Consider the following 70572-nt stretch of genomic DNA (forward strand, 5'->3'; position numbering starts at 1 on the left):
TTCCATCTAGCAATTTCTTTAAAATAGTTATATTATTATTATAATATTATTTAACCAATAAAATTTTGAAAAAAATCTGTAATTATTGAATGAAAAAAACGCAAAATTTACAGCCAATTTTTCGAAATATAAGTAGTATTTCTTTATGAAAGAAACGATTAAGGCCTAGTATAGTTTTTTTCTTTTTTTTTTTTGAAAAAAGATAGCACGCTACTCGTTTTATTCATTGAACTAGAAAATTTAGCTACAGGGGTGAGGCACCCAGGCCTCGAGAAAGGGCGTCAATGCTCGAAAAAAAAAAATTAAAAAAAATAAAAAAACAGTGTCGATTTGTAATTGGCCACTGGGCCGGGCTTGATTTAAGTAGGCTTTACAAAATGCTAATTAAGCCTAACCTGAAATATTACGAGACCTTCATTTCGGGCTCTGGCCCAGCCCAATCGACTTTATATTAGGCCACAATATACTTCATAATGTACTATAAAAAATATAATCATAATCATACAGGACAAAAATGTTGCTTATTAAAGGTTTTGCTAGTTCGCAAAGAGAGTTCGACTGGTGATTTGATAAAGAACGGATGAACAGGTACCCATTCGGTTTCAAGTGGAACTGGTTCAACCGATTTTTAAAACATTCACTCGGTTTTAGAAATTGCCATTCATATTTAAAAGCTAGTGACGTGTTTAAGCAATCCTATTCCCAGAGGTTTATTCTAAGAAACAACTTCCCCAACTAACCTAAAAGGTAGAACAAAGATCTGCTGATAGGAAAACTGGATAACAAATATTGGAACTTAGAAGAAAAAGAAAAAAGAGTAATAGTAGTAGGCAAAGTAATGATCATCAAAAGGTGATAGAGTGGCTACTAATTAAGCAAACCCACTCTTATATAGAAGATCAAACCATTTCAGATTATTTAAGCAGAACTTTAGGACAACACATAACTACTAACACCATTACATTTCTAGTTCTCTCTTTGAATCAAAGTTTTTGATGGTAACAAAATGCTCAAAATATCAAAATCAAATCAGGAGCGCTGATCTTAAAAGAGAATGACATAGACGGCAGATGACAGAGCGGTCCATGAATGACGTGGTGAACCATGTCGATTTTCTCGTCTATGGGCTTTGATAGCCGAGCTAGGCCGAATGGACCGATAAATGGCCCAGATGGATTTGGTTTGGCCTCGTTGGAGACTCCGTTGATAAGTATATTTAGTTGGGCCTAAGTCTATTTTTGGGCCATCTCGTTTTTACCCAAATATAGAACTATTTGTGCAAAAATTAAATCTTTATTAATTGTGCACAAAAGGTTAAAATATGTGGAGACTCCGTCTACTATAGACCGTTTTGAAATAGACCCTAACTTTTTTTTTTTTGATTGAATTTTATTAAATTTAATGCCTCTATTAGTTATTATTTATTGATTTGTCTAGTTAACGAACATGAAAGCATGTCTAATTTAAATGATTACTATATCACCCTATTACTCGGGGTCTCCATACATACACTTTTACCCCTACAAAATCTTTCATGCCCTGTTTCAACTGTCCCCCAGTTAATGCTGTTAATTGTATTAACATATTTCATGAATTGTCGACCATCAGGTTGTCGACATTTGGACTGAGCCAGCTGTGATGTACTTACGTTGTCATGTCATCTAGCGAGTATCTTATACCAGATATGAATCGCGAACTCTAAAACAGAATGCCGAGCTCTCTGCAAAGCAGGCTCCATGTGGTGAGATGATCTATACGGGAGGTGGACTAACCAATTGTCCTGATGCTCGAAAAGATAAAACAAAAAAAAAAAAAAAAAAAAATAAAGGAAAAAAAAANATCTCGTTTTTGCCCAAATATAGAACTATTTGTGCAAAAATTAAATCTTTATTAATTATGCACAAAAGGTTAAAATATGTGGAGACTCCGTCTACTATAGACCGTTTTGAAATAGACCCTAACTTTTTTTTTTGATTGAATTTTTATTAAATTTAATGCCTCTATTAGTTATTATTTATTGATTTGTCTACTTAACGAACATGAAAGCATGTCTAATTTAAATGATTACTCTATCACCCTATTACTCGGGGTCTCCATACATACACTTTTACCCATACAAAATCTTTCATGCCCTGTTTCAACTGTCCCCCAGTTAATGCTGTTAATTGTATTAACATATTTCATGAATTGTCGACCATCAGGATGTCAATATTTGGACTAAGCAAGCTGTGATGTACTTATGTTGCGAGTATCTTATACCATATATGAATCGCGAACTCTGAAACAGAACGCTGAGCTCTCTGCAAAGAAGGCTCCATGCGGTGAGATGATCTCTACGGGCGGTGGACTAATCAATTGTCCTTACGCTCAAAAAGATAAAACAAATTGGTGGGGATGATCTCCAACGTAAGATTGCTTGATCCACTGGTCACTCAACTTTGAAATTTACGCCATCAATATGGTGAACAGCAGATAGGATGGTCCAACGTTGGGGATTGTCACTACTAAATATTGGTTTGTGATTAAAAACATATTTGACGTCTTCCATATTTTGATGAGAAACCACTTCCCTTCATTTTATAGGCAAGAACTGGATCAGGAAAATCTACAATTAATTTTACAGATAGTTCTTGTTTAATCCCTGCTGATACAATTTTGGCTCTTTCTNCAGAGAACTTAAAAACTCGTGGGAACACTCCCGTTCTAGTTGATCATTGTCTTTTTGTTCCTTTTTGTTCCTTTTTATTCTCCTTTTTTTTTTCTCCCTTCTTCTCTTTACTCTTTTTTTTTCTTCTCTGTTTTTTATTTTTTCTTTTTTTCTTCTTTTCTTTTTCCTGTTCCGAGGCCTGGATGCCTCAACTTGTAGCTAAGTTCACTTCCTAATTGAATGAAGTGGTAGCATACTACATTTTCTTAAAAAAAAAAAAAAGAAAGGATAAAACAAAACAGATTGGTGGGGATGATCTCCAGCGTAAGATTGCTTGATCCACCAGTCACTCAACTTTGAAATTTATGCCATCAATATAATGAACGGCAGATAGGACGGTCTAACGTTGGGGATTGTCACTACTAAATATTGGTTTGTGATTAAAAACATATTTAACGTCTTCCATATTTTGATGAGAAACCACTTCCCTTCATTTTATAGGCAGGAACTGGATCAGGAAAATCTACAATTTTACAGATAGTTCTTGTTTAATCCCTGCTGATACAATTTTGGCTCTTTGTATGATCTGTTAGGACTTATTAATGCCATTTAAAACATCATTAATTCCATCATTTAATGACCCACAATCCAACAAATTAAAATTAAGGCAAAACAAAATTATTGTAATACACAGTGTTTAGCACTTATTCGAAATACAACTTACATAACAAGCAAACGACACGCCAAGACTCAGAAAAGGATACACAAAATAAGCAACACCTAACACGTACGAGAGAGAAGCAACAACAATATATTTATAGTAATATTACACACATATATATGTATTTATGGTTCCCACAGGTGAGGGCTAGTGATGGTGGCCGTGTTTCTTCGCATCTTTCTTCTCGTGGTGCTCGTGGAACACGTAGCCGACACTGCCGACCGCCACAGTCGCAGCGATCTCCTCCTTAACTTTGTGACTGTGTGCGTTCTCAGGATCCTTCTTTGCCTTATGCTTCTCATGCTGTTCATACATTTGATATTGTCAGAGATACATAAATAACACAAAACTTAAGCTCATAGGGAAAATCATGCATAGAGATTAACACAAAACTTAATTAATTAGTCCTTAAACAAATCAGTCCGTATCATTCCCTAGCTTTACATATAGTTTCTTTTCATGAAAAACGAATAACAAGATCATTTACCTTAATTGACAATGGCACGTGCATGCTAATGACGATTTTTATACCAAAAATGACTCTAATTTTTATATCACAAATTTTATGTAATATTTGGTAGCAATAAATTGCTCGATTCAACTCTCTTTGCTCTCTATTTTTTTTCTCAAAACAAAAAAAAGGGAAAAAAAAAAAACAGTTCAATCAATGCATGCGATAATAGCGTCGGAGTAAAAGATTAGAGGATTACCAGAGCGTAGGCACCGGCGGCGACGGCGCCGAGCTCGCCAAGTTGCTCCATGTGCTTGTGGTGCTTTTCTTTCTTGGCGTAGTCGATTTCCGTCGAGCTCTGATCCTCCTTGTGGTGGTGGAAGAAGTGGTGGTGCTTCTCCTCCGACATTGTCGATAACAAGATTAATCACTTACTTAGACTCCCTTTGTTGATATTTAATGCTAGAGGAAATGATCAAAGGATATTTGTGTATGTTTGAAAGAAACTCGTTGATGATACATATATATAGGGGAACGAAGGGTATTGAAATTACATGGATGCCCTTCCCAGCCTAGGCTGATCGACACGGATTGGTGGACTTTCCAGGGGAAAATTTGGTAGTTCAACATTTTTACGGTAGTTTGTATTAATCTATGGCCGCGTACATGCATGTGCTTGGAATATTCAAAGCTCTTGTTAGAACTAAAACCGAGAAGATCTAGTTCGTCGGATGCGAAAATACCAAAAGAGATTCGAGAAAGAGAGAAGAAACATAAAGCACATAATATTTACGTGGTTCGGCCAACGGCCTACGTCCACGGGCGAAGACGGAACGGAGATCTTTATTATAATCAAAGTGGTGTACAAAATATGCCTCTCTCACAAAACCCTAATCCCAAAAAATACACCCATATTCCCTCTCTCATCTTCTGCACTAAACTAAAGGAATAAAGGGTATATTTATAATAGTGGTTAAATCCTAATACAACTAGAAATACAAATCCACTAAGATTAGGAATATCTCAATAAATTAGGCATAATCTAAACTTAACTTAATGGGATAATTAAAACAAAATAGGGTTAGAAAACCTTACAGTACTAGAATTCGAGGCATATTTAACAGCTCTTGAAACTCGTCCCCGCGTAGGAACTAGGAAGCTAATTAACTTATCCCCTTCTTGTGGAAAAAGTACCACACCAATCAATCATGCATGTTAACACGACTCAATGTGACCGACCGTCCCTAACGCAAGTGACAAAGAGCTTGATGATTGATATCCGAGATCTCGAGTTCGAATCCTAGTTGATTCATATTTTCAACTAAATTTATTTTTAAAATAAAATAAACGAAGCGGCTAGCATACTACCTATTTCTCTCAAAAAAAAGCGCGCGCGCGCGCACACACACACACACACAACTCAATGTGATAAATTACATTTGAGTATGGTAATCTAACATATCCAATAAAACTATATTTACCTAACACTCCATTTGAATAAAAAGAAAAAAAGTTAGGAGAGAAAATAACTTTCTCTTGTTTGGATCAAAATTCAAAGAGGGAAAAGAAGAAAACAAAAATGTCCTATGGTGATTCAAGGGTTGATATATGCACGAAATTCTGAACCTAATCTACCAATCAAAGGCGAAAAAAATTGACCTAATTTCAATGAAATGTTCTTGATTTTTTTAACAAAATTTTCTGATTTTATTGAAAGCTCTACATTAATCCACAATTAAGAGTTCTATAATTTCTTTACTTTGCCAAACTTTGTCTCATCAGTCGTTGTAGCCTGTGAAAGCGGGTACGTAAAACGCGTGGCTGAATTTCTTTTCTTTGTGCTTAAGGACCGCGAATTAATACAAGTTATGTCAAGTTAGGTGAGGAATTAATGGTGATAGATGTTGATGATTTTAACTATCCGCTTTCGCATCTCAACTAAAAGTGAACGGATTCAGGCTTAATATTTAAAAAGGATCCTATTGTGTAATAGTAATGTTTTAATCTATTCCAATTTAACTTCAATATAGTGAAATTATGTATCGACTTGGATTCAGTCTACTTTTTGTCAGCAATGAAAAATACTTTAGGAACGAAATTTTGTGTTATTAATTAAAAATAGCATGCGTAGTTAATATATATCCAGTATAAAGTACATATAGGTTTAAAATAGATGATCATTCAATGCAACGAAATAATAATTGCGGAATAGTTAATTTAATATAGTAAATAAATATTTTGTTAAGGAGAATAAGTCCTTGAATTGACATACTTTACACAGATGAGCTATGAACAAAATTAATAGTTGATTTATAATTATCCATGAGTTTATCGATTAATTAACTACTCGTTAATATATCCTCATAATATGAAAGCAAAGAATATAATTCACGGTATAGAAAACCAATTAGATTGGTTACATGAGATGGTGACCCAATTGGATTAGTCAATTCCGATGCTTACGCGGTGCAATTGTAGCATTTCTTCATGAGTAAGTATTATAGAAATTAACCAACAAGCTATTATCACACTGTTGAAACAATAAATGATCTCAAAAAATAATAATACTCAATTTAGGTTCCCTCTTTTTTTGGTTACCCTTACCTTCTATTTTCTTTTCGGCAAATATATGCTATAGAGTGTATTAATTGCTGGATGACAAATTGCTTACAGTTTGTATTTTTATAAGGATCAAAACTAATTTGATAATAAAATAAAAAATATAGTACATTTTTTTTTTTTGTTTTGAAGGAGACATAATATCAAACGAGGCGTAAGCTTTTGCTTATTCAACGTATAACTAATCTCTTCTTTTTTCTTCTTCCGGCAACTAGAGCGTTGTGATTCTACAGCTCCTTTTGAGTTACAAACATTGCATTTTTCTTTAAGTAATATTTTCAAAATTAATAAAGCGGATTAGATTTTTTTTGCTGACTATATTAGTTATTTTTTAAAAATATATACAGTAGATGACGAGCTTCTCAATAGAGTTTTACTGGAGAGCTCTTCGCATAAGTTTTGTCCGATCAAACCCGTGTATAAAGCGTGGTTGGGGTTGGGTCGGCTAAGGAGTCATCAGAGGAAGAGCCATATATGATTGGCCCATTTTGGTTGCCCGATCGTGCAGGGAACTCCGTAATTTGCGGTAAGTCAACTTAAACCATAGAAAATTAGAAAGAGAAACTGGAAGCTTGAAACCCACTTTCTCATTATAATTCAATCCAATCACGTGCAATCCACTTGGCTTCGCTGTATCCATTGACGAAGAATGCCCAGCTTTATCTTTTTATTTTCTCATTCCCTCTTTTTCAATAATTTGTTATCTCTTTACAATCTTTTTATTAAGTATAAGACTATTCAGATTTAAGCTAGTTTTAGCTCTGTTAATATGGTTATCGGAGCGGACTAAGCGCTCCACGAACTACGGAGATAACATTATAAAAAAACTTAGATATGATCGAACACAATTGAAAATTATGGAGAGAACTAGAAATAGACGAGATGCGTGACAAAAAAACCAACAATTAAAGTAAAAAACAAATAAAAAATAAGTTATTTTCCTAAGCATTTAATTTTTTTTGTGCTGTTATGAATGTTTGGCACAAACATCGGTACGAAATGTGAGTTGCCACCAATTTGACCTCGTCCCCTTTCTCTAGGTTTGCATCAACAAGGGAGGAAGATGGTATAGAGGATGTTTTAACTTATGTAACATTTATTAATTTGCTATTTTCGAAACTGATAAACTTATAAATATATATATAAAAGATATGTTTCCTTTAATTGAATGAAATATTATATTATGGTTAGAGTCGTGCGCAACATGACCTGAAACGTTGTGCCAAATTACCTTTTTGAATATTTAAATTCAACGAATTAGCTGGCCATGTGATCCAGTACAAGGTAGCTGTTTTTGCTGCATATGTATAATCAGCGAATATTAGTTTGCTAATAAAAAAACCTGTGCTAGTAATAGTATGCTTGCACACAAAATAACTTAGTTGCCCCTATGTTAATGCAGAATTGTCACTTATATAGATCCAGAAGCTATCTTACATAAAACAGAGCCCAAATAAAGGAAATAAAGAAAAAAAAAAAGGAAGTGGGTTATATTATTGCACAATCTAATTACCTATCTAAAACTTAGAGCCAACAATGTTTGGAAGAGAAAATTGTGGATAATTTATTCGTGCAATGCGTATTTAGTAAATTTCTAATAATAACAACTAGTCTTGAACCGACCGTCCCTAAAGTAAGTGGCAAAGGGCTTGGTGGTTGGTATCCAAGACCTAAGTTCGAATCCAAGTTGATTTACATTTTCAGCTAAGTTTATTTCTAAATGAAATAAACGAAGCGAGTAACGTGCTACCGATCTCTCAAAAAAAAAAAAAAAAAAAAAACTAGCCTTGAAGGGGATTCAGTCTATGAATTTTGGTGATGATGTGACTGTCCTTTAGGATAATTGGATGTTAATATATAGAACTCAGCCTATTCGTTTTATACTGACCAGACTGATAACTTACTAGTGGGTTATTTGAAATGTTAGAAACGATATGCATTTAGAAAGATTAATGCAAATCCTTTTTCAGTAGTCAATAAAATCAGATACTTGAAAATTTTGTGGGAGAAATTTCTCACGGCAAAGTAGCTACTTTGTATTCTATTAACCTTCTTTTTTTGTTCGTCTTAATTGAGGTCTACTATCTTACCCCTGCAGCATAATTCATACTTCTAATGAATGAAGCGGATGACATGCTATTTTTTTTCTCAAAAAAAAAAAAATATGTAGAACAATTTGAAAAAATTGTTGATATATTGGATTTTTTTCATTAAGGCATTATGATATTCTATACATCTTTCCCTTGCAATGGAAGAATATACAGATGTTTGTGCATTTGGATTTAGAAGTTCATTTCAACATTTGTAGTAATGGTATCATACACCTAATTTGCCAAATTTGGAGTTACTGTTTCTAGAAGCGCACAAGCTGTTTAATTAGCAGATATTAATATGTAACGTATCTTATTTGTGTACTTATATATTGACAATTTGGAGTTTTTCTGTTGCAATTTAAGTTCTTTTTTATGATCACTCTAAAATTCTTCTCAAAAGCAATTTGATATATCAGATTAGATAATTTTTGGAATTGGATTCTAGATCAGTTTCAAACCCCAGCTAAATTCTAATTACTTATCAAGTGAGATATATATAACATGAGTGCGTGTGAACTAATTAGTTTAAGCAATTAATTTTGATCTCAAATGCAGATTATTCTAGAGCGATTTTGACGCGGCGCTGGATAAGGCTCACTTGTCATGTACCCATTGGGCGTTGGTTGGATATCACATCAGATGCGATTGCAATGGTTTGACATTTGCTCGACGTCGCGGTCTTAGGTTCGAGAAAGTTCTCACTATGACAGATATATACAGTAGATGACGAGCTTCTCAATAGAGTTTTACTGGAGAGCTCTTCGCATAAGTTTTGTCCGATCAAACCCGTGTATAAAGCGTGGTTGGGGTTGGGTCGGCTAAGGAGTCATCAGAGGAAGAGCCATATATGATTGGCCCATTTTGGTTGCCCGATCGTGCAGGGAACTCCGTAATTTGCGGTAAGTCAACTTAAACCATAGAAAATTAGAAAGAGAAACTGGAAGCTTGAAACCCACTTTCTCATTATAATTCAATCCAATCACGTGCAATCCACTTGGCTTCGCTGTATCCATTGACGAAGAATGCCCAGCTTTATCTTTTTATTTTCTCATTCCCTCTTTTTCAATAATTTGTTATCTCTTTACAATCTTTTTATTAAGTATAAGACTATTCAGATTTAAGCTAGTTTTAGCTCTGTTAATATGGTTATCGGAGCGGACTAAGCGCTCCACGAACTACGGAGATAACATTATAAAAAAACTTAGATATGATCGAACACAATTGAAAATTATGGAGAGAACTAGAAATAGACGAGATGCGTGACAAAAAAACCAACAATTAAAGTAAAAAACAAATAAAAAATAAGTTATTTTCCTAAGCATTTAATTTTTTTTGTGCTGTTATGAATGTTTGGCACAAACATCGGTACGAAATGTGAGTTGCCACCAATTTGACCTCGTCCCCTTTCTCTAGGTTTGCATCAACAAGGGAGGAAGATGGTATAGAGGATGTTTTAACTTATGTAACATTTATTAATTTGCTATTTTCGAAACTGATAAACTTATAAATATATATATAAAAGATATGTTTCCTTTAATTGAATGAAATATTATATTATGGTTAGAGTCGTGCGCAACATGACCTGAAACGTTGTGCCAAATTACCTTTTTGAATATTTAAATTCAACGAATTAGCTGGCCATGTGATCCAGTACAAGGTAGCTGTTTTTGCTGCATATGTATAATCAGCGAATATTAGTTTGCTAATAAAAAAACCTGTGCTAGTAATAGTATGCTTGCACACAAAATAACTTAGTTGCCCCTATGTTAATGCAGAATTGTCACTTATATAGATCCAGAAGCTATCTTACATAAAACAGAGCCCAAATAAAGGAAATAAAGAAAAAAAAAAAGGAAGTGGGTTATATTATTGCACAATCTAATTACCTATCTAAAACTTAGAGCCAACAATGTTTGGAAGAGAAAATTGTGGATAATTTATTCGTGCAATGCGTATTTAGTAAATTTCTAATAATAACAACTAGTCTTGAACCGACCGTCCCTAAAGTAAGTGGCAAAGGGCTTGGTGGTTGGTATCCAAGACCTAAGTTCGAATCCAAGTTGATTTACATTTTCAGCTAAGTTTATTTCTAAATGAAATAAACGAAGCGAGTAACGTGCTACCGATCTCTCAAAAAAAAAAAAAAAAAAAACTAGCCTTGAAGGGGATTCAGTCTATGAATTTTGGTGATGATGTGACTGTCCTTTAGGATAATTGGATGTTAATATATAGAACTCAGCCTATTCGTTTTATACTGACCAGACTGATAACTTACTAGTGGGTTATTTGAAATGTTAGAAACGATATGCATTTAGAAAGATTAATGCAAATCCTTTTTCAGTAGTCAATAAAATCAGATACTTGAAAATTTTGTGGGAGAAATTTCTCACGGCAAAGTAGCTACTTTGTATTCTATTAACCTTCTTTTTTTGTTCGTCTTAATTGAGGTCTACTATCTTACCCCTGCAGCATAATTCATACTTCTAATGAATGAAGCGGATGACATGCTATTTTTTTTCTCAAAAAAAAAAAAATATGTAGAACAATTTGAAAAAATTGTTGATATATTGGATTTTTTTCATTAAGGCATTATGATATTCTATACATCTTTCCCTTGCAATGGAAGAATATACAGATGTTTGTGCATTTGGATTTAGAAGTTCATTTCAACATTTGTAGTAATGGTATCATACACCTAATTTGCCAAATTTGGAGTTACTGTTTCTAGAAGCGCACAAGCTGTTTAATTAGCAGATATTAATATGTAACGTATCTTATTTGTGTACTTATATATTGACAATTTGGAGTTTTTCTGTTGCAATTTAAGTTCTTTTTTATGATCACTCTAAAATTCTTCTCAAAAGCAATTTGATATATCAGATTAGATAATTTTTGGAATTGGATTCTAGATCAGTTTCAAACCCCAGCTAAATTCTAATTACTTATCAAGTGAGATATATATAACATGAGTGCGTGTGAACTAATTAGTTTAAGCAATTAATTTTGATCTCAAATGCAGATTATTCTAGAGCGATTTTGACGCGGCGCTGGATAAGGCTCACTTGTCATGTACCCATTGGGCGTTGGTTGGATATCACATCAGATGCGATTGCAATGGTTTGACATTTGCTCGACGTCGCGGTCTTAGGTTCGAGAAAGTTCTCACTATGACAGTCATTTTATTTACAATTAATAATTAATAGTAAATATTGTCTCAAAAATTTAGATCTTGCATAGAAATGCAAAAGTAATTTTTTTTTTTAAAAAAAATATTTTTGAATCAAAGTTATTACCTTGTTCTTAGAATGTTGTCTTCATGTAACATTAATTATATTTAATTAGATTTTTTTTATCTATATGATACAGGTATTATGATATCCTACATATGATGCTAGACTTAAAAAAAAACAAAAGAATAATAATTCGATCTTGAGGTACAAAACAATTTTTTTTTTTTGTATATAGATTAAAGGACACAAAACAAAGCAAGTACATCAACCAAGAAAGCACAGGATCGATACACCCAGAGCCACAAACAAACAGGCTCTTATTTAAGATGCAGAACCACAACCCCCTAAAACACCACGCGTAGATCTCATGCAATACATAAACATAATACGAGATATATTGAGAATTAGATATATAGATAGATCATCAAACTGAATTAACACTGAAGGTACTAGCTAGCTGGCTAGCTAGATCCTTCATTGAACCACTGTTTAGAAGAGGTGGTGGCGCTTCTCGCCGCCGTCGTGCTCCTCGGCGTCCTTCTTCGAGTCCTTCTTCTCGTGGTGCTCGTGGAAGGCGTACCCGCCGCTCCCCACGGCCACGGCCGCCGCGACCTCCTCCTCTATCTTGTGCTTGTGGGCGTGCTCCGGGTCCTTCTTTGCCTCGTGCTTCTCATACTGTTTTTAAAAATTATTAATACCAGTTATTAAGATCAATACTACCCCCAAATTACGTAGTAGCTAATCAATTACCTAGTAATTTTTTTTTGCAGTAAATTTCACTATAAAGTGGAATTTACTGAATATAAATAAATACGGTTGTCCAATAACTTACACATTTATTTCAGCTCGTCGTCTTGAACTTATTAAAAAATTTCGAGTCCAAACGCAAGGAAAAGTATTTGATAAAATTTAAGAGTTACCAGAGCAAAGGCGCCGGCGGCGACGGCGCCCATCTCGCCGAGGTGCTCCTTGTGCTTGTGGTGCTTCTCCTCCTTTTTGTAGTTCTCGTACTCTTCCGCATCGGTCGGCTCCGTCACCACCGCCGCCGCCGCGGTGGTCGTGCTGTAGCCGGCGCCGGTGCCGTCATCGTAGCTGGAGTACGCGGTCTCCTGAACCACCGCCACGTCCTCGGCCTGCTGCTCGTCCTTGTGGTGGTGGAACAAGTGGTGGTGGTGGTGCTTCTCCTCGGCCATTTGATTAAATATCAGTTGCTAAAAAGAGATTAAGATTTAGATTAGAGAACCAAGGTTGGTTGATATTTGGGATGATTTGGTGGATATGTAACGAGGAGATCGATGGGGCATATATAGCGGAAGCGGCCGTAGCAACGGTACAATTGGACGGTGGTGATTCGCGGAGATCACGGATCTGAATCGCCGTTGAAAAATGCATGGTAATAATTTATTTATTGGGTACCGTAGCCGCACTCAATATAATAATTCTAATTTATATTTATTTTAAAGGTCCTGATTTAATGCAAAGAGACCACCCCTAGTCGCACCCTCCCTCATGTGGAGTGGGCTCCTTTGGTCGTATTAATTTTGGGCAGAGTAGTGGATGGATCACGCGGAATAGCATTTTTAGTCATAAAAAAAAAAAAAGCGTTGTAAATATCTGGAAAAATTAAACAAAGAATTGAAACTTACACTCTAGGATACCGTTTGGTTCGGATATAAGCAAGAACTAGCTATTACAGGGATAGGTACAAGTATGGGGATAAGAAAAATAGTATTTGGATGAAAATTGAGTTGTTTAAGAATAATTTTAGATGGTTTTATATAGAAAATAGAGGTGTTGGCGGAGATAACCGAGAACTATTATTCTCGGGTAAAAAATTAGCGTTTGGATATAAAAGAGGGATAAGGGCTTATTTCTATCCCTATCCCCTAACCAAACGCTGCCCGAGCATTTGGCTTAGATATAAGAAGCTAGAATAAATTCTTATTCCCCTATTGTTTCCAGAAAAATATTTTTAACACAAGAACGGTAAATTTTGTACCCTTGAAAAAAGATGGTATAATCTGGTATAACTTTGGAACAGCTGTTCCGCCCTCTCTCCCTGAAACGAGCTTGTTCTCAAGCGGGAATAAGATTAATAAAAATCTAATCTAATTTTAATTATAGTATTAAATTATTATTAATCTAATTAATATATTAAGTCATTATCTATTGCTTAAATATTGCTTAAATAGTAAAGTAATTAATTAATTTATTATTTATCATAAATTAACTAATTAAAATTAATATTCTAATCAATTTATTCAATAACCAATATATTTATATTAAACAACCATTAATATTTATTTTTAACTGATTATCTAAATAAAATAATTTACTAACTAATTAAAAAGTTATGTTATTTCTATAATTAACAAATTAATTAGTTAATGTATTGAATTATTAATTTATTGATTGATTATAATATTCATAGCTAATAAATTTATTAATTTATTTAATTATTTTTAATTAATATTTTGATATTAATTAATTAGATAAACTATTTTTAATTTAAATTTATAACTCTTATTCCCCTGCGCTAATCTAACCATCTAAATATTATTTACTTTATTCCGAAAATAATCTAATTTTCATTCAAATATAAAATTAATCTAATTTCTGCTTATATCTTAACTTGTATCTATACCATTAAATTAATGAGGGTTTGGAAATTAAAACATACTGTGTAGAACTCTAAAATTCATGGCAGCCAAATATATCTATTTTCAGCATACTGTGAATTGAGCTGCAATTAATACTTTTAAAAATATCCAGTCAGTCATTAGTGCTTGTAGGCTTTTTTGGCACTTAAATGAAAAAATGTGCTATTTTGATAATAGTTATCCCCTAGTGTTGACTGAGTGGATGGTGAAATAGTATAATCTAACAGTGAGAAATTTATAAGCACCAAGTGTTTAATAATTTTAAAAGCACCGTAGTCGGACCCGCAAACTATTTCTAATATTTGTATCTAGCATATTATATTACATAATTCATCAAAAAATAATTTAAATAATTTTAAACATATGATAATTGAATAATCTAAATTTTAAAGTTTTCAAAACATTAAAAACTTTTGAGAGCTCAAACTCCAGCAAATTCATAAACGTTGTGGGTAAATACAAGACACCTCCGGCTGCAAATTACCGCGTCTTCGAAGCGTCCGCCGTGTTTAAGATTCCGAGAACGGAGAAATCTTTGCAGAAAAAGACATTCTAAAACATGCCAAGTCATTATCCGAATTGAATCGCATCTGACCGTCAGATCTCAATCAGACGGGTCGACGCGCGACCACCACATCCAATCAAACAAGGACCGCGCATTTTAACCGCACGTTCTTTCCCTACGCTTCAGCTTCTGCGAACTCAGGACCCGGCTCTAACAACGAATCAAATATAGCCACGTAATCTGGTCGAATTGAATGGTCCAACTCCACGTCTATTGTTTGTAGTACACTCCAACTCCTGCCAACTCCGTGGACCTCACAAAATGGTGGTCGGGGCCCACAGAGATAATTGTGGTCGGTGCGGGCCCCACAAAACAAAGGCACTTGTAGGAAAGGGGTTTGGCAAAAAAAAAAAAAAAAAAAAAAAAAAAAAAAATCACTCACACCGGACCATCAATAATACGTTAACCATCTTTTTTTTTTAAAAATTCAAAATATATTTTTTTATTAATTATGATGGGACGAGTAAATTCAAATAATGCAATTTAAGTTGAGGACATTTCATCAGCAATATAAGTAGTGGATTCTAGAATTTTTTTTCCACAATATATTAGTTATATTACTGATGTGATGTCTCCAATTAATGGAATTGTCTCTCCTGGATTCACTTTTTCCATGATGATTAATAGAAAAATATTTGCTACTGATAATACGGTGTAAGTGTGACATTAGGCTTCCTTTAGGTATGGGTTTTTTCTTTTTTGAAAAAACAATTATCTGAAACGTCATTTCACGTGTTTGGGCCGTTAGTGGGCCCATGAAAGATGGTGTCGGCAAAGGGCAATCTTTCGGGAATATGCCTCAGGCATCTTTGTCGACGTACGGTGGGTCCCCACGTTGTGTTATCAGTCACCAGAAACTGTTACAGTTAATCCGCGGCATTAGGACGTTAACTTTTTTTCTTTTTTTCTTTTTTTAAATTCCCGCTCCTTTTTCATTAAGGCCCGAAACTACATGGAAAGTGAGTTAGTCGTCACTTTAATAAAATCTGATGGAAACAGTTTCGTTAGTCATGTTATTTATCCTGTGACTAAATTTTAAAATTTCGCATTGTAGTGTAAAAATAATTCACTCAAATATTTAATATTAGATTTAACAAAGGATACAGTCTTTAAAAGTAGGGGTATAGAGAAGAATTTGAGATCTAAAGTGGAAAAAATCTATAAAGTTTGTTCATTACAAGACTATATATATATATTTGAGGATTTACTATAATATTTTCTCTTATATAAGTATGGAAATTGTATTTTGTCAAAAAACAATATATCATCCTTTGACAGAGCCTAGCACGCCTAGATTTGAAAAGTATATTATGTGATTATTAGTTTACAACCTTTTCCACAGTGCGTGGATTTACATGGAGAAAGAATTTCCATGAGGTTTATTTCGATATCATAAGGTGAGACATGTACTATCATGGTGTCTATGTGTACATCCATTTGGATTTTTATTTATTTTATTTATTTCAACATCATATAGGTCATTTGGATGCCCAGTTCAAAGATTCTTTTTTTTCTATCCTTTTCTCTCTCACTAATTAACCAAATTTAATTCGCTAAGCTGTCTTATATATTAAACATAATTAAGGTACTATTTTACCATAAGTGTTGTATTTCTTTTCTTTTCTTTTATTTAATGTGGTAGGTGGTTAGAGAATAAAGAGTGAGCTTATACCAAAGTATTACTATATTAATATCAGGCATTCATGGAGCTAAAATGGAGAATATGTTCAATGAACTCTTCCATCTTTTCGGTCTTAATTGCTCAATAAAGAATATTTTCTTACTTTTAAGCCATCATCATCATACAACAAAAAATAATTTTTGTTTTGAAAACACAATATATAAGATGATTTGTTTGAACACCCAAATACATTATTAGGCAATAATTTATATATATTATGCAAAAATGATTATAGTATGTTATTATCGTTATAAATAGAGAGAGAAAAATAAATTCTGATGGTGCTTTTAACATGCAAATCTCAAAGGGAGGTGGGGGTTTTATTATTCGTACTGACACAGAAAGTTTATTCTGTGCAGGGGCAGCCCAATTCATGACTACGTCGGCCTTACATGTGGAGGCCATCGCTCTGCTCGAGACGTTGAAGGAGGCGATCAAGCGTGGAATCTCTAAAGCTATAGTTGAAATAAACTCTCAAAACTTGTTATCTTATGTTAGTTCACAGATTGAACCTCCTTGGCGACTCCAAAATATCATTGACCGATGCACATCTCTGACGAAGCATTTGCAGCAGTGTATTTTTGTTAAAATATATCGTAAAGCCAATAGGGCCGCTGATTATTTAACAAGTCATGCGCTTAATTCAAGAAGTAAACTGGTTTTTGATTCTACCAGTCACCTTCTCATAGACTTTGTTAGGATACTTTTTGAAGACTTTGCAGGTAGAGTCTTTTTGAGCAAAGTGTAATCGATTTTTGCTTTTAATAAATTAGCTTGTTGGCTCTTTCGACCAAAAAAAAAAAAAAGAAAAAAAAAGAGAGAGAAAAATAGAAACAGGTGTACGTGGGACGTGGCGACCGCATCTGAGCACGAGGATTTGGTGAGTCGGATGTGGAAATTAAATGTGGTCTGTAGTTTGCAAGCTAAACGACGAACCTAATCAACATTATTATGGAAAGGACCGGGTCAAATCAATTAAACAGTGCAAGCCATGTGGGTGGTGGAGAGACGTGCCGCGTAGTTGATCCACACAAATGCATAGTCTTAGCTTGATTGGATAATGATTAATTGGCTCAGGGCACATATTTTTGAGGGGAAAAGGATTAATTTGAATAATGAGCATATTTATTTACATAGGCTAATTGCTATCACGTCTACAATATCATTGAAATGCCTTAATGGATAAAATAAAAACAAAAGATTTATTATTGGATTATGGAACTGATGCATCCAATGCATATGTAACGGTATCCCATGGATAGTAATTAGTGTCCTCCTTGGACAAAAATATCTCAACTACTTGGATTAAAATATCTCAACTTATTGATAGTGGATTGTTGATGCTGTGCGTATGGGTTGATCCAACTTCTTTATTATTATTATTATTATTATTTAAATCTTTTCCCCTTTTCCTTTTTCTGTGGTGGTAATGGATTGTTGATGCTGTGCGTATGGGTTGATCCAACTTCTTTATTATTATTATTATTATTATTTAAATCTTTTCCCTTTTCCTTTTTCTGGGGTGGTTGCCAAAAGTTTGATGTTTCTTGATCACAGAAACGAAATGTCGGCCCGTTAATAGATGTAGGGAAATTACACCTACCCACTATTAAACTTGCCCAGCTCCTTTCATGGCATCTCTCGTAACCATTACATGGAACATGGGTACCAAGTCACTCATGGACCGAGCCAATCAAAATCCAGTAACGTGGGAGGGGAAATTGCTTGCAGTTTTTTTTTTTTTTTTTTTAGAGAGAGAAAGGCGTGCTATCCGTTTCGTTTATTTCTTTTGAAAATAAATTTACTTGAAAATATAAATCAATTAGAGTTCGAATTTGAGATCTCGGGTACCAACCACCAAACTTTTTGCTATTAGCGTTAGGGGCAGTCGGTGAAATTGCTTGCATATTGATGTTTGAAAATCAATACATCCTCTCGTGTTTGAAAATCTTGTTACCCACTCCCCCAAACAAGACTGCAAAACTATATCTTACTGGGGAAAAATTGCATGGCTATTATTTTAGTTAAAATGTCAACGTACAAATTGCATGTGACTATGATTTGAGTTAAATTGTCTAGTACACCAGTGTCTCTGGGGTTAATGATGTATTTAAGAGAAGCATACAAGGTATTAGAAAACAAATATTGGATCAGAGTGCCTAACCGCATACAGATGCACTAAGCACGGTAGTGTCATCGGAAAGTCCCAAATGGGGCAGAAGGAAACTGCAAGGTGTTTAATTTTTCAGAGTTCCCGACAAAACTTAATTAAATATGCACTTTTCAGTTGCTATGTGTAATAAGAGAAAAATAAGTATGAATCGGATTGAAAAATGGAATCTTAATTAATTTCTCAAAAACAAAAAAGGTCAAAGCTTGTTAATTTATCCAGAAAGGAAGTAGGAGAAATTTGCCTAACATGCAGCTAACTATGTCCAAACCGAGTCTCATATAAGTAGATGTACCAAAATTGAAGGTAAAGGAATAGAAATTTGCAAATCCAAAATTACATTTCTTTTTTAGTTAAAGAAAATATGTATGTTTCTTCACTTTGATTCATAGTTGCGGTACTAGGGATCAACTTCACAATTAAACATAAAACACTGTTTAAACTGATCAGATTCATGCATAAAGACACATTGGCTACTTAGATTTATGTCGTATTTAGTAATTCAGGGTGTAAGTTGCACTATTGGAAAGAACCTGTCGACACAGAACAAAAGATTCATACAAGTTCTTTTTCTAAAAAAAGGAAAAGGCCTAATTAGTGGTCTCTTTTTTAAAAGCAGAGAATCCAGAATTTCATGATTAGTGCTGTGGCATGCTCAAATTCGACCTGCCCCACATAAAGTACGGAAAAGAAAAAAACAAAACAAAATAGAAGTTTGAGGAAAATAGAAAAATTGCACAAACTTCTGATCTATAATATCAAAATACTGGCCCCAGGATAACAAATGTTGCTTAGTAAGCAACACAAAGATATAGATCGGATTAAAACACAGGAATATCTGCTAAAATGCTTTAGATTTATCCAACCTCACAATAGAACTCCCTCTACTAGGCTGGCCTTTGTTTTTTTCGTTTATGAGCCTTTCCAAATGTCGCGATAAAAGAGCTAATATCATAAGTGAACTTGGAGATGACAGTGCAAGTCATTATAAATATTCATTCTTCCGCATGCAACAGAGAAATCAATTCACAGCACATTCAAGGCAAAGCATAGCACATCATTAAAATGGTAATAGGCGATATTGACATGATTTACTGAATAGTTGCGTGAGACACAGCATATTCTCCATAGACAGAATCCACAGCTGAGGAAGTGAATGAAGAAGCGATAATCTAATCAAGATGGATTTGGGAAAAAAAAAAAAAGCTCCTCTTCAAGCCCTCGCAAACAGTCTATTTTTAATACTCAAACTAGGTAGAACTAAAGCTTGATTTTGGCCCTAGAAAAGCCTGATCCTCATTTCAAGTGGCTATCAGTTGGACGTATTAATCGTTAGGCTTTTATGGTCAGATCAATCAAAGACAGTACGAACGAGTGAGGTGATAATAAATACTCCAGAATTTCTTTGTTGAATGTATCTTCTGAATACAATGGTATCAGAAAAAAGACATTAAACAGAAGAATAATTAAATTATATTTCCCTGTCTAGCATATTTTGGAACTATGTCACGAATTCCTCTACTGCATGTTTTCGTGCAGCATCCCATCATCCCAACTCCTGACTATTAATGAATAATTCAAACACGCCTGGACAAAAGAGTAACGGATATAAACCAACAGACATAAAAACATCTAAGCAGTCAACCCTAAAAATAAACTAATTTCTCATCAAAGGGACTATTAAAAATAAGCTAGTCAAAGAGTAAAGATTACCAAGTATAACGCTGAAATGAGATGCTCACCACTATGCTACAGCGGAATTTCTTTTATATTCTCACTGTGTGACCTTAAGAGCGCTCTCAATTCGCTGAATGAGCTGATTAGCAGGCAGTGCTCCTTCCTGCATATTAACCAGAACAAACAAGAATAAGCAAGGAAGAATATTGGCATGAATAAAGGACAAAACTTATGCAGGATCTAGATGTTGGAATAATATGCAATTCTAAAAGAATAATATGCAATTCTAAAACTATTATAGACAAAGTTGGTTGCAAGCTTACAAAACGATCACATGGCTTCCCGTCCCTAAAGATGATGAAAGTAGGCAGTGCTTCAATTCTGTAGCGGTTCGCAATACTCACATACTTCTCTGTATCAATTTTGACCACTTGAATTTTGTCTTTTAACTTTTCACTAACTTCTTCTAGAACAGGAACCATGAATTGGCAAGGGCCGCACCTGAAAACAACATCATTTCAACGGCATAGAAGGAGAAGTATAAAGCAATATTCACCTGGTACAAAATGAGAGAATGCTGTATATTTCTTAGACAGTTAACATGTTATCTGCCCCTATCAGTAGGAAAAAGGGTTTTGACATGAAAAGAACAGGAGAAGATGTGCTAGGTAAAATAGTTTGTTTGTCACAAGGAGCTTAGCTCACTTGTTACAATACTCGCCGATATATGCATTAAATTTTGGAAGGAATATGGAAACTTAACATCATTAAGAGCCTTCTGAAAAGATAATATGGACTGTACTGCTGAGTTATTGCCCATATAAACTGAGCGCTTTATCTCAATCAAACAAATCAGTTAATTGTTTGGCCACAAAGAGACCTTAAAAATTTAGATATCATCTTTATGACTCGGATCTTGAAACTTGGGCCTAACATGAGTTAATCTCATCTGATAGAACGTTCAATAGAAAAAAAATGAAAAGAAAAGAGAAAGGAGAGACCTAGCCAACAGAACAGACTTAAAAAAGATTCACAAGTGCTTGCAACAGAAACAGAAGTCAAATGCTTACCAGGTTGCATAAAAATCAACCAGCACAGGCTTATCTGATTTTTCCAACAGTTCATCAAATGAAGAAAATGTTTGCTTCCTCGCTTCAACCTGTAAAATTATCCAAAAGAAAGGCTTAATACAAAGTTTCAGCCGAAAAAAAGGCACTTAGATGTTTTCTATCTAGTACAGGTGCATTGGGTAAATGTAAAATCAGTACAGCCTGATTAATAGAAAGAAACACACTTACTTTGCAATGGTCCATCTGTACGATCTTTCTTTCAGTTGCCAGACGATAATGTCAGCAAATTATAGATCAAAAAGATAAAGCACATCATCTTTCAGATGGTTAAATAATCCATATGGAACTTTTTAGTTTATAGTCAAAGCATATCCACTATTTGAAGTAAGGCCTTGGTTTCAAGAAACACGATGGTATGCAGCATTTGGGAAGCAACAGCACTAATCTTGGACCAGCTCAAAGATTACCAGGTCAGTATAGGACGACCACAATACTACACAAGTCCTATTATAGCAAATGGTGTACAATTAACACTTTTCTTTCTGATATTAATGCATAATATGCATGCCCAAAGTTATAGAAACCTAAAAGGATTACTGATGTAGCAAGTAGCACGTAAAGGAAGAAAAGTAATAAACACTGTGACGTAATAACATGTGCTACAACATGGCCAAAAAACCCAGCAACACACATTTCTAATACAATATGCAGTTTCAACTACATCATTCTAGATCAGCTTCCTTATATTGAGGATTACATTCATGAGCTGCAAATTTGAGAATGCCATTGCCACTCGGAAGACATTCTAATACATCAAAATCATTGTAGTTCTTCATGTTTACAATTTTTTTTTCTTCATAGGTTCCTCCCGACCAACTCCTACATAGATTTTAACCACTCCATTGAGGTCTACACAAACACCTAGATAAACAAACACTGGAGCAAAATCAGCTAGTATAAAATCTCATAGTTTGCCTGAAACTTTCTGAGTCTTCACAGTCATCCCTTTTGACTGTCCAGCTAAACCCAAGGAATCAGGAGCAAGAAAGCTTACTGAACATTAGTCTCTCTCTCTCTCTCTCTCTCTCTCTCTCTCTCTCTCTCTCTAAAATTTGACTGCCAAATTTCAAAGTTACCACTGATTTATGGCAAGTAACATGCTTCCTAGATTTCATTTATTTTAGTGTATTATAATAGCAGTATAAGATATTCCAACAGCTATAACAAGAAGTTATCGCTGGAGAGTGCAACTAAGAACAATGGGAAGTAAAAACAAAATGAGGGAAAATCAAGTCAAATCTAAATTATTAATAACAAAAGCATGCTCCAATACTGCCTATCTACAATGCTTTGCTCAGTTACAGCACAAAGGGGAATCCAAATTAATTTAACTAATGTAGCTATCTTTGAGTATTTCGATCAATTTCCAACAGTAGCTTTCGAATAGGGTTAGTAATTCTTCGAATATAATAAATAGAGTAGAGTTACATAGAATGCAGTCATCTTATAGGACAACCAAAAGAGTAATTTACCAATCCATACAGAGCAGAAACATCAAGTAGTCTCAAATCCATTGAATTAATCATCTTCTACAAGTACCAAACGAGTAACGAACAAACCTAACAGAGTCGAAACATCAAATAGCCTCAGATCCTATAATCTCACAATCGCAAACAATCCAAAAAGAGGAAAAAGTCAGAATTATTCGATTGAAGAGGAGAATCACCCGAGGAACAACTTGGCGCTGGGGAAGCGCGGAGAGCCTCCGAATCCTCGCCGTGGAGCGGCGGAGCGGCGCGCAACGCAGCGATCTCGAGGCGGAGAGCTTGGTGGAGTCGAGAAGGGCGATCGAACGGCCGAGGTTGCACGACGGAGAAGGCGATGTGATGGAGTACGCCGCCATTTTCTAGGGTTTCTTCTTCTTCTTCTTCTTCTTCCTCCTCCTCTCGCTTGCTTCGCTTTCCTTCTCGCGTAAAATCGTTCCCCGAAGTTATCGGAGAGACGGGGATGGGTTCGGCTACGCATATTTATCGTCTTCGGCAAGTAATGAGTGGCAAAAAGGATAAACGTGCTTCGCACGTGACCGCGAACCGAGAAGGCACGCATCGGTTTTTCGTCATGACGATTTTGCCCCTGCGAGAGCGTTCGACATTCTCTACCGCACATGGTGCACCAACTCACCCCGTGCACGGTGCACTACACCATTCCTTCTTCAATCCACGCAATCATGTAGTTTAGTTTCAAGTTTGATTTAGGCGCCGGTTAAGATTAATTATCCTACAATAAGCGAATCATATTCTTTTTTTTTGTTTTAATGCGGTTGAGAGGTTGGATTTGAGTTTTGCGTGCTTGTTGAATATTTTCTAGCGACATAAGTTTACTCATAATGGACGGTGGCATTAATAAGTCTTGTTTTCGATAGCCTGATTAATTTGAAAATTTTAATAAGATTGTTGCAAAGTTATAAAATCATGCTATTTGAGATCAAAATATGATGAAAATTCAATATTATTAGTTATAATACATCCTAACATATCAGTGCCACACTGCCATTTAACTAAGATATACTGGCACCAAATAATATGCTGAATTTGCATCTGCTTCCAAATAGTAAAACAAAAATTAATTTATTTTAACTTCAATATATTCCAATTTCCCTCGAATTGAATTCAATCGAATTAGTTCGTTTGCTCTGAAATCATTTGAACTCTGTTCATATCTGATTTCCAAACAGAGTAATATCTTTGTGGAATTTTTGTTCCTCTCTGATAAGTTGATTCAGGTCATATCACATGTCTACATATATATCAGATATATATTTTATGTCAATCCAGTGTATATTCAGTAATCCAGTAATTTAAGCTGATGGAAACAAAAAAAAGACAGAAACATGCACTAGAATTTATTTATCTGATTCACTCAAGCATGTGGAATTAACACCACATGAAAACAGCCCATGCACGTGGAAGCTAAAGCAACACACCGATCCCTTAATTCCCCACTGCTTTTCTCAGTTCCCCGGAGCGCGGAGCAACGCGGGGGCCGCGGCGGGCGCGCCGGAGGGGGTTGTGGGGAGCGGCGCGAAGGGTGGTGGGGCGGCGGCGGCCTCGGCGTCGCAGTAGCCTCGTAGGATGTCGCCCTCCTGGGCGGTGAAGCCGAGGGAGGTGAGCATGGAGGGCCAGCAGTGGAGGGTGATGGTGCGGATGGCGCGGCAGCAGTCGTAGCCGAGGTACGACTCGCCGTTGAGGAAGAAGAGAACTATCTCGTTGGTGCACGACCGCAGCTCCAGCAATGCATTCCAGCAGTCCACCAGGCCCCCGCCCACGCCCTGCAGCCGCGCTTCCAATGCCAAGCTCTCGGGGTGCGCCGTCGCAGCCTGCGGCGCTGCCGCCACTTGTGTGAGATCGCGGCGTGCAGAGACGGCGGCAACGAGAGCAGCGATCGCGAGGGCGAGAGCGAGAGTTTTGGGGACGAGTAGCGACCTCATGGCTGTGTATTAATTAATAATGAATATAATTAACTAATATTGATGTGGTTATATGTGGACTTGGGGAAGAGAAGGGGGTGTGGCGTTGTTTATATAGAGATGGGTGGGCGTTGTTGGGTGTTTTGTAACTCATGGGAGGTGAGGAGAGGAGAAGGCGAAGATGAGGAGGTTAATTTTGAAACGTTTGTAGAAGGTGAACAGCTTTTGGATATAGAGAATGATGGCCTTTTGAGAGTATTGGCACTAATAGGCCATCATGGGCCGTGGACCGCGCTAGCATATTTTAATGGGCTGTAAGAGTATCGCGCGTGGCGCAAGCTTTGGCACTAATGGGCAATTGGCCGTGGGCCGTGCTAAATGTCTTTTATTTCCCTTTTTTATTTTTTGGTTTTACTTGATTTTTGTCAACTAGCATATTCTAAATTTCTAATGTAGTTTTAGGTGATGTAGGTGCGTACCGTGAGGACCGAGGAGAAATATTGAAGCCGGAAAGCAGTAAGTGTTGTCTAATCAACTGCTCGAACTATTTGACTAGAAAATTTACCGTGTCAAACTCACACCATATCATCAACAATAAATCAATTACATCTCTTTTTTTTAAAAAAAATAATGAAAATATTTGTTTTATAATTATAATGTGATGGATAAATTCAAAAAGAAGTATTTAATTAGTTGAGAACACCGTATCACCAATATAACTAATGCATTAAAATTTTTTTTTTTATTTGAATGTGTTCGCATTAATTGTGATCTACACCTATTGATATTGTGATCATTTTCTTCAGTAGGAAAAGAGAAAAGGGCCAAAAAAAAAAGAAAGAAAAAAAAGCAAAAAAAGGAAAAGAGTACGAATGGCAGCTAGCTTGGAGCTAGGATAATAGGACAGCTTGGACAACAGCGTCCAGTACCTCTTCCTGGAAAAGAGAGAATAATAGTCTAGTTGTATTTTTCTCATTGTCTTTTCTCCCTCTGTCCCACCCATTCACCGGATCTACATCACTTTTAGTTGTTTTGGATGCTCTGAGTTGCTGTGAAATTTTGCATGCTCTGAGCTGCGTGATACAACATTAACACACTGAGAAGCATCTAAATGCGGGGTCCAACACGTCATAGCGGTTCTCACAGGTATAAAGATAATTAGATGTGGTCTATCACATTCCTTTTTAACTACCTTTTAGTGGAGATTAAACTGTGACGATAAGGCAAATGATTTTTCATTCTCTCCTGTTATGCAGGAAAGAATTTTGGACGATCGGGAGCACGGAGATGGAAACTACTTCAAATAGGCTCGATTTTGTGCAGGTTTGCTTGTACTTTTATTTATTCCAAAGATGCTAGAATATTCTGTGGCGACTGCAAAGCGCTTCTGTTGCAAAATTTTTTGATCATTTATTCCAAAAAGGGACAATTTTGGTTTCAATTGTTCCGTCATGACTCATGACCACTGACTGGTCCCTTATTTTGGGACTGATATTTTTAAAGTCTAGATGATTAAAATTAGACAGACTGAAGCTTGCTGTCTTTTGTGGTGCAGAAAAGAGTGGCTATGGTCATGAAGAAGGCAAATCATGATGATTGCCTTCGGGATCATTCTTTTCATTTATTCCTTTTGTTTTGGTTTTCTTCACGTAGATAATTTGTGCGTGACTTGTATTCATCTTGAATCATAGCAGAGCGCACAAATTAACATTTGGTAGAAATTTCAATATTGAACTTAGAATAACGATGATAATCTAGGCTGAAAGCTAGTTTGAAATGTTTTTGTAAGCTATAACATCAGCTGAATTATGTTCCAGCAGCTGATGCGGTCTTGCTTTATCATTGCTACGATGACTCTCTCCTTCCGAGCTTTGCTTAGATGCAAGTGGTTTTTTAAACATCTAAAACCCACCTCAAGCTCAAATATAAATATTAATCATAAATGCAGCATAGATTGGTGATGCTCTTAAACAACGTCGGTAGCCCAGGCGATGATGCATCAAGTGCGCTATAGACTTGAAGCCCACTCAGACTTCCTGAAGAATAATATAGTAGATGCCATGAGATGGTTTTAAAGCCATAATGAAAAGGCCGAACAATTGAAATGAGGTAATTTTATTTTAATAAATATACTAGAAGAAAAATAATAAATCATACCAACCGTCTATTCCAAGAATAAAAGAATGCACTGACCTACTCTATTCCCTGCAAAGCATACACAGATTGTACAATTCACTACTGTTGACATAAGAGCAGATAATTGAAAAAAAATACACCTAGGACCCCCACTAAAAACCACAACCATCCTCATCCACAAGAGGATCGCACCAAATGATCATAATTAAAATTACAATCCATCTGAAGGGAAAAATAACACCAAGAACTCCAACAGGTTGACATACTAGGACGAGCACAGCACAAAGATAAATATCCATCTTGAGATGCAGATGAGAGGCAATGCGATTGCATATGGTATCGGTCCTGGCGATCTATGCTCGGCCGCGACCACGCCAGCCACCCCCACGCCCTCGGCCTCTTCCTCCCCTGCCACGCCCTACAACTCGACCACAAAACAACAGTCATTAGCATAAGACCAAGTTCGGACAGAAGCTCTGTGAATCAAACTATTAAAGCCTCTCAGAAAAAATTAAAATAAAAAATGAAGTACCACGAATTCTACAGAAATTCTCAATATTGCAGATTTCTGAAATCTTTTTGTATACAAAAACAAAAACAGGGCAATTAAAGAAACTTTTTAAAAGTGTAGCAGCCCAAAAAATGACCAACTAAAGTGAAAAAATAGCTAGTATTCCATCGTCAAAGGTGAGAAAATAACGTTTTGTGTGATAGACCCATAGCACATAACCAACAATCAAATGCCAAAGTAATGTTCGAGGAGCCACGCATCACATATAAATAAATTAGTAGATGAGCTGCTCACCGCGTCCTTGTGGAGGGGGTATGTCTGTCTCAGCACCATCATATCCACCACCCTGTTCTTCTTGTTCTTGCACCTCCATGTCTCCACTGCCATCATAGTAATTCCCTTCGCCTCCTCTTCCTCCTCCATAGGGACCGCGCCCTCTCCCACGCCCTCCTCTCCCTCTCCCACCACCATATCCATATCCACTCCCTCTCCCTCCACCATAGCCACCACGTCCACCCTCCCAGTTTCCATCCACATCATAACCAGCAGCCCCATTCATCATTACCCCTGGATTAGAAGAAGCATAGGTCAAATGATAAAAATCAAGATAAAAGGAGCAACAAGGATTGATCTACAACACAGTTCCCTACTTGAACATAACAATGAAACATCACTACCAAGGTCACGCATGTGGTATGGTATGCAGCACCCAAGGGCAAGAGTCTTATAACCAGATTTGGCAAGATTTATTTTTTCCATAGCAAAGAAATGAACATCCCATTAATTATATGCAATGAAGACTCATCACAGGCATTGACAAATACAAAATCTAGGCAAGTACTATGACACCAGTACTAGTCGCAACCATGTGATAATAACACCATATATGCTACATGCAAGATCAACTAGTGAAAAAAAAAAAATTTGTCAAGGGGCTCCTGCACTAACATGCCCGAGGTACATGGTAACTCAGATAAAATGTCCACATTGTTCAACTCACAACTACAATGAATTTAATATAAACATGAACATTTTATATATAAGTTTTGGGTGTGAGTAGAGTATTTACCTCTACCCCTGCCCCTTCCACGGCCTCGTCCTCTTCCACGACTGCTAGGTACAGGTTCTGCAAACATGTGTTCAGAGAACTATGTCGCTTAAGAATGAAAGAAAAAATAATTTGCAACAGGGAAAACAAACAATGTCTGATCCAACATTTTACCTCCTCCGTAATCAAAGTTGGTCAATGGTTTCACCTGATCGGCTGGTATGGGTGGCTGGTACCTGAGAAAAATCAAATCATCATATGAATAAAGAAATTTGCTTCCAAAATAGTAATATATCACCCCACATCCTAAAAAGTCCAAGCATATTGGCATTGCTATCATATTTCACCTCGAAATTTCGGATACATCCTCTTATGTCTATGCCAGAACATACTGGGTGATGACAATAGCATCACAATGATGGTGCCAAACAAATTCTCACATGGACTTACGACAAATTCATATGAAAACCATAGGAAGAAAGGTAGTAAGTATGGACACTTGCTATTTGTAAACCAAGGTGTTACCTGTTTAAAACTTATCATAAACAAACATCCAACATTTGTATATAAGTGCTTGTAGCCAAAAGAAAAAAAAACACTTTGTGAAATAAATGCAGTCAATAAGCGGCTGCTTCATGTGCTCTTAATATTAGAATCATCCTTGAGATCACAGCAGGCATAAGAAGATTATATAAGTGATAATTTTTCTCTAGCTAGATGATTAATTAAAAAAAAAATCTACACTCACAACATAACCCAATCCCCATAATTATCTCTTTATACTTTTTATTGAGCAGAAGTAAAAGCTCCAACTTACCCTGGAGAGGATGTATCAAGTTCCTTCTTGGACAATGTTATAGTTATCATTGACACATGGCGGATTGTCTCAAGACTGTCCCAAGATTTTAAAAAAAAAAGGTGTTAGCTCTGATACACACAACATAACAAAAGATAATAGGAATTGCATGTGGTACTTACGGGAGAAGGCCTTCTTCCAATGGCTCCCACGTGTCAGTGATATCAGCAGATTCAATAGATGTGTTCTGATGCAGACCCTCAATCCTTCTCTGTAAAACAAAATAGAACTATCTAATTGAGTAAATTTGTCACTTGTCGAAGATTAAAATGGAAAGAAGAGTCACATATAACAGCTTGCCAGGGCAAGCTGTTAAGCCTATGTAGAAAAGGAAGGAGTCGGTGACCTTGATCAACTCCACGATCATAATTGTTTTATTGATGGCTCTTCCCATGGCTTTCATGATGATTTCATTATACTCCTTTTCCTATAAATAGCAGGGGATATGATTAATACAAAGCAATAACCAACGAAACAAGGTGATGATAATTGCCAGCAAGATTTCTCCAGAGCATGGGTACCAGGGATCTTATACAACAGAGCTAAAACAGGAAACATAGTAGCCCAAGAGTCACACAAATAACATAGAGCAAGACTCTGAAGTCGAATTTTCACAATTTCAAAGGGCCGAATCTCATTTTTCTATAAACTATCTAGAATGTGGAAGATAGGAATTACAAACGAAAAGCTTCACCGAAACACTTTTTGCAACAAATATGTAGATACACAAAGTTCTTCAACTTTAAGAAAAAAGATTCAGGAAGTTTGCACGAGCATCAATACACCCACAATGATCACAATTGTCACTTCATGTCGCATGTCTAACCCAGTTTCCATTCAACTAAAAGCGACAGGCTTCACCAAAATACCATAATAGTCTTGCTAAGTAATCTGGCTTTACTTAGGACCGTGGAGGAAGATGTACTCAAAAGTTAGCAGATAAACTTTCAAGTATCAAACCACTATAGAAAAAGCTAATTAAGTAAAGCCAGATCAACTCTTCCTACATCAACCTATGACCAAACTATTACCTGCTTAACACAATTTGATTTTGATTAAAACACTACATGTAAAAATCAAATACTAAATTTGGCCATTTTATTAAAAACTAAAAATGTATCAAATCATATATTAATTGAATCTCAGCACAAATTCACCTAAAAATATCTTCCGAAATCTACATCAAAGATTTTAATGTTGACCACGAATTCGAGACAATCTTGTATTTTAAACTTGAGGGCAAATTAATACCAAATAAATCTACCTGGATTAACTAAATTTTCTGAAAATAGAAGGATTTATATGAAAAACCATCTTCCCATTCCTTGCTGCATGGGCTGCTATATGGAGGCCCATATATGTTGACACCGACCCACCATATGTCAACATGCATGTTCCAATGGATCTACTTAAGCCCATCTCTCTCTCTCTCTCTCTCTCTCTCTGACCCGGGGCCGAGGAGGTGGTTGAGGAGGTAGAAAAATTTATTGCTTGGACTAGGTGTGAGAAGTTCAGACACCAATATAGGTATGTTGAGCCCATATTTTAATTTTCATAATCATTGTGTTTCATTTAGGTTTTGATTCGGCCAAATAAGCAAATTTGGCTGATTTTTATGGTTGTCTACTGAATCAAACTACAAGTTTAAAGAATTGTTGGACTTAAACTATAAATAGATAGGGTTGTCTGCTAGACCAATTAACTATAAATAGATTGGGTTGTCTGCTAGACCAATTAACTATAAATAGATTGGGTTGTCTGCTAGACCAAACTACAATTCCAAAAAGTTGCTCGACCAAACTGTAAATAGATTGTAACTTTGGCGTATACGGCGTTATTGGATTCGTTTAACATGTGGAATCTGATTTTTCAGGCACAATAGGTAGAAAAATTCTCTAAGATGAGTGTAATCTAAAGAAAAAGTATCTTTGATAAATATTTTCACAAAAAATATATTGATTGTTACTATTTCTAGAATAGCATAATACCTCGTGAGAAACTATAATTACTGGGTCTAATTAGTGGCACAAATGGTAAATAATTGGAAATAGTAACAATCAATATATTTTTTGTGAAAATATTTATCAAAGATACTTTTTCTTTAGATTACACTNTGATTGTTACTATTTCTAGAATAGCATAATACCTCGTGAGAAACTATAATTACTGGGTCTAATTAGTGGCACAAATGGTAAATAATTGGAAATAGACAAAGAATAAAAAAGTACAGAGAAATAGCAGCTGAAACTATTATACCTCTACATGCATTTGAGTAGTATGGCTTCTCATGAGATATTTATGCCTCTAATTAGACCCAGTAAATATAGCTTTTCACGAGATATTACTCTTTCTTACGAGGTATTTGTGCCTCAGCTCATTATACCGACTAGAGAACTTTATTAGTTTCTTGCCTCCTATTGTTTAAATAATTTCAGACAAAGTCAGAGATAAGGGACTGGCTGTGCGCGACCACGTGGCGAGATTTTGACGAGTTAGACAGATATAGCTTGATTTGTGAACCTCATTTTTTTAAAAAAATATATGTATAAAGCAAGTACTGTGACTTAAAAGTTGTGATAAAATTTATGGTTGCAGAGTTAAATCTAATTGTAGATGTTGGTCCATTCTATTTGTCATTTTAATGTTGTACTTTATAAATTATAAAATTTGTAAATAGATTCTGCGGTTTGACGCCTTGCACGTACAGGAAAGAATCTAAGTTGATTTGCACTAACCATAGCTATCCATACTTCATTAATTAATTTCTAAGTCAACTCAAAAATTTAGAGTCGTAATCCAAATCATGATGAGATTGGCACCTCCAAAAGGAAAGAGAAGGATCACCTCAAGCAAAGTCGTCGCATAACTGATGTAATTCCTTACTCTTCCTTGAGCGGTGATCCTTATCTCGTTCTCGTTGATCGGCGTCTCATCTCGCGGCTTCTCCACCCTCGTGTACCGATCCATCTACAAATCCATCCGAACAAACGCAAACAAAGGAATCAAGACCTCAAAACCCTAATTCCTCAGCGGAAGAACACGGCGCCGGCTCCGACGAGGAGAGGTTTCGTGAGAGGAGGGACTAGGGTTAGGGTTTCGTACCTTTCTCGCGGAGGGGGAAGGGGGATTCGCTCGTGATTCGCTCGATTCCGTTCGAAGGACAAGGATTTTGGTGGACCACGGCGATACTTTATAATAGGAGATGACGGTTGAAGATAGGGTTCGAGTCGAAATCGGACTCGGTAAACCCGATCACGTGAGGGGAGGGATGAGGAAGCGGCACCAATGGGGATTTGACACGTGGAGAGCTTTTCAATTATTTAAAAGCGACGCAAAGTACATCCTTACACTATCGGCCGAGCTACGGAAAGCTGTATGATTTGAGGGTTTTCCAACATGACATGATGACATCATCGAGCCTTTGGGATGCAAACGGGCGGATCAGGGGCGGAAGGCTTTCTCATCCTGTTTCATTTCTTGTCGAAACGGGACGATTTCAAAACGAGCTATTTTTATTTTATTTTTAATTTTCACTTATCACTTCTTCGAGACGGATAAAAAAGAAAGTGAATTTTTAAAAATTCTTTGATAGATTGGGACGAATTGAAAGAAGAAAAGAATCTTTCACCTCTTACTTTATTTACTTAGCGGATCAAAACAGATTCGAAACGAGATATAATTTTTATATATTTTTTATTCCTACTTATTGTCTTATTCGGAACAGGAGCTCCATCAATTCGGATCTGTTTGCATCCCTATTAAGGTGCGCTTTTTGGTCACGCTGCAATGCGCCCGGTTGCTACTGTCTGTTTCGTGTGGGCTTTTATAGTGATTTGCTGTAGCCTAAGCAGTGGTATTTGGGCTTTGGGGCAGTTTTGGATTTGACTAGTGAAAAGCCCATACAAGCCGCAACCTCCATCCGCTCTAATTTTCAAACCCGGCCCGAGCCCAAAAGTCCGGTAGGGCCCAAAGCGCCTACCCAAATACGGCCCATTGGACCTAGCCTTATTTAGTTCTGTTCAATCGCTCATTCGCTCCCGTCTCCACGTCCTACCACTCTCCACCGCGCTCCCGCGTGCTATGCCTCTCACTCTCCCCCACCGCTTCGCGTGGCCGCACGCCGCTCCCCTCGTCGCCCTCGCCGCGACCCCCACTCCCTCCCCTCTCGTCCCCGCGCGTCGCCGCGCATCCTCTTCGATCGCTCGCGCCGCCGCAAGAGTGGACGACTCGTCCTTCGACGCCGCCGCTTTCGAGGCCGAGCGCCTCCGCCTCGACGCCGAGGCGCGCGCGTCCATGGCCTCCGCCGCCGCCGCCGCAGCCGCCGCCGGAGACGGGGGAGAGGATGCGTCAGAGCACGAGGGACACGGCGATCCGAAGGCGTGGAAGTGGAGGATCCGGAAGAGGGTTTGGGATCTCATGGAGGCGGAGGGGATTGCCCGGAACCCTCGCCCCGTCCACCACCGGATCCCTAATTTCGCCGGGGCCGCCGACGCGGCCGATAAGGTCCCTTTCCCCCTCTCTATTTCCCTCCTCCTTCGACGTCACTGTTAATTTCGTACTCAGTTTAGCTTAGTATGGTTAGGGCTAGCTTTCCAAACTACGGCAATGTAATTGAAGTGAACTTGTTAAGTTGTTTGCTCTAGTGATGCATAGAGATCATTACCTGAGATGAGAATTTAGAAATTATGATGACAATATTTGCAATTCCTCGAGAATCGAATACCGATTATGTGGTACTCATTTCACATTGTTCGGAGTTGATGTGTAGTAGTTGGTTGGTTGTGTTTGACATCCTCTCTTATGCTATCAGTGATGTTATCATTAGTTGTATTAAAATTTTTAGCTTTGGTTGCTCACTGAAGCCATATAACCATTTGTTCTGTAAGTTAGGGAGATTGGAAGTGTTTCAGAATGCGCAATGTGTAAAGGTCAATCCCGACTCTCCTCAGAAGCAAGTTCGCTTCTTAACCCTTGCAGGTTAGCCATCTATAGATTATTCTCAATGATATCACATACTACAATACTACAATGGGTACAAGCACTGTTAAAGGTTCAAGTTCCACCAACATGCTGGTACTTTTGAAGGCTTAAAATTGTAAATATGCAACAGCTTTCATAGCTCCAAAGCATCCAAACTAGAAGTTTGTCTTTTATCACTAACTCCAAAGCAACTGCTTTCAATAGTACTTTTTACCATAAGAGCTTACTGGTATTAATAACTTTTTTGAGTGAAAATGAGAAAATCTATCAAATTTCTCTGTTACTGGAAGAAATACTCTCTGACTTTATGTGGACCGAAGTTCTATATTCTGAGGGAGCTTATCTGAGAATTCTCTGAATCAGAAGTAATGAAAAGTCTGGTAGTAAAATTAAAAATTTAAGAGCTCGAATACATCTTTTAAATTATGGTATAGTTCGGGTATTATATGTATATTATTACTTTTTTGTTTTGCACTTGAACATCCTAATGTTTCAGTTTGGATTTTTCTAACCAGTGTCTTAATTGGATTGCACAGGTGGGAAGAAGCTGTTGACCCCACAACCGCGACTTAGGACTGGATTCTTTTCAGTTTTAGAATCTCGAATGTTACCTTCTGGTGCTATAGCAGAGGCATGTACTTCTGTGGGGGCTGCTAAATATGGTAGGCCTATTGGTCTTGATGAGAAAATAGAAGTGGATCTGATTGTTATTGGGTCAGTTGCAGTTGATCCAAGAACTGGAGCACGACTTGGGAAGGGCGAGGTATTTAACTAGACCTGCTAGAAGAAGCATATGCCTCTTTTATGGTTGCTAAAAGGACAGATAACTTTCTACTACATAAACACAAGCTTCAAATAGATATTTCAGCTTATTTTCTCTGATCTTCTTAAGTTTTTGTTTCTTAGGGGTATTTTGACTATTTTTCATATGGATTTACTATCTGCAATGAAGCGTGGTTTCTTTATTACACAATGACTCTATCTGATGTGATTGTGTTGTAGCCTATGAATATCCGTGAGCTCACCGAATTAAGTTGCTGTAAATGCAGGGGTTTGCCGAGCTCGAATATGGAATGCTTCGTTTCATGGGGGCTATTGATGACACAACCATTGTTGTAACATCTGGTAAGTTCACTTCCCTGTTTTTTCCTGTAGTCTTTTTCATGTTTCTGATGTGTCAAAGAGTAGAAATTGTGAGTGCTCATTAGGATCTAGTTTGATTTTCGAGGCCCTTTGGACATTATCTGCTGGTGACATAACAGAGAGGTTTCCATCTGATCGACAGAATACACTACTGAAGCACGCAATCAAATTGTTGCTGCAGCATACTAGGGGGAAGTGAAAATGGTGCTTCTCCTGTAATGTATATATCTTAGGATAATCGGAGCTCACTTTCAATGTAAATACCTTAGGATAACCAAATGCACAGAACAATGATACATTTAATAGCTAATGTTGTTCTTCTTCATTGTTTATAGATGAGCAACCTGTAAATTTGCTTCATTTTGTAGCACTTTGACGGGAAATTATTTTTGCTTTGCTGGAAGAAGCAGAGACCATGTTCATTCAATGTTATTTGAATTCGTCTTAGAAGGAAATTTGATGTGCTAGTATTTTAATCACTCTGCTGCACTATTTATCTCGAATTATGTTGCAGTGCACGACAAGCAATTAGTGGATGACATCCCAGTTGAAAAACTTTTAATCCACGACGTACCGGTCGACATTATCTGCACTCCAACTCAGGTCATTTTCACCAATACTACTATCCCGAAGCCGCAAGGTTTGAATAAGATTCCATGCTTCTTCATTTCTTGCAGTATAAATTTATGCCTGAATTGACAGACTTCTAACTGTAGGAATTTATTGGGAAAAATTATCACCGGAGAAGCTGGGCCAAATCCGTATTCTCAGAGAGCTCAAAAAGCGTATAGAGCGAGAGACTGGCGAAGTGCTTCCTTGTGGGCCTTCTGAGAAACTTCCTCCCACAGCTCACCGGAGACGATAGCAAGAGGATTTTCTTTTTCCTTTTCCAAAATTGTAATAAAATTGATATGCCTATGTGGTGCACGTTCTAGATGATTGTCCCTTTACTTTTTCTTTTTTTGGCTGTTGAAAATCGATACTCCTATTATCTATAAAAGAGTAATTCCGTATGATTATTTCTGTCAAATAGCTTGCTAAGATGGTGGTTTTTCTTTACTTGCAATTGAGTAAACATGCTAAAACTTACGAAGTAGATATAACTCCGAGATATGATTACTCTTATTTGGGAAACACTATTCATACAAGCATAGAATATCATCTACCCTGGTCAGAAGAACCTAAGTAAATCATTTCAGCGGAGAACAAGGATAAAATTCTGACTTTTAGCTAATTAAATGATCAGATGATAGCCAACAACTCATATAAAGGCAATTTAATGTGCAGGACTGAATTAGTTGACTTAGTGAAAAGCAAAAAATAAAACATTCAATGCAGAAACCAGGGTAAAAATCAGTCTTCTAACTAATTAAACAATCAGATGATAGCAAACAACCCATACAAAGGATTATCAAAGGGTAAAGGTCCAAGAAATTAGATGATCCAATTCATAGGAAGGAACTGAATTATTTGATTTCCTGAAAAAAAAAATAAAAAAAGCAAAAAATAACGCTAGAAGAAGGGCTTGAACCTTCGACCTTGTGGTTAACAGCCACACGCTCTAACCAACTGAGCTACTCCAGCTTTACATTAATAATGTTGTTTCCAATATAAAAGTATATAATAATGATTCTAGTTATCTTAACACTAAGTCCTAATTTGGCATATGGTATATCTTCTCTATCTTACACTAGTAAACAAGAGCAAATTCGAGTGGATATGGTCCGGTCCGATTCACCTCGACCGGCTAGAGGAAGGATCTATTTTTTATTTTCTTTGGTTGTCACCATCTGCTAGATATTTTTTGATTTTCTGACCAGGCTATCGAGAACTCTACGTCGGCCCAAATTTGGTTATAGAAATTTTATGTGGGGAGAGCAGATCAAATTTTGTGCAAAAGTAAACCCAGCTTGAGTAAGACTGAATTAATTGTAACTGTCGGTGAAAAGGACCGTACAATATAAAAAGTTTGGATAGAACAGTAACATGTTAGACCTTTTCAATGATTGAACAATAGGCCTAATAATTGTTAGTTTTGACCAATCACTGTAGATAAACTTTTATCCATCTTGGACTGAGTTCAAGCCCAAATTTAATTTAACGAACCTAATGGCTAGTTAAACCATGCATCAAATAATACAAATTGAGTTCATTAGGTGGGTGTGAACCGAATTTTTTTTTATTACAACTTGACTAAGTAATAACCTAGTTTTTTATTCAAAGAGTCCCATCCATTATTACCACTCTTGGTTGTGTAAATAAAATGAATTTTCCAGTTATCTATAGCTTTCAATTCAATCTTCTGATCCTTATTAAATTTTATTGATGTTTACTTGCTTTTTCTTATTTAAATAAATATTAATCTCAATTACATCAAATTGATTACTACATTTTTTAAATTAAACTATCAAAAATCATAAGATATCTTAGTATTAATTTAAATAAATTGTAAAATCAATACTCTTAATGCTAACACATTGTCCTACAAAATAATAGAAAAAGACAGGAAAATAAATATATATATAGCATTTAAATTATAATTCCAAACTATATTTTTCAATACAAAAAAAAATATTTATTTCAATACTTATGGAAAATAAACAGAGACAAGGAAACCTTTATCTTATATAAAAATTGTTTCCGCGAAACATTTAATTTTCGTATATTATTTTAATACACTTGCAGAAGAAACGGACGAGACGATTAGAACACGACATTTTTGCTCCGAACAAAAAATTATGAGATTTTTGAGCCGTTCCACGTCATCGATGACGTACACATGATGACGTCATACAAGGGTGTGACCAGATGTTGGGAGCACATGGTTCACGAGGCGTAGGGGCTACGTGGCAACATCTGAGTGGTACGAGGTAGTCGGTTGACGTGGTGCGCCCACGTGGGAACGAAGACGAGGTCAAACTACCTTAATTCCTAAGTAAAAAAGGTCGGTAAAATTGAATCGAGACCCCTCTACTATACGCCGATCTAAAAGAGCACCCTCATCTACATATATGTACTATAATTTATTTATTTATAGACACAACTTTTAATTTTTTATAACCAGATAAGTTTAGCTAAATAAATTAAGATTTGCCATACTAATTAACAATTCTCTCAAATTCACTAGCTTAAACTATTTTATAGCAAGTAATACTAGATTATATAACTACTAATAGATAATTAAACTACTTTATTTAATAATTTTTAATTTAATTAACTATAAAATTTTAATAAGAAAAAAGTTTAGAAAAGTGTCGATTAAACAGATTAAATTTGAGGAATATTTTAGAATCTCTGATTGTTGAGGGGTCCGCGTTCATTCTAATGTTGAAGGTTTAGCTATGAATTAATATAGAGCGATGCTATCTTTACAACCACATTTTAGTTATAATCTTATCATGTTTTTATTCCAAGACTAAAATTTTAAAAAATAGGTCCAACTTTCTGCCTCATGACAATAGGTCCAGAATACTAGTAAGTTGAGTTGGATGTGCCAAATAAGGTGAATGGAGGTATGGTTCATAAGAGATCTAACGACAAGAGACCCAACAATAAACTCAATGTTCGCTATTTATTATTGGGGTAAAATAGGTCAAATTTTCTGTCTCATTATAATAGACTAAAAAAACTAATAAGCCAAGTTGGGTGAGCTTAATAAGTTAAGTGAAAATGTGATTCACAAAAAACCTAACAGCAAGAGACTTAATAATAGACCTAATGTCTAGGTGAGTTGAGTCAGGTAGAAGTCCGCAAGAGCTGCAGTTGAGCCCCTAAATGCAATGAGTGCATCCTTCCTATCAGCACGTACTTTTGGGATACTTGGTTAATGCTTACGATCTCTTACATGTGCGTTTCATGGTTTCTACAAATGTGACATTTTTTTTGAGAAAAAAATATCACGCTACATGATACATTCATTGAAATGATATATTTAACTGCACAAAGTGAGAGGGATAGTTGGTTAATGCTTACCATCCACTCTTACGTGTGCGTTTCATGGCTTCTATAGGTATCACATTTTTTTTTGGAGAAATTTAATTAGGAGCAGTGCCCCCAAGCCGACCTCCTGGGTCCAATGAATTACGTAAGCATTTTCTGTGCAATGATGTCATATGTAAGAAGAAGAGTATTTTTCCGTAAGAAGAAGAGTTAAAGATGGGATTTGTTGAGTTTGGTCAAATTTAATTTAGTGAACAATGACTACATTAAATAAATATATTCATCTGATATAGTAGTAGCTAACGTTATCCATCTATATTGTATCATGTTTATTATTATAATACTAATGGCACCATTCTTTTATAGTTTGAGTGTTTCGTGTATCGCATTAGTTTATTAAAGAATATGAGATTTTGAATTTGAATAGCAGTTATTTAGTGGACAATCTGGCTCAGAAAAGAGTAAACGATTCTTTTGCCGTGCTTTCAAACATCTTAAACAGTGGGACCGAGTTTGTTTTTCTCTACCTATCCTTATTGCTGCGATATGATAGGAACGTAGTGCTCCATTGATGCCTGTTATACATTCCATATTAGGGATGGGTGCGGATACGCAAAATTTTATCCGAATTCGAATTCGAATTCGAATGGAGCGAATTTATTCGATACTAAATGGATATGGTTTCAGATATAAATATCGAAAATAAAAATCTGAGGGATATGAATGTGGATATGGATTTTGATTGTACCCGGTCCGAATTCGAACCCGACCCGAACCCGAATTTATTTTACATTATATATAATATGTATATAAAAATTTGATATTATATTTGAATTTATATTTTAAAAATTTAAATTTAATATAATATATTTTGAAATATTGAAAAGAGAAATAATTGTTTCGGCTTCGGTTTTTCGGGTTCGGATTTCGAATTTTTAGTCGGGTTCAGGTTTGGATATGGATTTTTAAAATCCGTTGGGTTGGGGTTCGGGTTTGGATTTCGGGTTTGGAGTCGGGTTTGGGTTCGGATTTTTGAAAATCCGCCCCGAATCCGACCCGTTGACATCCCTATTATGTACCCAAATTATACAAAAACATATATATTTACGTCCCCTTGCCCTCGACTCAATCAATTTTTCACTTTACTAAGCTTACTATATAGTAATTGGCTGTCCTTAGTACAAGTAGCAAAGAATTTGATGATTGGTATTTGAGGTTCCAAATTCGAATCCTAATTGATTCACATTTTCAATTAAGTTATTTTAAAAAAAAATAAACGAAACGGGTATTATGCTATTTTTTTTTAAAAAAAAAAAAAAGTTACTACAATGCACTTCCTTAACATAAGCCAATCTTAGACCCTTTTTCACGTCCCTTTTGCGAAAAATTCTAGAATACAACGGGTATATTGGTGACATAGCGAAACAAACCAATCAAAAGTATCTTTTTAGAGATATATGTCCCATGATAATTGTAAAAAAATATTTTTATTGTATTTTGTTTGAAAAGAATGAATGTGATTGACTTGTTATTAATGACGTGGTGCATGTATGACAGTGTAGAATTCCTCGCCTTTTGCACCTTGTACTTTCTCCTATATACATGCAATTAGATAAATCCATGCATACTCCTGAAAAAATAGATCAAGTTTTTTGGTTAAATCCAAACTTCTCAAAAAATATATTGATTAAGTTTGTTGATTAAATCTCTCTCTCTCTCTCTCTCTCTCTCTCTCTCTCTCTCTCTATTTGTTCACTAATAAAATAAAGCTTAAAAATTATAAAATTTAATTTTTAGACACTTTTAATAGTATAAATCATGTCTCACAAAATCGATCGTCGACTCGAATGTTTTATCATCAAAATAATTTGAAAGTACATACGGAGACTTTCGTGCTTCTGTTCCAATTATTGTAGCGTATTGAAGTAATATAGTTAGGCGTGCATGTGTCTTTTATGATGATAATTATTAGCTACTAAATCTTTCTTGATGAGGTTTTATAGTTGGCCTATCACTTTAACTTGACCACTTAGCCAACCTCGATCTCTTGCTAGATACCCAACACTAATTAGGCTTCTATCATTTCACGATCGATCCCGTATGTTGATTGCCGACTTGATTTAATTTATTCATGCATCTGGTTTAGCAATGCAGAAGCTTGGTGTACATCTCTTTCTCTATCTCTTAATATAATTGTCATGAACCCCACAGGAAGATACTTAGCGTGCCTACACACGCACTTCCTCTCCGCGCGCACGCACACACGCACACAGGTGAGAAGAATACGTGGAAGATGAGAGTACGTATCACCAACAAGAACGTCAGAATTTAAATAAAAAAATACGTCACAAAATTACATATCAAAAGATAATAGAAATATTCAGAATGTAATTAAATAAAATCTAAGTTGTGACCGCATCTGGCGTAAATGATGTGCTTATCGATTGGTTGCATCCAAAATCATCGCAAACCGTAACATGCTTAAACATTGATTACTCTTAAGTTGCTGCTTGCAAAAAGTGTAAGAGTATTAGTTAGCTTGCACGAATGACTTAAAGAGATGGTCAAAATTTTGTAATTTTCACGCTCGAGCCTTTTTAACGACTTCGAGTGACAATAACATCCTAATTGAGATGTGACACCAAATAGGGGACCATTCTCTCGGTTTTGAACATCTTATTAAGCACGTGCGATTATTTTGTGGACAGGATGATGCAACCTAGGGAAGAAGTTGGGTTCGGTAACCGTCACCAGAAATGTACTCAAACCTATTAATTTTTCGTGGACTAAATAGAAGGTAATAAGCGCGCGGACCCTCAAAATGTTCTTGACCAATGTATAGTTGAGGTAGGTTTCGGTGGGTCTGGTCTAGTTTGGTGGTGTTGGAAATCTATTTCGGCATTACATATATATGGAGTAGGGCTGCTGTGTTGTTAGGAGCGCAGCAATTCTTGTGCTCTTTAGTTTCTAGCTATTTATTAATTTTGATGAGTGACTAGGATGAGAGTAAGAAGAGAAATTGGGGATATATTCACAGAGAAAAAAAATTGAAACCCCCAATTGCTTCTCAATTTCTCTTCTCTCTCAAATCTTAACTGCCATCAAAATTAATGAATGATTAAAAACTTAGGAGCACACAGGCTGATGTACGTACTCCTAATAACACAGTAGCCTATAGCCCTGTTATATATAGAGAGAGAGAGAGAGTTGAGCTAGAATATACCTAGAAGGATCAACCTCTTGGTGCTTCTAGATTTCTAACCTTTAGATCTACCCTTTGACTACTAATAGATTTTGGATTGAATTTTATTTCACCTACCACCATCATCCTACCCTTATATCACTCCATACAAAGGCTATAAACCCAAAAGTATCAACCCCTTGATACTTTTGGAAATATTCTAACTCAATTCTCTCTCTCTCTCTCTATATATATATATATATATATATATTCACTCATAGCATATTCTTAACAATTTAAGCTATTAACTACCTGATAGCTCTTTTTGGAGCATGTTCTTTGTTGAGAAATTGCTAACACAACCTGATAGTAAATATACATAGAATACTCACAATCTTTGAAATTGTGATCGAGACCTATAATTAATTAGCTCTAGAGTCCTCCAAGCACGTACAAGTGTTGAAAAAAACATATGGAGACTTAAGCTTCAAAAAGCCATATTGGTAATTAATTATTGTAATATTCTGCATACGGTTACTTGGGTCTGTAAATTGTGATTGTTTATTTGATTTTTTTTTTCTTCAAAGTATCTATTTTTAGCGCACCATTAAAAAGAATATTAGAAAAATAATATTACACTGCGGATCACATATAGTAAAGTGAAATGAGGCACAAAATATGTACTGGCCATGCGCGTAGGAGTTAATAATATCTTTTTAAGTAACTTGTTTGATTTGAAAACGTACTCCATATTGTATTATAAGTTTGGAATGTTTCTCCAATAATTCCTTCTAATTGAGACCTGGAGTAGAAAGCATAAAGCGCACCTTTGCTTACTATATATTAATCAATATCAATACATTATTTAATACATTAAAATCTTATGTGGCACCACTTTATCGTTTCATTTTATTTCTTTAATAATGGGTAGCTAAGTTTTAGGTATCAAATGTAGACGACACTATCCTAACTGGAATATTTTAGGTTTGTGTGTTTTGAGGGTAAAATGCCGACCCTAGTTACATGGCTACATACATATATACTTAATGCCTAATTAAGTTCTTGTTCATTTAACTAAGTGTACGTGCTTAATTTGTTGTCGATTCTTTTCTCATATAAGGGTCATAGATGGTCACATCTCGGGTTCCTATATATATATATATATAGTGTAGGAATTTAGCTATAATACTTTTAGAAGTATTACTCCCTTGGTTCTTTTAGGTTTGTAACACTTGGATCTACTCTTTGATTACTAATAGCCTTTGGATCAAACATTATTTCACCTATCACCACTTACCATCATCTACCATCATCATTCCAACCTTACATTTCTCCATCCAAAGGTTAAAAACTCAAAAGCACAAACCTCTTGGTGCTTTTGAAAGTATTCTAACTCAACTTTATAGTGTAGAGCTATTATATTATTGGAAACATAGATGATTTGATACTTCCAACATTTTGACCCTTGGATCAAGAATTGTACGGTTGGGATGATTACGGTTCCATCTAGGTTTGAGCAGTACTCTTAGGTATCGTTTGGTTCAGGGATAAGCAAAAATTGGCTATTGCAGGGATAGGTATAAATTGAGGTATAAGCGGAAATTAGATCAATTTTGCGTTTGGATGAAAATTGGCTTATTCTTGGGATTAAAAAAAATAGCGTTTGGTTAGGTACGATAGAATTAGGAAGATAGTGAATTTTTATAAATAAAAAATAATCATATTATCCTCTTATTATATTTAAATTTAAATATTTAAATTTCAAACTTTAAATTTAAGATCAAATTTAAATTTAATAAATATAAAATATCCAATTTTAAATTTCAAAATTAAAATATCAAAATTAAAATTTATAATTTAAAATTATAAACTTTAATTTTGAGATTATAAATTATAACTTTTAAAAATTTAAAATTTTAATTTTTAAAATTTTAAAATAAGAATAGGGGTGGGAACAATTAATAAAAATAATTTATTATAATATTAAATAAATTGATTATAAATTTATTATAATATTTAATAATAAATATATGTATTAATATAGTATAATTAATAATTTTATAATAAAAATAATGTATATATATATAATATATTAATTTTATATACTTTAGTTTTAATTCATTTATAATTTTAATTAAGTTTGAAATTAAGCATTTAGAATAGCGCTATTCCACCAAAATGGTGGAATAACAAAATACCTTACTATCCCGGATAACGAGAATAGCAAGTTTGACCGGATAAAATATCCCGACCAATTTTCATCCTGTTTGGCGGAATACGGGGATAATTTCGTTATCCCTGCTTATCTCCCAACCAAACGGGGCCTTAGGATTGAATGCGTCCTCACAGGATATAATAGTATTAAATCGAAATATTAGAAATGACCAAAGGTTTGTTTAAAGACCAAAAAGTCATAAACACCATATTCTCTATATTACTGAAATCATAGACTATTTTTACTTGTTAGATCATATTATCAATCAACCACCATTTAACTCCAGAAGATTCTTGTAATTATAATGCACAATCCATTAATTAAAAGGCCAAAAATTTACAAATAACATAATTAATATTTTAGAAGTATAGAAAATCAATATATATAATATATATATATAAATATATATATATATATATATATATATATATATAATATATATATATACTTTCGAAAACATAAGCGAGTTGGTGCTTTCGACTTTTAGCTAAAAAGTTAAAATATTACTTCTCTATACTTTCAAGTATAGTAATTTTACTCTCCTCTCTCTATAATATATATAAATAATTATGCTACTATACTATCGATTGTATCAAATACTTTGTTATCGAGTTTTCAATTGTTGGATGAAAAGAAGTGTGGTTTTAAGATATATAGCGATCTTTCTAAAATGAGTGGATGATTGGTTGAATAGTATGATCAACGAATGAAAATGATCAAAATATAGATTTAACGGCAGAAATTCAATAATACCAAAAACTCTGCGTACTATTTGATAGTACGTAACTATATATATAATATATTATATATATATATATATATATAGTATATATATAAATAAGACACTGATCTCAACGAAAACTAAGAATTCTGAAGTAAAGGTAAGTAAATATATACTTTTTGCTTACAATTTTTTGTTACTAAATTAATGCCCTGCATGATTATAACTACTCTTTTAATATTGGACGAGCCTGTTCCGTTTCATCTGTTCAATCCCCAATCACCTGTTCCGTTTTTGGCTGTTCCCTTCGTTCTCTCCGTCTCTCATGTCTTTTGTTTCTCATCTTCTATTTTCTGTTGGTTTGTTTCTTTTTGTTGGTTAGTTTTTTTACTTTTTACTTGTTTCTTTGATTTTTTGTGCTTTTTCCTTTCGGAGGTCCTGGCAGCTTCCATTTTGTAAAACTAGTTCATTTTTCGAATGAATGAAGCGGAATAGCTCGTTATCTATTTCTCAAAAAAATATTGGACAAGCCCTTGCAAGAAAGTCTTATTTTATATACAATATGCACTTCAAGGTGGTTAATCGGTTAGGCACATAATCGTTAAGCAAGTTCACTGCACCTATTCGACCAATACTACTTTATATAGTATTTGCTAAAGATAAACTAATATTTAAGGTACACATATCAACTGTTCCTAGAGCAACGTGGCAAGAAGAGTTTGTGGTTCGGTACACCGAAATTCAATTTGAATTTTTAATTGATTCATATATTTCCAGCTATAATTTATTTCTAAATGAAATAAATGAAGCGGGAAGCTCTATCTATCTCTTCCAAAAAAAAAAAAAAAAAAAAAAAAAAAAAAAAGTTCAGCATCTTGCTGTGATTTTCGAACGCGTTGCTAAGCATGTAAAATTTTGCTATAATCGATAGAGAGAATGCAGCAATTCTTTAATAAAGTATACAAAAATATTTACTACCAACAAATTTAGCAGATTCAGTATGAGCCAAAAGATAAAAAAAATATAATTTTAATATCTAAAAAATAAAAACACTAACATAAACGTTGATTCTGCCCAAAAAAAAAAAAAAAAAAAAAAAAAAAAAAAAAAAAAAAAAACTTCTCTCTTCGAAACAAAAGAACACACATCAGATCTGAATAGAAAACTTCCGCACGCTGATAGTTGATGTTCAACAAAATGGTCATTTATCAAAACAAAACCATCCTGGATCTAACTTTATCTGAAATAAAACAGAGAAAAAAACAAGGTGAATATTTTTAGTTGTGGGGCCCCAGTTTCCTTTCTACTGCCGGCAACTGGAAAAGAGAGTTTTACTCCCTGAAACCTCCTCATTCTCACTTTCCCCAGATCCGGTCTCCTTTGGATAAACCATTCCGTGCATTAACCGAAGTCCACATCCATTGCCTTACTCAAACAAGCTACAGCAACACATAACTCTCAAAAACATAAAATAAAGAAAAAAAAGAGAAAGAGTATGTATCGTCAACACAATCGTATACGACCATTATTTGTAATCAACTCCTATTTTGTTATCCTAAAAATCTAAGTTTCGAAAAATCAAATAAAATATAACAAAAAAAAAAAAGGAGAAAATTAATTTGGAAAGAATAAGAGAGCTCTAATGAAACAGTCGTGCGAGAAAAATATGCATGGACGCTATTCTCCAGACGAAGACGGCGGCGGATTCTGGCCGAGACCGGGCCAAGTCTGCGCCGAATAGCGGGACGCCCCAGTCCCCGGAGCTGCACTTCCGGGGGGGCGAAGGTAACCCAGTTGCTGCTCTGTTTCCCCTGTGCCGTAGAGAAGAGGAAACGACGAAGACGAAGAAGCAGCGGAGGTCGAAGCGGCGGCAGCGACACCCGAAGGGGACGCTAACACAGAGGGAGCCACAGATACGGAGCCCCCGAGCATGGTCGACGAGGACGACGAAGCCATGTTTGATTGAGAGTAGATTACTTGGTCCAAAAGCGCTGTGGGAGAAAGCCTCTGGTACTCCCCTGCTCCTTGGAGAAGCCGAGAGTACTCCAAGTAGTCTCCGGAGGGGTCGTTTTGGGGTGCGTAAATGGTGGGGAAGGGCTGGGACTCTAAGAGGGTGGCGGGGGGGAAGGATTCGGGGTAGTGGAGCTGCGGCAGCGGCGCAGGGCGAGGGGGTCGGAGGCTGACGTTCTCCGGGAAGTTGAGCTTGGCCCTGCTGCCGCGGAACCGGAGGGCCGCTTCGTCGTAGGCGCGCGCCGCGCCCTCGGCGGTGTCGAAGGTGCCGAGCCACACGCGCGCCGCCTTGTGCGGGTCGCGTATCTCCGCCGCCCACTTCCCCCACGGCCGCTGCCGCACCCCGCGGTAGCGCCGCCGCGACTGTCCCGCCTCATTTTCGGTGCTCGCGGAAGGGGAGGAGGCCTCTGCTGTTGATGCTATAGCAGGATGGAGAAGGGCAAGGCCTTGTTGTTGTGGTGCAATTTGATCTCTTCCTATGAATATTAAAAAAAAAAAAAGAATAAAATGTCGTATGGAATCTATTAAGGGAAAAAAAAGAAAAAAGCTTAAGAATACTTTGTAAATACATAAGTGTTATCTTTTAGTATAATTATGTTGTCTTCGTGAAAATTATGAGAAGTGTTAAACTAGTTGATTCATATTTTTGAAGATAACTCTATAATTTTAATACTAATTTTAATGCTCCTTATGCACGAAATAAAATATGTCTGTATTTCGATTATTTGAGATTATATATTAAAAATATATATATATAAAGCTAATATTAAATGGAGGAAGATTTCATGGGGACCGCGATGACGTTGATTTTGTCCTTTTTTTTTTTTTTTTTTTTTTTTTTTTTTTTTTTNCGCCAAATTCGGCGCCGCGTTCCCACCGTCCTCCCCCGCGACGACCTGCGCCAGCGCCGACACCATCACCGACATTTCCCTCGCCTGCCCGAACTCCGAAAGCATGTACGGCGATCCCACGTGCGCCTGCTGGTGGTGGTGGTGGTGGTGGTGGTGCTGCTGCTGCTGCTGCTGCTGCTGCTGCGGAACCAATTCTTCGTCTCCGGCCCCCTGCGCGCCGGCCCTCGGCTGCGGCGGCGCCGCTAGCTTCGCAAGCTCGTGAAATTCTCGTGGGTCCGCCACTTTGAAACACACAAATCAAGTGATCACCCCAATTGCTCTCTCTTCAAAGCTTCATTGCCCTTTGAATTCTCGTTCCTCAACTCCTATATATAGTTATGGAGACTTTACAAAGCAACCAAAAAAAAAAGTAAAAAAAAGGAAAGGGCTTGTATTAAGCAAACGAGTTCCAACGTATATGTATATATGCGCCCGCCGCCTTTTGCATAGAGGGGTGCATATCCCTGCCTTCTCTTTTATTTTTTTTTTTGTTTTTCTTTTCGGCAGAGTATTAAATGGGTTTTTATCGACATCGGTTTATTTTGGAAATTTTTTTTAAAAAAAATATGCTTATTTGGGACAAGGGGTTTTTCTTTTTTTTTTTTCTGGTAACTAAATTAAAAAGATAAAAAAAAAAGAGCGGCGTTTGACTAAAACTTGGGGTTCACACAGGGGGATTTGACCAACTGGGCTTTTCGTCGGTGATGGAGGGAGGAGTCGGTGGCGAGTTGGACTCGAGATAACGATTTATGCCGACATCGACGTTAGGTTCGTGTTTGGGCTCGTAATTTGGACCGGATATTGTTGGGCCTCTGTACATGTAACAATTTACAAAGAACCCTCAACTATAGGACTTTTTTTTAAAAGGCCCCTTCAACCTAGTAACTTTTTTATTAACATCTTCATAACTTTTGTATTTTTTTTTTTTTTTTAAGAATTGAGCGATTTTGGCTGTAATGTCATCATATTGAAATAATTCTATTATTTTTAATAAATAAAACTAAATTAATTAGCATATATTGCAGATAGACTTATCAAATTTACCAAAAGTTTATATTTAGATAATAAGAACAATTAATAAAAGGTTAAGAGATAAGGTGTCAATTATATATTTGGTGTTGAGAGGACTCTCCTTATATATTTACCAAATTAGAAATTTTTTGGTGAATTATGTCATTTGACCATTCAAAGAGAAAAATTCATTTGGTCCTTGAAATATTAACATGTTAATGAAAAAGGTTATCTAATAATCCATGGTTTTTGAAGAGTTGCACAGATGCAGATGAATCTCGTTTGGTGGAGCTACTATCCTGATCCGTTTAGAATGGGGCAATAAGTAAAAACCAAAAGTATAATCCATTTGGAACCCGCTCTAATTTGCCAAAAAAATAAAGTAGAAGCTCTTTTCTTTTTCTTTTTTTTTTTTTGATCTGTTAAAATTTGCTTTCATTTCGATCTGTATCAAATAGAGCAGTAAATATGGGTCAAATTAAAAATTAAAATTAAGTTGTCTCCAATTTATTCTGATCCGACAAGAAATGAGATGGGAGATCGAGAATCCTCTATCCCTGAATCCGCACCGTTTGTATTTCTAGTTCGACATGACAGATTGATGTACGTGATTCTCATGTTGCATTTGAATTCCTTTTTATTTCTAGTTCCACGTGATTCTTTGTGTTTGTGTTTCTTAATTAAATTCTTTAAATTAATTTAGAAAATTTGCGATCTTATTTTTCCAACAACCTCTTTATTTTTTATTTTTTGTTATTAAAAAGTAGGAATAAAGAGAAGAAGGAAAGATATAAGATATTAGACAGGAATCAAAGTAAGGAGGAGAAGTGCGAAAACACAACATAGTTTTTTATTAGAATCAGAGCAATCATGTCCCAAGATACAAGGCAAGGCTAATTAAATTAAAGCCAAAAATATGAAAAGGTTGAAGACATATATGAACATATATTAAGTTAAAAAAAAATAAATAAAGTATGTGGCTTGCTATTTTTTCCTACAATCACACGTTCATAATTCAAATCAAACTTGGGTTTGAAATTGTGGGTCCCTGCAATGTATAGTCATCATTAGGGGTGTAAACGAGCCGAACACGAGCGAGCTGGGGTCGACTTATGTTCGGCTCGTTTATTAAACGAGCCGAATACGAGCTGGCTCGTTAAAGTATCGAGCTGAAAAATTCAACTCATGTTTGGCTCGTTTATTAACAAGCCGAACACGAGTTGGCTCACGAGCTTGCCAATGAACAATAAATTAAAAAAAATTAGATTAAATATATATAAAAAATAAATTTATAAAATTTTATCCATTAGACTTTGATCTAATAGTTAAAACTTTACATATAAATGAGTCTTTTTATAATTAAGCTCGTATTTATATTTTTATTTTGCTAAAATTTAAATAATAAAAATATATATTATATATAATTATTTATTTATATATAAAAATATAAATTAAATAAATTATATAAATATAAAATATATGTTTTCGAGCTTTTATCGAATCGAACGCGAGCGAGTTGATCCCAGCTCGTGTTCGGCTCGTTTATTAAACGAGCTGAAAAATCCAGCTCGTGTTCGGCTCGTTTACTAAACGAGCGAGCCGATCTCAAGCTCATTTCGAGCCGAACACGAGCTGGCTTGCGAACAGTGAGCTATATTGCCACCCCTAGTCTCAAATAAGTAAAATCAGAAGCTCCAAACAGGTGATTCCGGGTGTTTCCGCCGGTCCCATGCCTCCAGAAACCAAACAAGCCTTTCCAAACCTTTCCAACTACAATCAATCAAAAAGTGAATAGCATATAAGGAGATGATCAACCTCTAAATAACTAGCAACGCGTTGCAGAGTACAACATGAAAAACCTGAACTATTACAGAAAAAAAAGGAAAAACTTCAGATACCACCCCTGTGATTTCCATTATTTTTTTTTATTATCCATTTTACTAATTTTTTTTTCGTTAAATCAGTGACAAAATTAAAACTAAAGAGTATTAAAGTGAATATTCGATAAATCTAGATAAGGTATCTGAAGTTTTTTATATATAATTTAACGAAATATTAACGGAGGAGCTGACGAAAAGAGAAAAATGAAATTACGGGATACTAACTTGATACACTTTAAACCACAGTACTAAAGTGAAAAAGTGCGAAACCACATGGGTGGTATTTGAAGTTTACCCCAAAGAAAAAAAGAACTCACTGCAGAGAGAAGTTGCCAAGTAGCACGGAATTGTCAACTAACCAAGTTGATGTTGCTGCTAGTAAGTTCCAAACATTAAACTGTATTAAAAATATCAAGTTTGCCCAATTTGTTTAACATAAATATAACAGCAAAATTGCACTTAAATCATCAGATGATATCATGTTCATCTCGAGTCTGCGGCGGCTTGAATAAAATTTACTTTCATCAACTGTGGGTGCAAATAGTTCTCTACACGAGCAAGAAAAATCCTCATTCATCTCCCAAGCACCTTGGTAAATGTTATTACTACTTTCAATCACGTTGTAGAGATCATCAGCAAGTAATTCTCAAAGATTCAAAGAACTCGAACTTCTTTGAGCACACCACAATTGGACATGTTTGGTTGATCATTACTGTAAATGTTTAAGCTGCAGCAGCAATAGTTTCCGACTTATCAATTCCTTCAATATTCGTGATTCTCAACTTAGTCAATTCCTGGCAACAAGTCATGAGGAGGTAAGATGAGAACTATTTGCTTTCTTTGGTTAGTTAAAAAATAGCAATAACATAATTGCAAAGGTTAGTTACCTGACGATGGCCCTTGGTTCGACGGTAGTTCTTTCTCCTTTTCTTCTTGAATATGATTACTTTCGCATCTAAAGCCTAGAGAATCGTTTAAATCGTCATTAGATAAAAAGTTGAGAATAGGAAAAGGACTAAACTGCCATTTAAGAAAAATGGAGGGACTCCCAGATATAATCTAATATTGAACATTTAGGATCTAATAACAATTTACAAATCAGATTAACTGAATTTTTTTCTTTTTCTCCCGAGTATGTCATAGGCATTTTATTTCTCTTTTTTCCAGTTTATCTGATTAGATAGGACAATTCCAATCATGCCCCTCACCTACACTGATATTAACTTGTTCAGCAAAACAATATTAAAGAAAGGGTGATCAAGGTCGTCTAGCAAAGCAACTACCACCAACTACATTCACAAATGGTAATTCCTATGCAATTTATGTAAGACACAAATCAAGGTCATCTAGGAAATAAATTAGAGAAAGCTGATATCATAGAAATATCACTTTACGTACAAAAACAGCATACAGATAAAGCATGCAACCAGGAGAAACATGATAATGCTAGTGTAATGTTTTCTTACATGCTCTTCAACAACAGCATGGACAGCAGCATCAGGTAATATTGGTCTGCCAATAATCGTTTGAGTTCTCGAACCAAGCATAAGAACTTTTGTTAAAACTAACTGCAGAAAAAAGGTTAGATTTTAGTTACCATAATGAATATCAGCATAACAGAATAAAGGAGTGATGCAACAAGATGCAAAATTAAACAAGTGTAGGAAAATAGAGGCAATCAATGCATAAGAATGATATAGGGGGGAAAAAAAATCAAGGAACTATTCATGATAGGAAAGGATAACAAATATGAAAGATTTACAAGCAGGCTCAAATAACCAATGCTTGTGACTCAGGAACAGCACACCCATGCACTAATTACCAAGAGTGCTCTACAACAAGCAAGAAACCACCTGGAGAGACCTAGAATATAAATGCACTATCAACAGTGATAGCAAGAATGTTGCGATGTTAATTATGCTTCCTGCCTGCTGTTTGCAACCTTGAAATTTATAAAAATATGGAATGAATTCAGAGGCAAGGTCTTATTGGTTGCTGTTTCACGAGTAATTTTAACCAACTAGATTGAGATGGTTGAAAATCCTGGTTCTTTAAATGGAGGACCAATATGTTCAAGTAGAAGAGTCAGACCGCACAGTGAATTTTTTGGTCAAGAACTTTGTAGAGCAAACCCTTCAAAATCAAAGATTCCATAGCATACCCAAGTGAGCACCACAGATCGAAACAAAGAAACATACAGTGAAGTTCTTCCACAAAATTAAAGAAAATAATGTTGAAAGTTGCCTCCTAATGCTAGCATGTTTTGAAAATCTCCCTAATCCATAGAATCACAAATAAAAAGCAGAAGATTGACACAACTGAGCGCTCCGATTACGTCCAAAAGGATTCATGAAACTTGGATTAAATCCAGTTTCTTCAAGTTGGAAAAAGCTGGCTACTGAAGAGTTAATCAGTTGTACTCTTCAGACAACTGGAGAGATCATGGAAAAATAAAGCCAGCAATCTGACCTTCTTAGATTCTTAGACCTAGTTGGATAATGTGGTGGCTAAAAGCACCGTTTTTATACTATAAAAGAACTAAAAAAACTAAAAGTGCTTTCAATCTCCTCTTTTTTTATACTATAAAATTGCATTTACAACTGCCAGCGGAGAAGCATGTTATCCAGTAGCGGTTGCAATAGCAATTTTATAGTATAAAAAAAAATTTGAAGGCACTTTTAAAATTTTGAGCCTTTTATAATATAAAAATTGTGCTTTTAGCCACCTTATCACCAAATTAGGCCTTAGACTTCAGATGTTGACCAATTTTAACATTTCAATATGGCCTTGTGCGATCAGTGTCAAGAAATGTGTAGAAGCATGTTACCCGGTAGCGGTTGCAATAGCAATTTTATAGTATAAAAAAAATTTTGAAGGCACTTTGAAAATTTTGAGCCTTTTATAATATAAAAATTGTGCTTTTAGCCACCTTATCACCAAATTAGGCCTTAGACTTCAGATGTTGACCAATTTTAACATTTCAATATGGCCTTGTGCGATCAGTGTCAAGAAATGTGTAGAAGCATGTTACCCGGTAGCGGTTGCAATAGCAATTTTATAGTATAAAAAAAATTTTGAAGGCACTTTGAAAATTTTGAGCCTTTTATAATATAAAAATTGTGCTTTTAGCCACCTTATCACCAAATTAGGCCTTAGACTTCAGATGTTGACCAATTTTAACATATCAATATGGCCTTGTGCGATCAGTGTCAAGAAATGTGTAGAAACGTGCAGCATGATAACATTCACAAGCTACAAAGAAAACTTCAAGATGTCTTTGACAGAACAACCAATAAAGTGAATGGTTGGATCGGCACTTGACGAGGGATATTCAGAAGAAGATTACCAAGTATATTGTCCTATTATATAAAAATCCATATAGTTTCAAGCTAAAAAAGAAAGGCTTTGTAACCCCTTATGTAATTAAACTTACGTTTTCTCCAATTTAGAAAATTAGTTAACATGTGTTCTCTTAGAAACAACAATCTGAAGCCTATTATGTTTCAAGCTAAGCATCGCACTATGCAGGCCCAACAAGCAACCAATTCCAGGGAGGCAGTTGCCCAACAGTGTTCACAGAGCATAATTTAAGGATCAGAACTTGGCATTGATCAGCAAAATGCGGTCCAGCGATAATAGCTCTACTTCTCTTTATCTGTACTTACAAGGTCAACCTATCAAAGTATATGGAAGCACTAGCATACACAGTTCATAGATCATACAATATATTAAGCAGACATTGTATTTCGCTTCCTATAACTACAGTTCCAAGAAGACCAGAACTAATGTTAAATCAGATAACATTACTCCCCAGGGGCGGAGGGAAGGTGACGCTTGCAGGGGCCATAGCCCGCAACCCTCCCCCCCTCCCAACTTTGTTTTATATCATCTTTTTATTTTCAATATATATATATATATATATATATATATATATATATATATAGAGAGAGAGAGAGAGAGAGAGAGAGAGAGAGAGAGAGATAGGCTGGTATACTATCGGTAGCACGGAGGCCTCCGTGCTACCGAGTTGTTTTCAATGATGTGGCTTCCAAATCGACGATCGGCTTAGTTAGACTTGATTTACACTATTAAAAGTATTTAGAAATTAAATTTTATAATTTTTCGGCATCATTTATCTATTAAATGAGTAGTCTAAAAATAAACTGCAGAAAATAAAAATCTCATAAAAAATTGATGATAAAGGACTTGAATTTAAGATCAGAGATACTAATCTTACTCTAAATAGTGAAAAAAATTTCTATAAAAATTTCATCAAATTTGGATTGTTTTACACTATTAAATTCACAAACGTATTAAATCTACCGTTAAAATTGTCAATTTTGAGACATTTTGATCACTTGCCAAATGATGTCGAAAAATTATAAAATTTAATTTTCAAATACTTTCAATAGTGTAGATCAAGTCTAACGGAGCCGATCGTTGATATGGAAGCAGCATCATTGAAAACAACCTGGTAGCATGGAGGCCTCTGTGCTACCGATAGTATACCAGCCTAGCTCTCTCTCTCTCTCTCTCTCTGTAAGGACTGAGATTTTTACAGTGCAACTAAATTCTCTGTTGATGATGTTTATGTGTGTAATTTAATTACATAAACATTCGTCAAGTTTCAGGAGAAAATGAGCTAAAATGGAGAAGTTAAGCGATTATTAGTTTTCACTTAAGTGAATAGTAACTCCGATTTTCCGGAGAAGCCACGGAGTAGAGTTGGCTTTCGGCGCTTATCGGACTCCGTTCATAGCAATCCAATAGCTCGTTTTGAACAGTTCAGCTATTCTGGAACCAATGGCACTGACGGATTTTAGATCTGATGCACGGTTTTCGAGAAAAATCTGAAAATACATGTTTCTTTTGTAATTGTGCATCATTTTGGCCTTTTGGAGAGAGAGTGGGTTTCGTCGTGAATCGGAGATCAAATCGGACGAAACGAAATGCTAGATTCAATGCCCTCGTCGTGCTGAACGCGATGGTGCAATCCGTTCAGAAATCCGATGAACGGATTGTCGGATATTGCTTGAAGTTCGCTAAGGGGTCGAGAGTGGAAAATCGGGATATTCGCAAAAGTCGTAATATTTTATGTACCGAATCGCACAAGATCAGACGTGGAGGTGCATAAGTGTTAAATACTCGCACTGTGAAGGACTGATTTTCTAATAATCAGTTTAGAGGGACTTGTGTGCAAGTTGACAATCATGTATGGTTTTTTCTAGGGTTTCATCATGGAAAACCCTAACTTTGGTTCACCTTCTCTCTCAGCCGACCTCCCTGCGACACCTCTGCACATTTGCCCTAGCCGTGCACGCACCACGGCCGCCGGCAGGTGCTCCGGCCGCCGAAAAACCCCTCCTCCATCACCTTCTTCGCCTATTCTCCACCCTCCTCGGCTTTCTGTCCTCAGGAAGTCACCCTTTGGGTCGGGCCTGCAGTCTCTGGCAGAGGCTTCCCCTCCGGCGACATCCCCGCCGGCCCCGCCGTCCACGCGCGTCGCCGGCGCCGCCATGACGCGCTACAGCCGCCCAGACCCGGAGCGGGCCGAGCCGGGGCGACCTCTGCCTCCAAGGACCGCCGCCGCCAGGGACCTCATGGGCGACCTCCCTGGTGACCGCTGCCACCTCCGCGTCCGGCCCGAGTGGCCGCCGCCGCCGCTCCTACTGTTTGCGGTCAGCCCGAGCGAGATCTGGCCGTGGGTGGCCAAATCTCTCTCCCCCGGGTCGCCGCTGTCCAGGATCGGCCGGGCCGCCTCCCACCGGCCTCCGACGACCGCTCTCCGTCGCCCAGAGCTCCCCCATCCGTCCTCGTGGCGGCCCGCCGCCGCTCCTTCTTCCTGCGGCCGCGCAGGGTCTGTGCAGGCCGAGCCACACCCAGCACCGCCGCCGCCGCCTTCCGCCGCCAGCCGGCGTGAGCATCGGCTCCGCCTGGCCGGCCGCACCCGTTCGCCGTCGGCTACCCCGCCGCCGGAGCTCCCTATTGGACGCACTTGGCTTGTGCTCTTCTCGGGTTGGGTGTCTAGGGCATCAGTGCCCGTCGTCGCCGCCACCTCCCGACGCCTGACGACGCGCGCCCCAGCCTTCCTTCGTCGTCATAAACCTCTCGCAGCCGGCGCGCCCGCAGTCCGGCCGGCGCCGGCCAACCTTGCTCCACCAAGCTCCGGTAAGTTTAGTTTGAAGTTTCCTGTGCACTGTTTGACTTTTCGATCACTTGTTCGGTGATTCTAGGGCACCCCGATGACCTTGGAAGTGAGCACGATCATCGTTACTTCGTGCTGAACATCGTGCTCACCTCCGGCAGGGGCAGAGATGCCCTGGTCTGTGTATTAATTGCATTCTTAGCGCTGTGCGCGCTGTTTTACAGATTTTCTTGTCGCTTGTGCGCGCGCCACATTGGCCGGCAGTGCTCTGAAAGGTGAGCACGGCCTTCGGCATGCCGAAACCTGTCAGCGGGTATCTCGACTCGGCTGATTGACCTCTGGTTTGCGTAGAGGGACCATAAAAGCCCGAAAAACACATGAAATAACGTGATTTCTTGGAATCGGGAGGGCTTTTATGCAATTTGATTTGTCGTGGCTACTGTTGGCAGCATGTGTGAGCAGAGGATAACCTCTGGACTGATTGTCCAAGGCCCCAGACCTTGTGGAGATCGGAAATGCATTTCCGGTGTGTTTGTCGGCAGAATCCGCCGACGGAACACGGTTTTAGTTCGGAATTCTTCCGACGGTGCCTCGTGAGCATTTGTTGAGTCGCTGAGCCTTGTTGGCTGGCCACTCATGTCATTTCGAGGGTTCAGAAATGACAGGTGAGCGACGGTGGGTTCCGGTGTCGAAATAGACACTTTCGGTAATCCAGATCCGAACGATTATCCGACGATAATTGTTTGGAGGCGAGATTTTGTGTTTTGCTGCCAAGACATCTTATTTGATGCGTTTTGTGGCAGCGGGTGACTCGTAGCATGAGTCGGTGCGTTGCGGGACATTTCAGTGGTCCCGACGGAGTCCTAGTGCGATTTCGGGACTTCCGGCGAGTTACGGTAGTCGGTTTTGGGAAACTGATCTCCGTGGGTTTGTTAGTGCGATTATGATTTAGTATTTATTAGTTGTGGGTTAGACACTAACCCGGTGGACCCTCCTTAGGTCCGGTTGATGTTCTTTTGCAGTCAGGAGACAGGCGCGACAGTTGTACAGGTGGGTACTTCGATCCGACGTCGGTACAGTGGTGCACGTTCGGTGATGGTTTCTTACTCTTGCCCTCTTACTATTATCTATGTGCTTATACATATTCAGCCTTGCACCCATATTATTTTCGTATTTACTCTACTCGGTTGTTTTCATATTTAGTATCTTGTGTAGGAGTAGAGTAGATTTCATCAGCATATCCTATATCTGTGACATGATTGGTCGAGTTCATATCCTATACTTGTGACATGATTGGTCGAGTTTCATATCTTATATCTGTGACATGATTGGTCGAGTTCATATCCTATATCTGTGACATGATTGGTCGAGTTCATACCCTATACTTGTGACATGATTGGTCGAATTTCATACTCTGTACTTGTGACCTGGTTGGCTGATTTGGTTACATGATGACCCATGCGGTCGATGGGCCCTAGGGGGGCAGGATTGTCGGCTGGTTGCCGACGGTTGATTATTGAGCATATTGCATTGATCGCCCGATACTTGTCGCATTTCACGAACACTGGCGGTCTGATCCACCGCAAGGAGTGTTCTTTTCCGGAAAAGTGGTTGAATGGTGACAACCCGTGAGCCCTAGAGGGGTTATATGCACTGGAGAGTAGTAGTGGCACTGGCTTGAGGTCTGCGGTGCTGACCAAGAGAGCATTGGTTTCAGATTGGGTACTTTTGGACTTCTTGACTGGTTGACGCATATGTCTACAGTAGCAGTCGTTGCATGCATACTTACAATTCTTACTTTACAGTTGTCTTGCTGCTATAGTAGATATTCATGTATGCTTTCGGTTCCAGTTACAGTAGCAGTAGCCGCTATTCAGTCTAGTTCTTACTTTCTTTTAGTTTATTGCTACTGTATTTAGTATATCTGCTCATTACCCTATACATCTCTTTTGTTTACTATTGTTCCTATTGTTGTCACGCCCCGGGACCCAGCGGAAGCCCGCCCGGCACGTGCCCAGACCCGCCATGCGTCTAAAACGCATAAGGCGTCTAACAACAACAATAATAAAAGCAATAGTACAAGACATCTAGGAGTATCAGAGCAATATCAATGTCTAAAAGCTATAACAAGGGATAAAGTTAAAACTGTAAATCCACTAAATAAAACATAAGGTAAATACAACAGGAATCCCATAACAAGTGCTAAAAGGAGTACAAGGTGGTCTCTCTATACAAGGTACAAAATCTCTCCCTCTCTCACAAAATATGAAATAGAGGAGTAACCACCTATCGCAAAAGAACTCTCCGCGAGCTAGCTACGCGACACCCTTGCCGCGATCCCGNNTAGTTTTTTTAATCCTCGAAAAAGGAAAGATGTAATTACTACGCTGGATGTAACTTAAAAGGAAAGTTGATAGTTAACAAAGTTCATTAGCAAATTAATAATTCAAAACCAAGTGATCGATTATGCATGAGTAGTTTAGATCAAGTTGTTGACCAGTTCTTGAACTCACCAAAACACTAACACCAATACTCTAATCACGTACCGTCTTATTAAATGCAATTCTCTGGTTGTTTTAACTTTATTTCCTTCGTATATCTCCCTTCTTTTTTCATAAAACGTAATCTCAAATTATTACTAAGAGTTAACATATTGTTTTCATCCCGGGATCGATATCCCACTCTCTATTTATAAGGTTGATACTAGCTTATAAATAAGAATAACTTTTACCGTATCGTAACACACTAGTGTTTCGTTGTACCGCTTCTCTTTAGCACGTGTTTTAATTCATCCACTTCATCTTATTAATTATAACGATACGCAGAGGCTATTCAACTTCTCACGTTTAATTTCGAGATGGTTAGCTGTTTTTATGAAGTGTGATATGCATTGTTGCCAAACTCTTTTTCTAGATGGAATGGCCATCAGATAATCATGCTCTTTTGTAAAGCTTAAAGCAATTTGAACACACGTTTATTTATTTAATAAAATAAAATAGCAGCTGTGGAAAAGAAAAGCATCTAATTAAGTGCTTTTTAAACTGAAAATGTAGTTAAAAAGTAAGAATCATGGGTGGTGTAGGGACCATTATACATCTGAGGTATTCAAAGCTTAACTAATACTCCTTCAGGAGAAGCGGTTAGGTGGGGGACAGGAGAAAGTAGTTGACGTGGCCCTTTTTTGGGCCTCGCAATGCGTGCTATATACCTAACGAATGTGAGATGATCGTGACAAATTGCTCGTCCAAAAAATAAAGTACAGAATAATTTACATAAAGTATAATTGATAGATCAATTTTATATTATTTTTATCAAATATTTTAGCATTTTAACGGACCTTAGGAGTAATAATGAATTTGATTATTGATATCCGAGATTTCAAGTTCAAATCTTTAATTAATTTATATTTTCAACTAAATTTATTTTTAAATGAAATAAGCGAAACGGGTACCATGCTATCTATTTCTGAAAAAAATTTAAAATTTTTTTTTAGCATTTTAAGTTACAAAATTTTACTAAGAAAACAGCACAAAATGAGATCAACAAGTAAAATAATTTTTTACTTTTTATTTTTATTAATTATAAATTAAATTCTGCTACTATACTATCGATAGAACTAACCACTTAATATTATTGAGTTTTCTGTCATTAGATCTATTTTTTAACCATCTCCACCCGATAGATCATACAACTACCCATTCAATCTTAAAAAATCACTATTATCCTAATTGCACATCCCTTCATCTAAGAGCCGAAAACCTAATAGCACTAACTGCTTGACTATTAATAGTATAGTGGTGGTAGTATAGCGGCTTAATTCATTATAAATTTATGTTGCTTTGTTCATGAATAATAGTTGTTTTGAGTTAATATGATATGCAAAAAATATATTTAGTATATTAATTATCTTTAATTAATCGTATTTGTTTATTATTGTTGTTTGTGAAAAGTAATTAGTTTTTTTATTGGTAATTAGCATATGATTAATTTTATGTGGTTTGAAAGAAACTAATTTATTTATGAATAATATTTGCTAATAACTACATGAGAAAAAGAAAATATTAGACGAAGAATAAAAAATACATTGAGAATAATTATAAAAATAATAATGATATATTTTTCTGTGATTTCACATTATTAATAATTACTATACTTTTTTACTTCTCAATAATTTTTATTATTAAATATTTTAACCCATTATGAAAAGTTTCTAAAACCGCTACAGAGATAACCCTCTTAGATTTTTAACATTAAATTAATGTAAAATCTGATTACCAAATTTGATAAAACTAATATAATTATTAAATGGCTAAATTACAGAAAATTTTCCTATCAAAATCTAATCTTTCACTTTCCTCCCCTGTCATTTAAAAACCTACACTTTGCCCCCTTGTAAAATGAAAAATATTCACAGGGGATTACGGTGTGAACTGTGATGAAAAAATGATCATTTTGCCCTTCACCATTTTGCCCCTCACCATGTTCACAGGAGAGAAGACTGAGGGTATTTTTGGCATAAAAAAATATAATAATATTTTATAAATGGAATCCTAACAGATTACTAACGGCAGAGGGCGAAGTGAACATTTTTTTTATTTTATAAGGAGGCAAAGTGTAGGTTTTTAAATAATATAGGATAAAAAAAAAAATCGAATTTTGACAGGGAGGTTTTATGTAATTTAGCCTTATTAAATTGGATAAATTTTTTTAACTAAACTAAAGATAGAAATCAAATAAAAAAAATCAAATAGCTAAAGAATCTAAAAAGTTAAGGAACCGATTTCAAATTCACTAATAGTTGACGGGGTCTCCATGCATTTTAACCCAGCACCTTATGATGATAGTTTCACACAATGCCGGGTGATGATGCCTGCAAAATTACTTGTTTTGAGAGACAGGTAGCATGTCACTTGCTTCGTTTATTTTATTTAGAAATAAATTTAGCTGGAAATGTGAATCAACTAAAATTCGAACTTGAAATCTCGGATATCAATCATCGAGCCTTTTGCCACTTGCGCTAGGGACAGTCGGTATGCCTGCAAAATTGTTGTTCCAAAAATTCTAACGAATCGAATAGCATATTCAGCTATCCTGCTTTGGTATGTATCACAAGTGTTTTAGATTTTATATATATTAAGCTTGGATTAACCTACATTAAAAATGAAAATTGTTCTACTTGCGGCTAAACCTTTCATCTCCACTTCTGGTTTGAGCATTTTACTTCAATTGTACACCCAACTCTTCAAGCTCAGGAAGTTCGTGAATAGAAAAGGAATCGAAATCTTTTTCAAAATCCTAGTTGTGGTCGTAAAATCATAATTAATTATTATCACTCATTATTGACCGTATCTAGTGCAGTAGATTAGGAATTTAATAGCAGACACTTAAGATTTTAAGTTCAATAAACAAAACATATAGCTTGTTATGTTTCTTTCTCTCTCCCTCTAAAAGAAACAAACTATTTTCACTCATTCAATGAATTACTTTTCCTAGGAACCTTCCAGAAATGCTTTTTATGCCCATAAAAAAGATATAAAAAAAATCTGTCTTGTAGATATATAACTTGTCCGATTTTGAAACCTTATCTATATCAAAATGAAGGATATCAAAATGAAGGAGAACAAGAGGGTTGACCCAAATTCTAAAGCTTTAAATTAAGCTTAATTAAGAAAAGTAAAGTCTTTCTTATATATTATTTGAAGCTTCGCATGCGCACTCAGTGATCTCATCGAAACTATATATATATATGTATATATATATATAAATGAAACTTGATCATGGGAGTGAATTATCGTGCGTGTCGTTGACCAATAACTCTCAAACAGGTGGGTGAATCTTAGTTTTGACCCACCGTACGTACATATATTTATAAATTTAATATAAAACTTGTTACAACACGTGCGTGGCAATGAAACACACGATTGGCACACAAATTTTGTAGCACAAGTTTTGACATCGCTTGTATGTATACGCAAGCATGCCACATTGAGGCAATGAAAGAACACAAAACATGCTAGAATATGCTTCCAGGTTTGGTGATGGAGGAGAACGAAAGTTAAGAGCATTGTGTTAGAAGTGTGTATACAACTATAGCACAATATATGAGAGAAACTAATTAGGTGGGAAATGATCGCAAATTTTGACCCGTCACACTTTATGCATTTCACTTTTGTGTACTTGCGTGGTGGAGATTAGATGAATCATATAATTTGTACTAATAGAAAAATCATGGGAAGAGAATACCTTGGAGCTAAGAGTGATTAATTTTAACTCTTATACGGCATGCTATTAAAAAAATTTCATCATTTTTTCTTTTTACAAATAATCGTAACTTGGGTTGAAGATGTTGCTTTCCTCTCGTTTATAGCAAGCCTTAAGGGTGCGTTTGGTTCGAGTTATCCTGACAGGATTACAGGCAATCCTGCTAGGATAACTGTGTTTGGTTAATCCGATATGTAATCTAGTCGTTAATATAGCATTACAAATCGAGCAGGATTACATCAAAAATATTAACGGGAGGGGGGTCGTGTATCTTGCATTACTGAAACCCGTTAATAATACATATTATGTAAAATAATAATTTTACCCTCCAACAACCTCAAATCTAATTAACAGCATTATTTTCATCTCTCTCTCGCCTTCCCCCCTCTCTCTCGCACGCCGCTTTCTCTCGCTCTCTCTCTCTCGACGTCTCTCTCTCTCTCTCTCTCTTTCTCTCTCTCTCTCTCTCTCTCTCGCACGAACACCTATCATCTTCTATTGCGTCGTCCTCCCAAGTATTCATCACGATCTCCTTCCCTTCATTCGTCATTTTCGAAAAAAATAATATTCAAATGACCACAACAAGGACAATTTTGAAAAAAATTATATTTTTATGTCAGAATTACTAAATTTTATAAACTGAACCACAACGTATTAATGCTATAAACACTGTAATCTAGTATTATATTACTGCATTAAACCAAACGCGCTAATACAGCATCAGTAGTAATCTCACGCCGAAATTCAAAATATCTGGATATGTCGAGATACTTTGTAATATTACATAACTCGAACCAAACGGGCCCTAACAAGTTTCCCACAGGAATTAATTATAAGTTTTGACCCCTGTACTTCTGTTGCGTTAAAAAAAATATACATCCTTTTACGAATACCCATTAAACCCCTAACAATCAAACCTATGATGCATAAACACAGTTATATATCCATGAACCCTTATATACTCAATTATAACTATACTCTATCTTGTTGAAACAAGTCGATTCCGACTCACTGGCACTAATAATTTGATGGGCCCAACAACTGACCCAAAATATTTAAACCCAATTATTATTAGTAGGATCTATAATTTTTTTATATTTTTAATCACAATTTCTTCCAATGTGGGAATATTTGAAGTATTACAAGAAGTGTTTACTCAGAAGATATAGCTTTATTCTGTTCTGCAGGTGGCAATTCAAAATGTCAAATTTGTTGAATTATTGTGCCTAGACAGGAGCGAAAAAAATTCAGTAAAGGCATGAAGCTTTAAATTCAACAGTGAACGAAAAAATTCAATTCAAATTGGATCCACTTGCATATGTTGCACGTGGAGCTCAAAGAGTGGAAATCTAAGCTTAATTAGATTGAGTGTCCAAGTCCTAAGTACCAAAAACAGTGATGAACTTAAAAAGTCACAAGCTAACTCCAAATTGAACCAAATTATAGCATCTAGTGAGACTTTTGATGTGAATAAAAGTCGGTGTTAAAGTTTGAGCAATAAAATCAAAAGAGAGAAATTATAAGATAAATTATTTAGTCGCAAATTTTATCAAAAAGTTCAAGTAATTAAGAGTTTGAAGCTAAATTACAGTCGAGTGGTGCCAGAAGCGCCATAAAAGTCAAAATAAAAAACCCTCACAATCCTACCTTACAATGTCAAACCGTATTGTAGCTTCATGAATTTTTTATTCTTAAATACGGAATCAACTAGTTGACCTAATCATAGCTTTCCATGTACAAGCACCCTGTAATTAACTGCTTTTCGCATTTGAGTACAAAAGGCCGAGAAGATAGAGAACACGTACAATTAGGATATTTAAACCATGAGAACAACTACAACCATACTTGTAGTTTCGCATTTTTTCATTTTAATGCTCTATGGCTTAAAGTGTATAAATAAGTGTTCTCTGATTATTTTATTTTTATATTTTCGTCAACTTTTTCGTTAATATTTTATTAAATTATATGTAAAAAATTTCGGATACCCCATCTAGGTTTATCGAATATTCACTTTAGTACCCTTTAATTTTAACTTTCTATCTGATTTAACGAAAAAAATTAGTGAAATCGATAATAAAAAGATAAAGATAAAACCACATAATACTAAATTAATATATTTGAAATTATAGAATAGTAAAGTGAGAAAGTATGAAACCACATGTGTGGTATTTAAAGTTTTTTCAAAAGTAAATGCAGAGAGAAAAAAGAAATAGATTTTTTTGGTCTCTTATCGCAATCAACATATGAAGCGCAATTCATACTGATTCTTGAGTTCTCAAAAAAAGGTCAAAATAAGACACCGAATTATCAGGCACTCTTATTGCAGCTGTGATACCTTTGATGGTTCAAAGTTTTCACAGTAGGATAAATTGTTTGAATTATAGATGAGAGTTGACCATCTGTAACTAGTCTTGATCAGAGATTTGTCTCCGATCGCGACTATTTTAGTCACACCTGCTGATGCAAGTATGCAGAATAACTATTCCACCTGCCCGTCTTCAAAGTCTTTCGGCCTGACAACATAGAGTCTGTAGCACCGCAACGACGGAACCTGCGCTATCAAAATATCTAACCACACTAATAAACCAATATAATGCATCTAAATCATCCACAACCGATAAATATAAAAGTTAGAGTGAATAAATTAAAAGGAAAAAAAATTCAAGCACAATCACAATAGTATACAAAAATTTACGTGTTTCACCCATCCAAGCTAAATCTACAGATTCGGAGAGATCAAATTCACTATCAATTTGAGAAGATTATAAAATTTGGTTAGAAATTACCACACTATAATAATGGGCATACAACCATTGAGCTCGACTGCTATACTATCAGTAATACGGAGGTCTCCATACTATCATGTTGTTTTCAATAGTGTGGTTTCCAAATCGACGATTGGCTCCGTTAGACTTAATCTACACTATTGAAATATTTAGAAACTAAATTTTATAATTTTTCGATATTATTTGGCTAGCGAACAAAGTGTCTTAAAATTGATAACTTTAATGGTCGATGTGATGTGTTTGTAAATTTAATGGTATAAAATAATTGAAATCTGATAAATTTTTTATAGAAATTTTTTTTCGCTATTTACATTAAGATCAATACCTTTGATCACAAATTCCAGTCTTTTATTGTTATTTTTATGAGTTTTTTATTTTCAGCCGGTCATTTTTAGACTACTCGTTTATAGTTAAATAATATCAAAAATAATGAAATTTAATTTTTAAATACTTTAAATAGTATAAATTAAGTTTAACAGAGCTAATCGTCGATTTGGAAGCCGTATTATTGAAAATAATTTTGTAGCACTGAGACCTCCGTGCTACTAATAGTATAGCAGCCGGACTCTACAACCATTCAAATAGTAAAAGGCCTTCTTACTATTCTTCTCATTTCGGAACGCCCTTAGAATGCCTCTAATCAATCTCGAAGAGCTTGAATCAAGCAAGAAGAGCAAGACGGTCCTTCTCCCATCCTCACCCAAGAAAATGAGACTTTTCTATACTATACTCTTAAAATTTCTTTCATAAAACCACTTTGCCTCGATATACCGATGGGTCAACTAAAACCCAAAACTAAATAGTTACTAGTCCGCTTTAAGAGTTATTGAGCCAAATCTAAACAAACGCCAAATGAGCTAATAGGTGAATTTGATGTCACCACCCACCCAAAACAATACGATAAATGGGACATTAATTGTCCTAGTATTCGATTAATCCTACTCTGACTGCGCGCGCGGCTTTAGTAGTTTGAATTAGAATAACTTTAGCATTTTACACAAGGATGATACTTAGCTACTTGCTTCAACTCATCTGAAAAAGAACACTAAAGGAGATGAGGACCTCAACATTGACTAAAAGATCAATAAATTAGGGGACCACAAAAAGAGAGCTTGTATTTGATTCTTCACCTCGTAGGAAAGGCGAGATTGAAGAGCTCTAATATGAACCACTAAAAATGGCAAAATAGACATTGAAAGTCGAAGGGGCCGAAATTGATGGTAGATTGCTAACCAAAAATCATGGAGGAATAATGCCGTATTAATTGATATGCCGCAATTGAAGAGCAATTTGAACCGAGCAGCAAAGAAGGCCAAAGCCTGCATGAAAAGAACATGCACCTAAACTAGAAAGGCTTTAGTCTCTAAAAGTATAAAATTGTCTTCTTCCTCTCTAGATAGTACAGCGTTCTTTCAATAAGGAAAAATCGAAGTCTAGTTGCGGATCACAGACTTTGCGAACCTTTTTACTTTAAAGATTGTGACAATTTGAGATACTAATTTGACACTACTAGATTACCTACGAAAACTAGTATGGGTTTGGGGAAGGGATCCCCCGAATATTGGGTATCCGTTGTTAAACCAGGTCGAAAGATGAAGCTGTCGACGGACAAACTTTGCGTTAACGTCGACCGGGATGGGATGGCAAGGCTCCAGTTCAAAAATCAAAGTCTAGTTGCAGATCACCGACTTTGCGAACCCTTTTAATTTAAAGATTGTGACAATTTGAGATACTAATTTGATGCTACTAGATAAACTGTCCGCTTTTTATGACTTCAAAATTTTTTGAACCGAAATAAATAAAAAAAAAAAGATTTGGTTATAGCTCGCTTTACGAACTAACTTTTGTAAAATAATTTTTTATATTCACTTTCCCAAATGAAAGGACATTATTTTCTGAAGGCGCCACTTTTGATGCTTTATTTTCTGCCGGTAAAAACATTAAGCCACACAGAAAAGACGCTGAAATGATTTGGATCCTGTTGGGTCCAAGAAGGCCCAAATTTTAAATACTTGGCTAGCTAGTTGGACCCCTAAGATCAAATAATTTGTACTGGAACCGTGCTCAGGCATATCTTGCACATAAAACAAACCCAAACACACCTATATATATATATATATATATAACCTCTAGAGATTCTTGCATAGTACTTCAGATGCCCAAGTAGTCGGCGAGTATGGCTTCGTTTGGAATTGTGGGGAGATTGCGTTATATGCGATAATGCGATGAAAAAGTACGATAGAAAAATATCCTAAATAGAAAAATATCCTATTTCTTTCCGCACGTAATATTATATTCCGCATATCACAATGACTCGCTTATAATATATTTTCTGCGATCTCACAGAAAAACGTAGAAATATATCCCTATACACTTTTACCCCAACTTTATTCTCAATACCAAACTAAACCTATACAAATGTTACCCAAACCACCAAGTATATAAACGCACGCTCCGGTTTCACTGCATTTGTTTGTTTAATGTGGGGGCGTGTACGAACTCTGGGCTGGTCTGGGCCAGACTTAATTTTGGGACCAAGTTATTAGACCGGTTCGGTTCTGGCCCAGTCCGATTTTTTTTACCTGCAACGGATGCGGCCCAGATTTTCCCGGGCCATTATTTTCGACTAGGTTTGCTCAAACCTACTACGGTAAGTCAATTTATCCTTACCGCACACCAGTTGAAAAATCTTACAAAAGGATTTAGCAGCACGTAACACTCCTCTCAGCGAAATTAAGAAGGGAAAACTTCAAAAAAAAACCCACGTGGTTTCGCATTTTTTTATTTTAATATTCTGTAATTTAAAGTGTATCAAGTTAGTATTCTATAGTTTTGCACTTTCTCATCACTTTAGTACCATGTGGTTTAAAATGTATCAAGTTAGTATTTTATGATTTTATTTTTGTATCAAGTTAGTACCCTAAGATTTTATATCTGTATCAATTTAGTACCTTATGATTTTTTTTTTTTTTAATAAAATATTAAATTACAGGGTATTAATTTGATACACTTTAAATCACAGGATACTAAAGTGATGAAAAAGTGCGAAACCATAGGGTATTAATTTGATACACTTTAAATCACAGGATACTAAAGTGATGAAAAAGTGCGAAACCATAGGGTATTAATTTGATACACTTTAAACTAAAGGATACTAAATTGAGAAAGTACGAAACTACAGAACAGTAATTTAATATATTTTAAACCACAGAATACTAAAATGAAAAAAAGTGAAACAACAATAGGGGTATTTGAAGTTTTTCCAATTAAAGAATTGAGGGATGGCTCCGATATTTCACATGGTATGTACACACGCCCGTTGTAAACGATTGGTTAACATAGTTTTATTTATACAGTTAGAGATGTTGGTTTGCATTTAAAAGAAAATTAAAACACATTAAAATCGTGGGATTAAAAAGATATTGTAGATTCGACATTTATCACCATGCATTTAAGGTATGGATTCTATCAAAGCATTTAAGATCGTGAGTGGTTGAATGTTGAAAAAGTTAGTTGTGAACATTGAGTTCCTTCGCTCAATATGTTGTAATTAGTTTTTAATCGATCCTCCTTTTTTTCTTTATTAATGGTGTGTTTGGTTCCACGTAAAACCATAGAAAAAAATTTTCAATGAAAAAAAATTTTTGGTAAAAAAAAAAAAAATGTTTTTTAGTGTTTGATTTGGAGGAAAAGAAAAATAATTTTTCCATAACAGTTGTTTGGTTGAAATAAAAAAATAAATAAAAAATTATTTAATATATATTTTTACTTTATATATTATTAATATATAATAATTAGTATATTATATA

General features: G+C 36.0%; 9 protein-coding genes and 1 non-coding gene across 14 annotated transcripts; 2 read left to right on the forward strand and 8 right to left on the reverse strand.

The window, feature by feature from the left end:
• On the reverse strand, window positions 3280–4328 carry LOC109722776 (abscisic stress-ripening protein 2-like). Its single transcript, XM_020250912.1, has 2 exons — window positions 4079–4328; window positions 3280–3671 (listed from the first exon to the last, which is right to left on the reverse strand). The coding sequence occupies exons 1-2, from the start codon at window positions 4226–4228 to the stop codon at window positions 3516–3518; spliced, it is 306 nt and encodes a 101-aa protein (XP_020106501.1). The 5' UTR covers window positions 4229–4328; the 3' UTR covers window positions 3280–3515.
• On the reverse strand, window positions 11967–13051 carry LOC109723450 (abscisic stress-ripening protein 2-like). Its single transcript, XM_020251806.1, has 2 exons — window positions 12682–13051; window positions 11967–12436 (listed from the first exon to the last, which is right to left on the reverse strand). The coding sequence occupies exons 1-2, from the start codon at window positions 12952–12954 to the stop codon at window positions 12251–12253; spliced, it is 459 nt and encodes a 152-aa protein (XP_020107395.1). The 5' UTR covers window positions 12955–13051; the 3' UTR covers window positions 11967–12250.
• Window positions 19898–23599, reverse strand: LOC109723599 (thioredoxin Y, chloroplastic). Of its 2 annotated transcripts, none has more exons than XR_002219710.1 (5): window positions 23311–23598; window positions 21585–21673; window positions 20838–21015; window positions 20551–20677; window positions 19898–20424 (listed from the first exon to the last, which is right to left on the reverse strand). XR_002219710.1 is itself a non-coding variant. In XM_020252035.1 (5 exons), exons 1-4 carry the CDS (start codon window positions 23485–23487, stop codon window positions 20612–20614), a joined length of 510 nt encoding a protein of 169 aa, XP_020107624.1. In that variant the 5' UTR covers window positions 23488–23599; the 3' UTR covers window positions 19898–20424; window positions 20580–20611. The 2 variants fall into 2 exon arrangements, 1 of the variants encoding a protein (XP_020107624.1); XM_020252035.1 differs by having other exon boundaries at window positions 20580–20677; window positions 23311–23599.
• LOC109723600 (egg cell-secreted protein 1.2-like) lies at window positions 24506–25143 on the reverse strand. Its single transcript, XM_020252036.1, has one exon. The coding sequence runs from the start codon at window positions 25069–25071 to the stop codon at window positions 24595–24597; it is 477 nt and encodes a 158-aa protein (XP_020107625.1). The 5' UTR covers window positions 25072–25143; the 3' UTR covers window positions 24506–24594.
• Window positions 27150–32822, reverse strand: LOC109722652 (ribonuclease P protein subunit p25-like protein). Of its 3 annotated transcripts, XM_020250754.1 has the most exons (9): window positions 32704–32822; window positions 32446–32568; window positions 29948–30028; window positions 29724–29812; window positions 29563–29637; window positions 28920–28981; window positions 28767–28823; window positions 27992–28264; window positions 27150–27604 (listed from the first exon to the last, which is right to left on the reverse strand). In XM_020250754.1, exons 2-9 carry the CDS (start codon window positions 32566–32568, stop codon window positions 27540–27542), a joined length of 825 nt encoding a protein of 274 aa, XP_020106343.1. In that variant the 5' UTR covers window positions 32704–32822; the 3' UTR covers window positions 27150–27539. The 3 variants fall into 3 exon arrangements, with proteins under 3 accessions (XP_020106343.1, XP_020106345.1, XP_020106344.1); XM_020250756.1 differs by lacking the exons at window positions 32446–32568; window positions 32704–32822 and adding an exon at window positions 32421–32445; XM_020250755.1 differs by lacking the exons at window positions 32446–32568; window positions 32704–32822 and adding an exon at window positions 31858–31982.
• On the forward strand, window positions 33632–36740 carry LOC109723577 (5-formyltetrahydrofolate cyclo-ligase-like protein COG0212). Of its 2 annotated transcripts, none has more exons than XM_020252008.1 (6): window positions 33632–34104; window positions 34488–34578; window positions 35118–35344; window positions 35631–35706; window positions 36239–36364; window positions 36441–36740. In XM_020252008.1, exons 1-6 carry the CDS (start codon window positions 33682–33684, stop codon window positions 36587–36589), a joined length of 1092 nt encoding a protein of 363 aa, XP_020107597.1. In that variant the 5' UTR covers window positions 33632–33681; the 3' UTR covers window positions 36590–36740. The 2 variants fall into 2 exon arrangements, with proteins under 2 accessions (XP_020107597.1, XP_020107598.1); XM_020252009.1 differs by having other exon boundaries at window positions 36239–36327.
• TRNAN-GUU lies at window positions 37235–37308 on the reverse strand. Its single transcript has one exon. It is a non-coding gene; the product is annotated as a tRNA-Asn (tRNA).
• On the reverse strand, window positions 47160–48342 carry LOC109723309 (ethylene-responsive transcription factor ERF110-like; the record flags this gene model as incomplete). Its single annotated transcript, XM_020251638.1, has 1 exon — window positions 47160–48342. A coding segment is annotated over one exon (885 nt), but the record flags the coding sequence as incomplete, so codon positions are not given.
• LOC109722842 (50S ribosomal protein L21, mitochondrial-like) lies at window positions 51919–53165 on the reverse strand. Its single transcript, XM_020251002.1, has 3 exons — window positions 53038–53165; window positions 52459–52533; window positions 51919–52365 (listed from the first exon to the last, which is right to left on the reverse strand). Exons 1-3 carry the CDS (start codon window positions 53116–53118, stop codon window positions 52294–52296), a joined length of 228 nt encoding a protein of 75 aa, XP_020106591.1. The 5' UTR covers window positions 53119–53165; the 3' UTR covers window positions 51919–52293.
• Window positions 56809–57798, forward strand: LOC109723310 (formin-like protein 5). The gene has a single exon (XM_020251639.1). It carries the CDS (start codon window positions 56809–56811, stop codon window positions 57796–57798), a length of 990 nt encoding a protein of 329 aa, XP_020107228.1.

This window comes from Ananas comosus, linkage group 17, assembly GCF_001540865.1.
Source record: "Ananas comosus cultivar F153 linkage group 17, ASM154086v1, whole genome shotgun sequence".
In the NCBI taxonomy this organism is placed as follows: domain Eukaryota; kingdom Viridiplantae; phylum Streptophyta; class Magnoliopsida; order Poales; family Bromeliaceae; genus Ananas; species Ananas comosus.

What these genes read in the sequence shown, in the direction of transcription:
- LOC109723577 (XM_020252008.1), top strand. Translation starts at nt 33,682, where the DNA reads ATGCCTCTCACTCTCCCCCACCGCTTCGCGTGGCCGCACGCCGCTCCC. An exon ending in TCGCTTCTTAACCCTTGCAG is followed by an intron (nt 34,579 to 35,117) that starts GTTAGCCATCTA and finishes TGGATTGCACAG; the next exon opens with GTGGGAAGAAGCTGTTGACC. An exon ending in AACCATTGTTGTAACATCTG is followed by an intron (nt 35,707 to 36,238) that starts GTAAGTTCACTT and finishes ATTATGTTGCAG; the next exon opens with TGCACGACAAGCAATTAGTG.
- LOC109723310 (XM_020251639.1), top strand. Translation starts at nt 56,809, where the DNA reads ATGGAAAACCCTAACTTTGGTTCACCTTCTCTCTCAGCCGACCTCCCT.
- LOC109722652 (XM_020250754.1), bottom strand. Translation starts at nt 32,568, where the DNA reads ATGGATCGGTACACGAGGGTGGAGAAGCCGCGAGATGAGACGCCGATC. An exon ending in ATGCGACGACTTTGCTTGAG is followed by an intron (nt 30,029 to 32,445) that starts GTGATCCTTCTC and finishes TGCTATTTATAG; the next exon opens with GAAAAGGAGTATAATGAAAT. An exon ending in ACCCCCTCCACAAGGACGCG is followed by an intron (nt 27,605 to 27,991) that starts GTGAGCAGCTCA and finishes GTCGAGTTGTAG; the next exon opens with GGCGTGGCAGGGGAGGAAGA.
- LOC109723599 (XM_020252035.1), bottom strand. Translation starts at nt 23,487, where the DNA reads ATGGCGGCGTACTCCATCACATCGCCTTCTCCGTCGTGCAACCTCGGC. An exon ending in GTTGATTTTTATGCAACCTG is followed by an intron (nt 21,016 to 21,584) that starts GTAAGCATTTGA and finishes TGTTGTTTTCAG; the next exon opens with GTGCGGCCCTTGCCAATTCA. An exon ending in GGAAGCCATGTGATCGTTTT is followed by an intron (nt 20,678 to 20,837) that starts GTAAGCTTGCAA and finishes GTTAATATGCAG; the next exon opens with GAAGGAGCACTGCCTGCTAA.
- LOC109723600 (XM_020252036.1), bottom strand. Translation starts at nt 25,071, where the DNA reads ATGAGGTCGCTACTCGTCCCCAAAACTCTCGCTCTCGCCCTCGCGATC.
- LOC109722776 (XM_020250912.1), bottom strand. Translation starts at nt 4,228, where the DNA reads ATGTCGGAGGAGAAGCACCACCACTTCTTCCACCACCACAAGGAGGAT. An exon ending in CCGCCGGTGCCTACGCTCTG is followed by an intron (nt 3,672 to 4,078) that starts GTAATCCTCTAA and finishes ATGTATGAACAG; the next exon opens with CATGAGAAGCATAAGGCAAA.
- LOC109722842 (XM_020251002.1), bottom strand. Translation starts at nt 53,118, where the DNA reads ATGCTTGGTTCGAGAACTCAAACGATTATTGGCAGACCAATATTACCT. An exon ending in ATGCTGTTGTTGAAGAGCAT is followed by an intron (nt 52,534 to 53,037) that starts GTAAGAAAACAT and finishes ACGATTCTCTAG; the next exon opens with GCTTTAGATGCGAAAGTAAT. An exon ending in GAACCAAGGGCCATCGTCAG is followed by an intron (nt 52,366 to 52,458) that starts GTAACTAACCTT and finishes ACTTGTTGCCAG; the next exon opens with GAATTGACTAAGTTGAGAAT.
- LOC109723450 (XM_020251806.1), bottom strand. Translation starts at nt 12,954, where the DNA reads ATGGCCGAGGAGAAGCACCACCACCACCACTTGTTCCACCACCACAAG. An exon ending in CCGCCGGCGCCTTTGCTCTG is followed by an intron (nt 12,437 to 12,681) that starts GTAACTCTTAAA and finishes TTTTAAAAACAG; the next exon opens with TATGAGAAGCACGAGGCAAA.